At 42.8% G+C, this 72,089-nt stretch overlaps 4 protein-coding genes across 4 annotated transcripts; 2 read left to right on the top strand and 2 right to left on the bottom strand.

The window, feature by feature from the left end:
- Window positions 1-15,327: 15,327 nt before the first annotated feature.
- LOC121545804 (stanniocalcin-2-like) lies at window positions 15,328-29,680 on the top strand. The gene is made up of 4 exons (XM_041856644.1): window positions 15,328-15,630; window positions 25,825-25,967; window positions 28,199-28,410; window positions 28,677-29,680. The coding sequence occupies exons 1-4, from the start codon at window positions 15,492-15,494 to the stop codon at window positions 29,029-29,031; spliced, it is 849 nt and encodes a 282-aa protein (XP_041712578.1). The 5' UTR covers window positions 15,328-15,491; the 3' UTR covers window positions 29,032-29,680.
- A 7,129-nt stretch (window positions 29,681-36,809) lies between these two features.
- Window positions 36,810-38,655, top strand: nkx2.5 (NK2 homeobox 5). The gene is made up of 2 exons (XM_041856632.2): window positions 36,810-37,318; window positions 37,868-38,655. Exons 1-2 carry the CDS (start codon window positions 36,985-36,987, stop codon window positions 38,479-38,481), a joined length of 948 nt encoding a protein of 315 aa, XP_041712566.1. The 5' UTR covers window positions 36,810-36,984; the 3' UTR covers window positions 38,482-38,655.
- A 5,019-nt stretch (window positions 38,656-43,674) lies between these two features.
- LOC121539471 (vesicle transport protein SEC20-like) lies at window positions 43,675-66,945 on the bottom strand. Its single transcript, XM_041847995.2, has 6 exons — window positions 66,472-66,945; window positions 66,115-66,207; window positions 47,880-47,971; window positions 47,594-47,698; window positions 47,347-47,465; window positions 43,675-44,981 (listed from the first exon to the last, which is right to left on the bottom strand). Exons 1-6 carry the CDS (start codon window positions 66,550-66,552, stop codon window positions 44,785-44,787), a joined length of 687 nt encoding a protein of 228 aa, XP_041703929.1. The 5' UTR covers window positions 66,553-66,945; the 3' UTR covers window positions 43,675-44,784.
- Window positions 66,946-67,001: 56 nt separating this feature from the next.
- On the bottom strand, window positions 67,002-70,961 carry LOC121539463 (V-type proton ATPase subunit e 1). The gene is made up of 4 exons (XM_041847983.1): window positions 70,753-70,961; window positions 70,078-70,125; window positions 68,022-68,147; window positions 67,002-67,703 (listed from the first exon to the last, which is right to left on the bottom strand). The coding sequence occupies exons 1-3, from the start codon at window positions 70,854-70,856 to the stop codon at window positions 68,054-68,056; spliced, it is 246 nt and encodes an 81-aa protein (XP_041703917.1). The 5' UTR covers window positions 70,857-70,961; the 3' UTR covers window positions 67,002-67,703; window positions 68,022-68,053.
- Window positions 70,962-72,089: the final 1,128 nt, after the last annotated feature.

Genomic DNA, 72,089 nt, shown 5'->3' with positions numbered 1-72,089 from the left:
TCTCCTTCTCTCTCTCTCCATCCCTCTCTATCACTCCACAAAGACCTCTTTATCTCTAATGAGGGGTAAAGTGTGTTCCATTGTGTCGGGCCAATCACCCTGTCCATTGAGCAGCATGATAAATATAGCATCCAAGACTCCAGTAGAAGTAAGCATTACCGAGAACAGGGGCTGTCATGATGCAGTTGCCTCATTGATATCCAAAACTTGGCTGACTTACTTACATAATAAAGGCCTTAATGCCCAATTCACCAAACTGATCATTAATTGCTCTCCCTCCCTCCCAGTCTCCTCTTCTTCTTCTTTTGAAAGGCTATGACACTCTGCTTCCTGCGCCACCCACAGAGACGCCATGGCCTCATGTCCCTCATGTCTCACACTCATTAAACTGGGCTTTTGTGTTGAAAGCTGCCCCTCTTTTGTCCCTTTTGTCCCCTCACGCCCACCGTACAGGGAGAGGGCGACCTCATATGTCTCAGAACACGGTGACATCACCTCTATCTCTCATCGCCATGGGGACAGCAGGATGGAGCAGCCAAGGTGAGAGGTCACATGGGTAATCTCTGAGGGCCTTATCACTGAATAATCACCCCTTTGTGCTGCTGGTCAGTAGTGGGAGAGAGAAACATCGGGCTCTGACCCATAGGGCTCTGACCCATAGTGTTCTGACCCATAGGGCTCTGACCCATAGGGCTCTGACCCATAGGGCTCTGACCCATAGTGTTCTGACCCATAGGGCTCTGACCCATAGGGTTCTGACCCATAGGGTTCTGGTCAAAGGTAGTGCACTATATAGGGAACAGTGTGCCATTTCAGACGCAGCCTGGATCTATGGGTGACCCATAGGGCTCTGACCCATAGGGCTCTGGTTAAAAGCAGTGAATAAGGTGCCATTTTGGACGTGGACCCACAGTCACTAATGAGACTGTCCATCTGCCAGGACTATAGCAATATTATTCACACTGTGCTAACGATATAATAGCACATTGTTTGAGGCCAATAAAAACAAGGGTCTGAGAGGTAGAAGAGGTAGAGATCTCACACCGTTTGAAGTGAGAAGCCGATGCTGCCTCAGACTGCTGGGCCTGTAAAAGTAGTATTTTCACGAGCCAGATGAGTTTACAGACCTGGGGCGGCTTTAAAGAGAAGATAAATAAATAAATAAATAGATAGAGAGTGTGAGAGCAAGAGAGAGAGAGAGAGCGAGAGAGAGAGAGAGAGCGCCCTGGAGCTGTTGTCAGAAGACAGACTAGGGTCCCCCAGCCACATTATAATTCACACGGGCACAAACAACCTTAGGGCCCAGCAGGAAAGCGTGGCCACAGCACTCAAGGGAGTGATTGAAAAAGTCTCTTCCACTTTCCCCAACACACAAGTGGATATCTCCACCCTGCTTCTACGAAAATACATTCACCTTGTCACCATACAGAGGGTGAATGCAAGCATTTCCAGGGACTGTGCCTCAAAACCTACTGTCTACCTGGCCCACCACTCCACCCTGGACTTGAATAGCCTTTACGACCAGGTCCACCTCTACAAGGCAGCAATCACAACTTTTGCCAGGACCCTGAAGGTCATCACCCTTAAATGCAGCCCCAGCACCTCACACAGGAGCAACAGAGCAACAGACATCCCGCCCAGACCAGCGAGAAACCCTCCCAGACCTGGAAGACCCCCTCCCGAAGGACCGGCACCGAGATAACCCATGCCAAGAGGACCTACACCCAGACCCCAACCAGCTGAGACGACCCCAAACAAACCCTGGCCACACCCTATATAGGCCCCCCAGATCAGACCTATGCCCACCCCTGCAGCAAGGACCTCAACATGACAGCCGCACATATGCCCAGGCCGTGAGCAGAGCAACAGGCCCAACCCCCCCCAAGCACCATCCTGTAACCTAAGAGGTATGTATCAGATGCTCAACATGCTCTGCTCACACCTACTGTAATGGTCCGGGCCTAAACCACATGAAAACAACACTAGACACTATGGAACACAAAGCTTTTACTATCTCATCCTGTAATATAGGTCTGAGGTCTCAGGTCATCTGCCTTTGGCCTAAAGAGCAGGAACCCAGACGTCATCAAAGAAATTGGAAATACAGATATTGTCATCCTAAAAGAAACATGGTATAGAGGAGACGGACCCACTGGTTGCCCTCTAGGTTACAAAGAGCTGGTAGTCCCATCCACCAAACTACCAAGTGTGAAACAGGGAAGAGACTCAGGGGGTATGCTAATTTGACATAGAGCAGACCTAACCCAATCTATTAAATTCTGTCTAGAAATTAATAAGGAAATTATCTCAACAGAGAAAAATGTCCTCATATGTGCAACCTATATCCACCCAATAGAATCCCCATACTTTAACGATGACAGCTTCTCCATCCTAGAGGGGGAGATCAACCATTTCCAGGCCCAGGGGCATGTACTAGTCTGTGGCGACCTAAATGCCAGAACCGGACAAGATCCTGACACTCTCAGCACACAGAGGGACAAACACCTACCTGGAGGTGACAGTATTCCCTCCCAAATATGCCCCCCTAGACACAACTATGACAAAACAACCAACAAAAATGGGTCACAACTCCTGCAGCTCTGTCGCATGCTGGGTCTGTACATAGTCAATGGTAGGCTTTGAGGAGACTCCTATGGTAGGTACACCTACAGCTCATCCCTTCAATCAATCAAATGTATTTATTAAGCCCTTTTTACATCAGCAGATGTCACAAAGTGCTATACAGAAACCCAGCCTAAAACCCCAAACAGCAAGAAATACAGATGTCCCTTGGCAGTAGTACTGTAGATTAATTTATCACTGACCTCAACCCAAAGTCTCTCAGAGCGTTCACAGTCAGCCCACTGACACCCCTATCAGATCACAGCAAAATCACAGTCTACCTGAACAGAGCAAAACTCAATCATGAGGCATCAAAGCCAAAGGAACTGCACAATATTAAAAAACGCTATAGATGGAAGGAAAGTATTGTAGAAACCTACCAAAAAACAATTACGCAACAACAAATTAAATCCCTTTAAGACAACTTCCTGGACAAAACATTTCACTGTAATAGTGAAGGTGTAAACTTGACAGTAGAAAGCCTAAACAGTATATTTGACCTTTCAGCTTCCCTATCAAATCTAAAAATTTCAAGCAGACAACCTAAGAAAATTAACAACAATGACAAATGGTTTGATGAAGAATGCAAAAACCTAAGAAAGAAATTGAGAAACCTATCCAACCAAAAACATAGAGACCCAGAAAACCCAGAGTCTATGCCTTCACTATGGTGAATCACTAAAACAATACAGCACGTCAGAAATCTGCTCAATGTAATTGAAGAATCCATAGAATCTTACCACTTTTGGGAAGATTGGAACACACTAAACAAACAACAACACAAAGAGCTATCTATCCAAAACGGAGATGTGTGGATAAACCACTTCTCCAATTTTTTTGGCTCTATAACAAAGAACAAACAGCAAAAACATATACATGATCAATTACAAATCTTAGAATCAGCTATTAAAGACTACGAAAACCAACTGGATTCTCCAATTACATTGAATGAACTACAGGACAAAATACAAACTCTCCAACCCAAAAAGGCCTGTGGTGTTGATGGTATCCTACATGAAATGATAAAATATACAGAACACAAATTCTAATTGGCTATACATAAACTCTTTAACATCATCATCAGGTCTGGCATCTTCCCCAATATTTGGAACCAAGGACTGATAACCCCAATCCACAAAAGTGGAGACAAATATTACCCCAATAACTACCGTGGGATATGCGTCAACAGCAACCTTGGGAAAATCCTCTGCATTATCATTAACAGCAGACTCGTACATTTCCTCAGTGAAAACAATGTCCTGAGCAAATGTCAAATTGACTTTTTACCAAATTACCGTACGACAGACCATGTATTCACCCTGCACACCCTAATTGACAAACAAACAAACTAAAACAAAGGCAAAGTATTCTCATGCTTTGTTGACTTCAAAAAAGCTTTTGAATCAATTTGGCAAGAGGGTCTGCTATACAAATTGATGGAAAGTGGTGTTGGGGGAAAAACATACGACATTATAAAAACAAACAACAAGTGTGCAGTTAAAATTGGCAAAAAAAAAATACACATTTCTTTCCACAGGGCTGTGGGGTGAGACAGGGATGCAGCTTAAGCCCCACCCTCTTCAACATATATATCAACGAATTGGTGAGGGCAGTAGAACAGTCTGCAGCATCCGGCCTCACCATACTAGAATTTGAAGTCAAATGTCTACTGTTTGCTGATAATCTGGTGCTTCTGTCCCCAACCAATGAGGGCCTACAGCAGCACCTAGATCTTCTGATAAGACTCTGTTAGACCTGGGCCCTGACAGTAAATCTCAGTAAGACAAAAATAATGGTGTTCCAAAAAAGATCCAGTTGCCAGGACCACAAATACAAATTCCATCTAGACACCGTTGCCCTAGAGCACCAAAAAAACTATACATACCTCGGCCTAAACATCAGCACCACAGGTAACTTCCACAAAGCTGTGAACGATCTGCGAAACAAGGCAAGGGCCTTCTATGCCATCAAAAGGAACATAACATTTGAAATACCAATTAGGATCTGGCTAAATATACTTGAATCAGTTATAGAACCCATTGCACTTTATGGTTGTGAGGTCTGGGGTCCGTTCACCAACCAAGAATTCACAAAATGGGACAAACACCAAATTGAGACTCTGCATACAGAATTCTGCAAACATATCCTCCGTATCACTCCAGTATCCCTGCACATTGTAAATATGGTACTGGAACTGACCCTATATATAGTATGCTGACCCCTATACATATCTACCTCCATCACTCCAGTATCCCTGCACATTGTAAATATGGTATTGGAACTGACCCTGTATATAGTCACCTTACGTCTATACATATCTACCTCCATCACTCCAGTATCCCTGCACATTGTAAATATGGTATTGGAACTGACCTTGTATATAGTATGCTGACCCCTATACATATCTACCTCCATCACTCCAGTATCCCTGCAAATTGTAAATATGGTACTGGAACTGACCCTGTACATACAGTGAGGGAAAAAATTATTTGATCCCCTGCTGATTTTGTACGTTTGCCCACTGACAAAGAAATGATCAGTCTATAATTTTAATGGTAGGTTTATTTGAACAGTGAGAGACAGAATAACAACATAAAAATCCAGAAAAAAGCATGTCAAAAATGTTATAAATTGATTTGCATTTTAATGAGGGAAATAAGTATTTGACCCCCTCTCAATCAGAAAGATTTCTGGCTCCCAGGTGTCTTTTATACAGGTAACGAGCTGAGATTAGGAGCACACTCTTAAAGGGAGTGCTCCTAATCTCAGCTTGTTACCTGTATAAAAGACACCTGTCCACAGAAGCAATCAATCAGATTCCAAACTCTCCACAATGGCCAAGACCAAAGAGCTCTCCAAGGATGTCAGGGACAAGATTGTAGACCTACATCAACTCAACTCGCCGTGTTTGGAGGAGGAGGAATGCTGCCTATGACCCCAAGAACACCATCCCCACCGTCAAACATGGAGGTGGAAACATTATGCTTTGGGGGTATTTTTCTGCTAAGGGGACAGGACAACTTCACCACATCAAAGGGACGATGGACGGCGCCATGTACTATCAAATCTTGGGTGAGAACCTCCTTCCCTCAGCCAGGGCATTGAAAATGGGCAGTGGGTGGGTATTCCAGCATGACAATGACCCAAAACACACGGCCAAGGCAACAAAGGAGTGGCTCAAGAAGAAGCACATGAAGGTCCTGGAGTGGCCTAGCCAGTCTCCAGACCTTAATCCCATAGAAAATCTGTGGAGGGAGCTGAAGGTTCGAGTTGACTTGGAGAAGATCTGCAAAGAGGAGTGGGACAAAATCCCTCCTGAGATGTGTGCAAACCTGGTGGCCAACTACAAGAAACGTCTGACCTCTGTGATTGCCAACAAGGGTTTTGCCACCAAGTACTAAGTAATGTTTTGCAGAGGGGTCAAATACTTATTTCCCTCATTAAAATGCAAATCAATTTATAACATTTTTGACATGCGTTTTTCTGGATTTTTTTGTTGTTATTCTGTCTCTCATTGTTCAAATAAACCTACCATTAAAATTACAGACTGATCATGTCTTTGTCAGTGGGCAAACGTACAAAATCAGCAGGGGATCAAATACTTTTTTCCCTCACTGTAGCTTTTTACTTTCTCCTGTTCTTCTTATTTCTTATATCTCGTGTGTTTTTGTTCTAGCTTGTTATTTTTAGTATTACATTGATATTGATTACTACATTGTTGGGTTTAGAGCTTGCAAGAAAGGCATTTCACTGTACTTGTTCATGTGACATTAAAAGTCAAAACACACACCCTACCTACCTACCTACCTACCTACACACACACACACACACACACACACACACACACACACACACACACACACACACACACACACACACACACACTACTCCCCATGGTGTGGTTTCATGATGGGGGTTTGACCCATACCGCATGGCTGTTTTCTGTTTCCAGACCCTTATACAACACATCACACACACACACACACACACACACACACATCACACACACACACACACACACCACCAGTCACAGCTCATCAGCGTTACTGTACTCAAAGCATTCTTCTCCACTTTCTGGACTGTGTCACTGTAAAGGGGCCACGTCAACATGAGCGACATACACACGATAAATTAGATTTGTGTGCTATTGAAATGGCACAGAGACAGACAGACCACTCTCAGTGACACGAAACCAACAGCTAAACCGTGAGAGGCTTCATGAAACCAACCGCTAAACCGTGAGAGGCTTCTGCTCTGCATGTGAGAACATTTAACGGTAACGCAATGTGTTCCGGATAAAAGGCGACGATAACGTTGCATGGTCTTAAGATCTTTAAGTAGCTGTCACAGACAGCCACGCAGCCCTGCTCTGAACATAGTGTACATCAGTGGAGGGTACTGAGGGGAGGACGGCTCATAATAATGTCTGGAATGGCCTTAATGGAATGGCATCAAACACATGGAATCCAAGTGTTTGATGTATTTGATACCATTCCACTGATTCTGCTCCAGTCATTACCACGAACCCGTCCTCCCCAATTAAGGTGCTAATACCTCCTGTGGTGTACATGATGCATCTGGTGGCTGCAGGCATGGCGATCCACGCAACAAGATCTCACGGGTTGACCAGTATTCTACGTTTTTCCAGGGGGGGATAAACATCACATTTTGACAGTTAAGTTTCAGCATTAATTCCGAATAGTTAAGGTAAGGGTTAAGGTTTGGGATAGGGTAAAACATTTTAATTAATAAATGAGTGCCTGGCACTGGGATTGAACATGCAACGCTCGGAGCCAGAGCTCGCGGCTTATGCCCATCCTCCATCCATATCCACAACGCCTTAGCAAGCCGCAAGCCTACTAGATGGTAATAGAGAGCAACAGTATTGGTGTCTTTTTGTAGGTTTGTTGGACAAAGCCTATGGGGAAATTAACAGCGAAAATAAGGTCTGTGGTAACCACAGGCTTAGGAGATCTTATACGTTTTGTTCTATGAGATAATCTTCATCAGCTAACGCCACTTTTTGTGAATTTCAAAGCATTTATTGTAATAAAAAAAGCACATAAAGGCTTCATAATTCATAAAGGTCATGATAACTGACTGATATTATCTCATAGAACAAAACGTATAATCTCCTAAACCTGTGTTAACCTCAGACCTTATTTTCGGCGTTTATCCCAAACCTTTCCCAATTCGTTTTCCCCATAGGAATGGCTGAACGAACCAGAGGTAACTCATTACGGGTTTTAGGACTACAATCTGGCGAGCTCTATAGCGCTCACCGTTGCCCCTAGTGGCCGGTTTTGAAGGCATCTCCCGACGTCCTGGGGACCTGGATGAACGTCGAATATCGCCTTGGATCTTGAGTGACCACACTGATCCACCAGCATTGAGCTTTTCCTGACTTCAGTGTGCATCTTGACATAGTTTAGTTTAGTTAGAGCATAGATCCTGTATGTGATTCAACTGTTAAATTGAGTGTTTTATTAAAATGTAGGCTACTCATAATGTCTGAGGGAAATAAAAGGCACTCTATTCATGGCATGTTCCATTATTTGGAAGGATGGCTTGTGACAACAGTCTGCATTTCCTGTCTCTCCAAAAGTTTATTTCCTTCTTCAGGAGTTACTTTGAGAGGCATCACTGAACGTTATTTTGATTGTAAATTGTGATGTATTGTAGTTTATCCATAGACAATGTTAGCGTTTGGATCTGTAATTAATTCATCCTCTGTGATGTATTTTCCTCCCTACCTTTATTCTTATTATTACTTCAATCACACAGGACGTTTCCTACCTCTGAGCTCCTTAATTATGGACTGTTCATCCTATACTCTGGAAATGAGTAATTGCCTGGGATGGGCATTCAGTTGGAAGTAATTAAATGAAGATGCATTGATTGGAAAGTTTTTTGAGAAACAGACTCCTTAAAGAAGTTGTCAATATAGGTATTAAAGTGTATGTATAAAGTAACCCTAAGCCTACCACTATGGATTATCAGACAAACAGAATGCTGACAGTATATAGGTATTCAAGTGTATGTATAAAGTAGCCCTAAGCCTACCACTATGGATTATCAGAAAAACAGAATGCTGACACCAAGACTTGGCCAGAGAAGGCCCCATAAAGGCACATAACTGAAAGCTGATGGTGATACAAATTCTAAACAGGGAGCCAGCATGTGACCGACATCCAACAACACGGACAATGAAAGAGAGATGAGCTGAGAATATAATCATTCTCCTATTCATACAGCGACTACTTCACAACCTCCAATCTACTCATCTCAACAATTAATATTGAAATATAATCATTCTCCTATTGATACAGAGACCACTTGACAACATGATGGGTCTAGAAGTGGGCTGAAGGGGGTCAAGGTCTCTGAGAAATCAGGTTGGCTTCTTTCACCACTGAGGTAGTGACTCAGCATTGGAAAACGGTGGATTTCATTCAAAGAGCTAACTGGGAAGCCATGGCTGAGAATGTGCTATCAGCTGGATATAGGCCTATGTTAACTAGCATCATTACATAATCACTTGTTTCATTCAACACACTCAAAACCAATGTATCCTCTCATATTATACATGTAGCTTCCTCGGTGACCCACTGGGCACATACTGGTTGAATCGTTGTTTTCACGTCATTTCAATTAAATTACGTTGAACCAATGTGGAATATACGTTGAATTGACGTCTGTGCCCAGTGGGTATATGGGTCTGACTCGTGCCCATGCATTGGGTTTAAAACTACAAAGCGTTATGTCACTGCAGAACATAATAATTACAACGTAGGGTACATATATGTAATCATTGTGAATAGGCCTAATGAATGACACATTCTGGACAAACACGCACTGTCTTTCCTGAGACATATTTTGGGATCTGAGAGGCGCTAAATACATGGCTGGTTGTAGCCTACCATCCGCGCGCCAGTCTGCTCCCGCGCGCGGTGACACGCACCATTTCCAACCTGCGGTGTCCTGCTCTGCGCTGATTGGCCTAGGCCGAAGGTGTATTCGCTGATTGGCCTAAACCGAGGGTGTGTTCGCAGCATGGGCAGGGTTTGGACAGACGGATTCAGAAGGAGATTCCAAACTGTGGTGGGTACAGCCAACCTACAGGCAGCGGGCCGGGCACGGAGTGCAACACTACATATACAACACCTACACTGTTTCCAAAAGTGATCACTCACGCACCCCTCCCCCTTTGCAATTTGAGCTACCGTTCCTTGAGAGGTGGATAATTTTATGTCACTGTTACGGTGTTTCATAATGTTAGGTTATATCCTATGTAACGTTTCATAGGCTACAGCAGGACATTTTTTGTTTTCAGAAAGAAAGAATAAGCACACTGTCGTTTAAAGCGGTGATGTAGCCTAAAGAGGAGAGTTGGCTAGTCTGCTTATTCTTAATTCTTCCGTTCATAAATTTATCATAATGACACCTCTCCGATTCCCGTTGCTCATCTCATTCCGTTCCGATTCGTGTGGCTGCGGAGTAAAACCTTACCACTGCTCTCTCTGTCTTTGAGTCTCTCCGGGCTATTTTCAGCTTTAAGGACTATTTCTCAGCGGCTCTAAATTCCTCGAGATGGCCAGGCTGCATCTCGTTCCGTTTATTCCACAGATGTGGTCAATTTCGCACGATCCATCCCGCTCGCTGCACTGCAGGCCAATTTAAAACGATAAATAATCAAACCAGACGGGAATATTTCCGAGTCGTGGCATGATCATGATCATCATAACTTTGGTTAACAATTAAAAGACGATGCTCTCTCCCACGAGGGATGAGATGCGGTATAATCTAAATGTGCACGTGATTGCATGGCCAGACTAAATATAGGAGCTTATCACTCATAAAACGTTGCTTGACACAATTGTCAAATAAAACAGATAGCACGCTGTGCAATATAAATATCAATTACATGATTATTATAGTTGGGGCTAGTCAAAGTGGTAGGCCGAGTAGCCTATAGGCTAGTGGCAGTAGCCTATCACTGCAGCCTATATAAAATCACATCTCTGACTCTGCCAAGTGGTCTGGAGCATGTTGGCATATAGCTGGCAGCTGGTATGCAACTTTGGACCAACATTCCTCATGGTTAAATCCATTTCAATTCAATCACTTTTTGAAAGCATCCCTTTTAATTTAAACAAAACTTTCCATTCATGTTTGTCCATGGAAGAAGTGTTCAGAAAGTAACGTTTTGGACCTGAATACCAAAACATTCAGGAGACAAAGGTGCTCAAAGTTGACCCATTTTGCATATCCCACCATGAAACATCTATGTCTTCATTACTGGAAAAGATAAACGGTGAGTTTGATATAATTTAAAAGCTTACAAACAGTGTTGTCAAACCATTTTATGATTGTAAAAAAAAAACGTTTTATTTTTATAGTCATTTTTAAACCTTTAACATCTATTATCTAAAAACGCATGAACTCCCCTTTAAAAAAATATGTATTTGCATATGTTGTAGTTTAGACCCTATTTCCCATAATCGGAGGTTTTTGTGTTGTGCTGGCCATTGGTTGAGACACAACATCCTCTTGAATACGGGGTGGGTGTCATTTCAATCATAGAAATATAATTCATAGAATGGACCTATCCCATCAGACCACTGCAATTTAGCTGGTACACCATTGAAATGTAAATGTAATTGAATGTTTAACTTCTAATTACTACCTCAAAGATGACTGCCAGTCCACCCACCATCGAATATCAACTTAAATGGTAATGAATGTTCTATTATATATTTCAATGATTTCAATAGGTTTCCTATGGAGGATTGACAGTAGAATTTAAAACAATGATATTCCCATTCAAGTCAACATTCTCTGATGTGTGGACCTCCAACCATATTTGTGGTACCATTTGAAAGTTGATATTTCAAATGAATTCCCATTTTAGTACATTTATCAGCCAAAACATGACACCCCCACTGTATTCAAGAGCATGATGTGTCTCAACCGATGGCGGGCACAACACAAAAACCTTAGATGATGTAAAATTGGGTCTAAACTACAACATGTGCGAATATGGAAAAAAATCGGAGTTTATGTATTTAATTGACGTTAAAGGTTAAAAATGTCAATTTTTATTTTAAAAAATCTTTTTTTTTCTCCAGAAATCATTACATTTACATTTACGTCATTTAGCAGACGCTCTTATCCAGAGCGACTTACAAATTGGTGCATTCACCTTATAGCCAGTGGGACAACCACTTTACAATGTTTTTTATTTTTTTATTTTTTAAATATGGTATTTCTTATTTTTTACTATTTAACTATTATTTCTTTTTTCTTTATTTTCTTATCTTTTTTTTTTAATTTGAGGGGGGGGTAGAAGGATTACTTTATCCTATCCCAGGTATTCCTTAAAGAGGTCATCAAATAGTTTGACAACCCTGTTTGTAAGCTTTTAAATTAGATGTATATTTTCCAGTGATAAAGACATGGATGTCTCATGGTATGGTGGGGTATGCAAAATGGGTCAATTTTGAGCACCTTTATCTTTGGCATTGTATTCAGGTCCAAAAAGTCACTTTCTGAGCATTACTACAATGGGCAGTCAAAAAGTCCCTAGCCCTAACCCTAACACAATTGATTCCCATTCAAAATCCTATTTTCCTTAACCCCTAACCCTAACCTTAACCCTAACCCTAACTCATAACCCTAACCTTTAACCACTAAACCTAATTCTAACCCTAACACTAATTCTAACCTTAACTCTAAACCCCCTAGAAATAGCCTTTTTCTTGTGGGAACTAGCAAAATGCCCCCAGTTGGTCAAATGTTTGTTTGTTTACTATTCTTGTGGGGACTTCTGGTCCTAGTATAGTTTCAAGTTTGAATGTCACATGCACAAGTACAGTGAAATGTCTTACTTGCAAACTCAAAACCCAACAACGCAATAATCAATAACAATGTATTACTAGAAAAAAGCACATGAGAAATAAGAATAAGAAATACACAATAAAGTAAGTAAGTAAGCATACTATATACAGGAAATATTCAAAAAGTCAGTTCCAATACTATATTTACATGTGCAGGGATACTGGAGTGATGGAGGTAGATATGTATACGGGTAAGGTGACTAGGCAACAGGATATAAGATAAACAGAGTAGCAGCAGCTTGCAGTCAGTATAAATGTATGTGCATATTATGTGTGAGTGAGAAAATGATGGAGTGAGTGTGTGTGTGTGTGTGTGTGTTGGAGTGACAGTGTGTGTGAGTGTGTAGGGCCCTGTGAGTGTGTAGGGCCCTGTGAGTGTGTAGGGCCCTGTGAGTGTGTAGGGCCCTGTGAGTGTGTAGGACCCTGTGAGTGTGTGTGGCCCTGTGAGTGTGTAGGGCCCTGTGAGTGTGTAGGGCCCTGTGAGTGTGTAGGGCCCTGTGAGTGTGTGTGGCCCTGTGAGTGTGTAGGGCCCTGTGAGTGTGTGTGGCCCTGTGAGTGTGTAGGGCCCTGTGAGTGTGTAGGGCCCTGTGAGTGTGTAGGGCCCTGTGAGTGTGTAGGGCCCTGTGAGTGTGCATAGAGAGTGCAAATACTGAAATAAAAGGTCAATAAAGCTACAAGGTAAACTCGGTCCATGTAGCTATTTTGTTAGCTATTTATCAGTCGTATAGCTTGGGGATAGAAGCTGTTGGTGTCAAACTTGATACACCGGTACCTCTTGCTGTGCTGCAGCAGAGACAATAGTCTATGGCTTGGGAGGTTGGGGTCTTTGACGGTTTTCCGTCTGATATAGAGGTCCTGGATGGCAGGGAGCTTGGCCCCAGTGATGTACTGGGCTGTCCGCACCACCCTCTGTAGCACCATGCAATCGAGGGCGGTGCTATTGCCATACCAAGCAGTGATGCAGCCAGTCAATATGCTCTCAATGGTACAGCTGTAGAACCTTTTCAGGATTTGAGGGCCCATGCCAAACTTGTTCAACCTCCTGAGGGGGAAAAAAGGCGCTGTTGAGCCTTCATGACTGTGCGTGTTTGGACCATTTTAAGTCTTTCGTTTGGACACCGAGGAACTTGAAGCTGTCTACCTGCTCCACTGCCGCCCCCCCTTCTCCTGTAGTCCATGATCAGCTCCTTGGTCTTGCTGACGTTGAGGGAGAGGTTGTTGCTCCGGCACCACACTGTCAGGTCACTGACCTCCTCCCTGTAGGCTGACTCATCTTCACCGGTGATCAGGCCTACCACTGTCATGCCGTCAGCGAACTTGATAATGGTGTTGGAGTCGTGCGTGGCCACACAGTCGTGGGTGAACAGGGAGTACAGTAGGGGACTAAGCACACAACCCTGTGGGGCCCCTGTGTTAAGGGTCAGCGTGGTGGAGGTGATGTTTCCTACCCTCACCACCTGTGGTTGGCCCGTCAGGAAGTTCAGGATCCAGTTGCAGAGGGAGGTGTTCAGACCCAGAGTCCTAACCTTGGTGACGAGCTTGGAGGGGATAATGGTGTTGAACGCTGAGCTGTAGTCAATGAACAGCATTCTCACATAGGTATTCCTCTTATCTAGGTGGGTGAGGGCAGTGTGGAGAGCAATTGAGATTGCGTCATCTATTGATCTGTTGAGGCAGTATGCAAATTAGAGTCGGTCTAGGGTGGCTGGGATTGTAGAGTTAATGTGTACCATAACCAGCCTCTCAAAGCACTTCATGAGGGTGACAAGCTTGGAGGCGATAATGGTGTGTTAATAGTGTTGATAGTTAATAGTTAGCAGTTAAACACGTCCACACATTACCACCACCACACACACACTGTGTTCCTGTGTTTCTCTCTGAGTGTTTGGTCTGCCTGTAGGGGGTGGCTTCCGAATGATGCAATCCCTGCCAAACGTTACCAGCCTGTCACTGTCCTGCCACCCGCTCTTCTCTCCTCCTCCTCCTCCTCCTCCTCCTCCTCCTCCTCCTCCTCCTCCTCCTCCTACTCCTCTCTTCCCTTATTGTCTAGGCTCTGGCATGATGGTGCACCATACCAGCCAGCCTCAGCTATGGGTCTCCCAGTGTGTGTGTTTGATGAGAATCCCACCATGCCTCTCCAGTTCCTGCCTGCTCCAGATTAGAACATACATGCCTCCAGGACAACACCAACACCTGCATGGACCAAGAGTCCACTGACTGACTGTCCATGAAAGGAGTGAATTCAGTGAAAGTAGGGCAAGTAGGGCAAGAACTTTGACAATCTGTTCAGTTTCTCTTGGAAACTGCAACAGTCTCTTGCTACAGTTTCTCTTGGAGAGGATGCACTGACAGTGTGCACATGCATGAGTTAATACTTTACTGATCCATTGGGAATTGTGCATGCATATAGGCATAGTGGATAGTGCAACTGTAATAAACAACAAAATCATAAATATAAACATGTAATAACACAGCAAATATATTAGAGCGCAAATACATTAAGGCTAGTGCTGGGAACAATATAATACCAATCAATACACTGTTTCCTCATATGTTGTGTGAAAATATGTTTGCCAATAAGCAACAACAAGAGACATAGGTTTCTTAGCCAAACACTTTTATGGAAATACGGGACTTTCACTGGACACTCCCCTCTCAACCTTGGACGTGGATGTCTGTGTCTCTGATTGGTCGCTGAGCTTGGCTGACAACACCTGCTTGACTCCATCTAAATTGACGACCCGCCCTGGCTCTGGGAAATATAGGCAGCATCCCTGCCGTCCCAGCGCTCACTCTCTCTCTCTCTGCGCTGCCTGCTTGAATACAGTCTACAGCAGTGTGTGCTACGAGTTACCACAGACAGACAGAGAGCAGACTGGCTGGTTGGACCGTTTCCGATACAACACTGCATCATTGTTTCAGAGCGAAGGGAAGGCAGACTATACACAGGTCTTCGCAGATAGTGAGGCAGAAATGTTGGTGAAATTTGCAATCGCGCTGCTGGTTTTGTCAGTTTTGGAGCAAGTGGTGGGATTGGATAATATTGATGTTCATGACAACCCGTCAGAGAAACCGGCGAGCCAGAAAGGCCGTATGTCTCTGCAGAACACAGGTAATAAAGAGCACACACACACGCACTCACGCACGCACAGAGAGAAAGAGAGAGAGAGAGAGAGAGAGAGAGAGAGAATGCAGACTGACTTGGTATGGGAAGTGGGTCGATGTTGAAATGATGTGGGACACATTTGCGCGAGCAGTACCGCATGCTTGTGTGTGCACGTGCTCACCGCGCTGTGGATTTTAGAGCGAGGAACACGTTCGATCTCTCTCCCTCTCTCTCTCCCACTCTCACTCTCTCCCTCTCTCTCGCTCTCTCTCTCCCTCTCTCTCTCCCACTCTCTCTCCCTCTCTCTCCCACTCTCTCTCCCACTCTCTCTCCCTCTCTCTCTCCCACTCTCTCTCCCTCTCTCTCTCCCACTCTCACTCTGCGTTCTTCAGTTTCTTGACCGAAATACTGTTTTTTATCATGGATGAGAATACCTTTTCAGATGATCCAGAAAGTGGATATGTTGCAAATACAGGGATAAATAAATTCAATATGTTAGTAAACTATTAATAGATAGGCACAAGGTAGGTGATTATATTTAATATATATGGCAGCGCCTCTAGGTGTGTGTGTGTGTATGCGCGTGTGTGTGTGTTGGAGTGTGTGTGATTACGTTTTTTTCCCGGGTATGCTCAATGTGATTGGTTCAAAGTTAGCCAACATCCAGCTGATCCATTGGCAACCAGTATGCGTTTTGCATTTAAATGAAAGAAATTTGGCAAAATAACTTAGCCTATGAGCAGGCTACCACAGATGAGTGATTGTCATGTGGTTGAAATAGAGCCTAGGCTACACTGTAATCGGTGGCGACCGTCATTCAGGGCAGGTGTTTCAGCCTAGCTCAGTGCTTTCTGTCGTGGAGGGGCAGCCAGTGGAAAATACAGAGTGTAAGGGTTGGTAATCTTCTGTAGTTACTCCGTGATTGGCTCAGTGTTCTGTCAATCATGGGGACACTACTCACCGCAAAATCTACAGGTAGATCTAGAAAGTTCAAGCCCCCTTGGATTCTGCCATAGATTTACATTAGAAGTGCCCATACAAGAAGGGTCAAGGTCATTGGCCACAGATAAAATAACGTCAAATCACGTTATATCTACCGTAGCTTTGATTGGACTGATCATGTCAACATCATACTTTCAAAATCGTAGCTAGCAAGCTAGACAAGGAGTCATCATCATGAATCAAGTCGACAATCTACTGGCAAATCCTTTTCAATCCTTGTCATATGAAGAGAAATTATAGATAAAACGTATCGGTGCTCATCGGCCATTGGACATAAACATTACACAACTAGTTGGAAATCGTAAATTCAACAATGAGTGGTTGGAAAGCAATCACTATTTTGCTTCCGCTGCTATTCGGTGGAGAGGTTGTGTGGTCCAAGTCTGGGTTTAAGGGTCTCTTTTCCAAGCTTAAAAGGATAAACATTCACACGCAACACCATGGGCCAGAAAAGGTTGAATACATTGGCCATGTTGTCAATCCAGCATGACTTCTGCCGCATTCAAAACAACTGGAAACTCGGAACTGGGAAATCTCAGACTTCAGTGAGTTCAAGACAACTGGGAACTCTGAAAAAAACGACCTCCGACTGGAAAAATACATTTTGAACAGTCATCCAATTCAGAATTCCAAGTCGGGAACTCGGGCCTCTTTCTAGAGCGACCTGAATAACACTGACGTCATGATTTGACCTTGTCTTTTTCCGAGTTCCCAGTTGTCTTGAAAGCACCATAAATCCAGAGAATGCCAGACTTTGATGACAAAGTTTAATGACAAAATTTGCCCACAAGAAGGAACGCCGCGCCACCTACCTGTTCAAGTGAGCACAGCACAACGGTGAGTCCAAAAATATATTGTATGCTGCTGCATAAATGATGTAATATGCCAGGGAGATATGTATACTGTAGCTAAGAAAGTAATACTAAGTGTATGTTGTGTAGTAAGCTGTTAGTAGCCCATGTTACTCACCCTAATAATTTGATCCATTTCACCCTCACAACTTAGCCTACTGTTCTGACTTGGTGGTGCACATGTAGCCTAAAGCCTGTTTTAGAGAAATGTCATCATCAAATATTGTAAAAATATTATATGCCCCCTTTATTTATCCTACGGTTCTGACTTGGTGTACAGGGAGAATACTGTAAGAACAGCCCATGTTCTGAATTATGTCGCTGTACATTTCAAAAGTGTTGAACAAACAGTTATATTGACTACGTCCGTCTTAGCTCGCTCATTAATGTCTTAATCGAAATTATGGATTGCCTCTTATCCGCTCGTCGTTCCCTTATGCCATAGTTTGTACATCTCAATTGTCAGTAGAAACCAAATTTGTTTAAGCAAGTCAGCCATATCATCTATGATTTTTTTAAAGGCAGTAAATGAGGCTGAATGAACTGTTTCGCTGCCAGACAAGGCTCCGCTGATAGCCAGGTGTGGTGGTGGTAAGGATTCACTCCATGGTGCTGAAAAGAAAGCTTTGCTGTTGGGACAGCTTTATGTAGGCCCTAACAGTTTGTGGGCAGCGTTTGTCACCGTTATAGTGCAATTCATGTATTGTTTAGTGTTGTATTTTGCAATGGCTTTGCTGGCATGCATCGAAAACCTTTTTTTTTTTTTTGCCCCACCAAGATTTACATCCTAAAATCGCCAATGACTGTAATGGACAACTGTAATTTCTAAGGTAATTTTAGGTATTATCAAACGTTTAAAAAAACTCTGAAATATTTAACTACACCATACTGTAAATTATGGTGCATTATGGGAAAATTGTATATTTGTATATTTTTGGGGGGGACATTTTGTATTTAGAATATTACTGTAATTCCACCCAACAGAATACAGTGCCTTACTGTATCTTTGGAGCACCAAAAACCCTTTGACCACTAGTGGGTGCATGGTGTTGTTGTTTCTGGCTCATTAACATATTTTAAGGCTTCCATGTAAGAGGCTATATTTGTTGCACATGTGAGTGAGAATGCTGTACCAATTTAAGTCCTATGTGGTTATAGTGCCCCATCAATTTAAAATGTATAGGGGCCAGATTGGAGTGGCAGCAAGTCTTAAACTAAATGTTTGAGCATTTTGCCATGTCCTTTTGGTCTGTTTTGCCCTGTAGTCGCTGCCAGTTTGAAACCCTTTGTTAAGGCCTCTAGAAGTGCAGGTGATATAAAACACAAAATATTCATGAATATGCTGTAATGTGAAAACACCAAGCTGCTTGCACCAATCCCTTGTAATTACAGTAACATACTGTGAAATACAAACCCCTCCCCTCAATGAATTTAATTCATCCATTCATTAATTCATTCAGATTATGGTAGCATTGACTATTTTACATTATAAACCGGGTTGTTCAAGCCCTGAATCCTGATTGTCTGACAGTATGACAAAACATTTATTTTTACTGCTCTAATTACGTTGGTAACCAGTTTATAATAGCAATAAGGCACCTCTGTGGTTTGTGGTATATGGCCAATATACCACGGCTAAGGGCTGTATCCAGGCACACCGCTTTGCGTCGTGCATAAGAACAGCCCTTAGCCATGGTATATTGGCCATATAGCACACCCCTCAGGCCTTATTACTTAAGTATAATACAGTACATTTTACGCTATTGTAATATGAAATACAGAATTTTACTCGCCACTGAGCTGCCTGTAAGATACTGTGAAATTCATGGAAACCCCTTTAAGGCTCGCACACATCGCACTGAACGTGGAACTAGTGTTCATCTGCCGAAAATTCAGCGCGCTGTGTTTTAGGGACCTCCCGCTGCAGACGTCTGACTGCCGACATTTTTCACACGATTCTACATGTAAAATCGGTTCGCAAATTACGTTCCGAGATGTTAAGTACTCTCGTCCAGCAAAGCTATTGGTGTCTGAGCCCTTACAATGTACTCCAGGCTTTAACTGTTGATTGTTAGGCTCCTACAAAGCATGCTGATAGGGAATGATGCAATCGCCTCACGCAGGGCTGTTGTTTCAGCATTCTTAACAGGAATCCTATTCCCTTAGGAAAGGCCTACAGTCTATTTACAATAACCAATATTATGAAATACTTATCTCCATTAATCAATTCATGTAATCAATATAAAACTCATGAGAATGTAAGGGTTTTAGTTGCAGGGACAGCTCCGATGCAGCTCTGCACAGTAGAGTCCCTCAGTCAGTCAGAGTCCCACACCACTGTGTAATTCAATGCACGTTGCGGCCAGCTCGTTCGATCCAGACACATTCCCGTGTAAACGCCAACACAAGCACTCGCTGCCGACAGCGGCTCACTTTTCCTGCAGCGCACCAAAGTTCAACCCAGTGCCTACATACCTTACCCCCCCTCTCTCTCTCTCTCTCTCTCTCTCTCTCTCTCTCTCTCTCTCTCTCTCTCTCTCTCTCTCTCTCTCTCTCTCTCTCTCTCTCTCTCTCTCTCTCTCTCTCTCTCTCTCTCTCTCTCTGCCTCTCGCTCTCTCTCTCACACACACACACAGACACACACCTCTCCCCCCAACAGAGCAGTCCTTGTTGACAAGCATCATTTCTCAAATAAGTCTACTGCGTTCATTCGTTATTTACTCTGACCGCTCGTGAGATTAATCTGCCTAGGCTATCAAATATCACACTTATAGTGATCCGGTGTTGAAATGCTATAGGTATATTAATGCATATCTCCAACTAAGACATACTGTATATCCAAGACTCTGTATATCCTACGACGTCTAAAGCCATTTTTTTTTCTCATTCTGACCCTTTCTCAACGGCCCATATTGATGTAGTTAGTGATTCTATCCCATGTGGACAGTGACTGGAGGAGAGGAGAGGGAGATGCAGAACCTTTCAGCTCTCAACTGATGGGGACTCACTCTCTCTGTGGGTCTTGAAGACTGATTACAGAAGTTATTAAAATAAATGTTTTGAACCTGTAGAGTCCAAAATAAACACTTATAATAGACCTACAGTATGTGTAGCCTAACACAGTGTGTCATATACACTATACATTACACAACCCTTTACAGAAACGGAAAATGGCTGCTTTTCTCCTTTGGGAAGGCCTCTCTAAATATCCTACCATTTGGGGTTAACAGGCAGACTTTTCCCTCTCTCCTGGTCATTTCATTTCGGTCCACTATCATTTGTTTTATTCCTGTCCTCCTTGGCTTCCACCCGCCAGGCGTTGTATAAAGTTGTATAACATTGACATTTGAGTAATTTAGCAGACACTCTTATCCAGAGTGACTTACATTAGTGAGTACATACATTTTCATACTTTGTCTTTCATACTGGCCCCCTGTGGGAATCGAACCTCTACCAACTGAGTTACACGGACAGCGAGAGGCCCAAGGGTGGTGCCAACTGCTACCCTATTACAGACCTGGACTGGACTGTTACAAACAGTGCCTTCGGAAAGGTTTCAGACCCCTTGCCTTTTTCCACATTTTGTTACATTACAGCCTTATTCTAAAATTGATTAAATAAATACAAATTCTGAGCAATCTACACACAATACCCCATAATGACAAAGCGAAAACAGGTTTTTAGAAATGTTTGCCAATTTTTTAAAAATTAAAAACAGAAATACCTTATTTATATAAGTATTCAGGACCCTTTGCTATGACACTCGAAATTGAGCTCATTGATCATCCTTGAGATGTTTCTACAACTTGATTGGAGTCCACCTGTGGTAAATTCAATTGATTGGACATGATTTGGAAAGGCACACCTGTCTATATAAGGTCCCACAGTTGACAGTGCATGTCAGAGCAAAAACCAAGCCATGAGGTCGAAGGAATTGTCCGTAGAGCTCCGAGACAGGATTGTGTCGAGGCACAGATCTGGGGAAGGGTACCAAAAAATGTCTGCAGCATTGAAGATCACCAAGAACACAGTGGCCTCCATCATTCTTAAATGGAAGAAGTTTGGAACCACCAAGACTCTTCCTAGAGCTGGCCACTTGGCCAAACTGAGCAATCGGGGGAGAAGGGCCTTGGTCAGGGAGGTGACCAAGAACCCGATGGTCACTGACAGAGCTCTAGAGTTCCTCTGTAGAGATGGGAGAACCTTACAGAAGGACAACCATCTCTGCAGCACTCCACCAATCAGGCCTTTATGGTAGAGTGGCCAGACGGAAGCCACTCCTCAGTAAAAAGGCACGTTACAGCCCGCTTGGAGTTTGCCAAAAGGCACCTAAAGGACTCTCAGACCATGAGAAACAAGATTCTCTGGTCTGATGAAACCAAGATTGAACTATATGGCCTGAATGCCAAGCGTCACGTCTGAAGGAAACCTGACACCATCCCTACAGTAAAGCATGGTGGTGGCAGCATCATGCTGTGGGGATGTTTTTCAGCGGCAGGGACTGGGAGACTAGTCTGGATCGAGGCAAAGTTGAACGGAGCAAAGTACAGAGAGATCCTTGATGAAAACCTGCTCCAACAGACCCGGGTTCGATCCCAGGCTGGGTCAAAGCCGGCCGTGACCAGTGTGTCAAGAAGCAGTGCGGCTTGGCAGGGTCGTGTTTCGGAGGACGCATGGCTCTCGACCTTCGCCTCTCCCGAGTCCACAGGGGAGTTGCAGCGATGGGACAAGACTTTAACAACCAACTGGATATCACAAAATTGGGGAGAAAAGGGGGTAAAGTAAAAAATAAAAAATACCTGCTCCAGAGCACTCAGGACCTCAGACTGGGGCGAAGGTTCACCTTCCAACAGGACAACGACCCTAAGCACACAGCCAAGACAACGCAGGAGTGGCTTCGGGACAAGTCTATGAATGTCCTTGAGTGGACCAGCCAGAGCCCGGGCTTGAACACAATCGAACATCTCTGGAGAGACCTGAAAATAGCTGTGCAGCAACGCTCCCCATCCAACCAGACAGAGCTTGAGAGGATCTGCAGAGAAGAATAGGAGAAACTCCCCAAATACAGGTGTGCCAAGCTTGTAGTGTCATACCCAAGAAGACTCGAGGCCGTAATTGCTGGCAAAGGTGCTTCAACAAAGTACTGAGTAAAGGGTCTGAATACTTATGTAAATGTCATATATCCGGGTTTTTTTAAATTTATAAATTAGCAAAAATTTATAAAACCTGTTTTTGCTTTGTCATTATGGGGTATAGTGTGTAAATTGATGGCCAACATAAAATATATATATATATTTTAGAATAAGGCTGTAACCTAACAAAATGTGAAAAAGTCAAGGGGTCTGAATACTTTCCGAAGGCACTGTATATCTTCTCTTCTGTATATTTGGATACTCGATTTCAATGTAAACATCAACCACTGGTCTTACCAGAGACATTTGATATGTCCCAAATATAGTGCACTATCTACACTACCAGTCAAAAGTTTGGACACACCTACTCATTCAAGGGTTTTTCTTTATTTTTTACAATTCTTTACATTGTAGAATAATAGTGGACATCAAAACTATGAAATAACACATATGGAATCATGTAATATATTTTATATTTGAGATATAAAATGCATTTCAGTTAACAGGTGTACCTTCTTAAAAGTTAATTTGTGGAATTTATTTCCTTTTTAATGCGTTTGAGCCAATCAGTTGTGTTGTGACAAGGTAGTGGGGTATACAGAAGATAGCCCTATTTCGTGAAAGACCAAGTCCATATTATGGCAAGAACAGCTCAAATAAGCAAAGAGAAACGACAGTCCATCATTACTTTGAGACATGAAGGTCAGTCAATACAGAACATTTCAAGAACTTTGAAAGTTTCTAAAAGTGCAGTCGCAAAAACCATCAAGCCTATGATGAAACTGGCTCTCATGAGGACCGCCACAGGAATGGAAGACCCATAGTTACCTCTGCTGCAGAGGATAAGTTCATTAGCATTACCAGCCTCAGAAATTGCAGCCCAAATAAATGTTTCACAGAGTTCAATAACAGACACATCTCAACATCAACTGTTCAGAGGAGACTGCGTGAATAAGGTCATCATGGTCGAATTACTGCAAAGAAACCACTACTAAAAGACACCAATAAGAACAGACTTGCTTGGGCCAAGAAACATTTGTCCTTTGGTCTGGAGTCCAAATTGAAGATTTTTGGTTCAAACCGCCGTGTCTTTGTGAGACGCGGTGCGGGTGAACGGATGATCTTCGCATGTGTATTTCCCACCATAAAGCATGGAGGAGGAGGTGTTATGGTGTGGGGGTGCTTTGCTGGTGACACTGTCTGTGATTTATTTAGAATTCAAGGCACACTTAACCAGCATGGCTACCACAGCATTCTGCAGCGATACGCCATCCTATCTGGTTTGGGCTTAGAGGGACTATTGTTTGTTTTTCAACAGGACAATGCCCCAACACACCTCCAGGCTGTGTAAGGGCTATTTTACCAAGAAGGAGAGTGATGGAGTGCTGCATCAGATGACCTGGCCTCCACAATCCTCCGACCTCAACCCAAATGAGATGGACAGCAGAGTGAAGGAAAAGCAGCCAACAAGTGCTCAGCATATGTGGGAACTCCTTCAAGACTGTTGGAAAAGCATTCCAGGTGAAGGTGGTTGAGAGAATGCCAAGAGTGTGCAAAGCCATCATCAAGTCAAAGGGTGGCTATTTGAATAATCTCAAATCTAAAATACATTTAGATTTGTTTAACACTTTTTTGGTTACTACATGATTCCATATGTGTTATTTCATAGTTTTTATGTCTTCACTATTATTCTACAATGTAAAAAATATAGTAAAAATAAAGAAAAACCCTTGAATGAGTAGGTGTGTCCAAACTTTTGACCGGTAGTGTAGGGAATAGGGTGCCATTTGGGACAGGGCCACTGACCTGCGCGTCCAGTCCATCTCCCCACAGCAGCCCGGCCAGGCAGCCACTTAAAAAGATCCTGTGAAAAGTAGACAGGGGTCAAATATGTATACTGGCAACACAGACAGGAAATACTAATTATATATAAACTAATACACAGTCACTCTCATCTACATGATAGTTTAATACCAGGAAAACTGACACCTGTTGACTTCAACTCAGTAAAAGCACAATAGAAATAACTTCTGCGTTTGTATTTTCTCTTCTAGTACCCAACGCTGTATCTGTATCTGCAGTGCAGCATCCCCTCCTATCCTCACGCCAGGCAATGCAGATGTATTTTGACGCAGAATGACACAGTAATAATCTCTCTGTCACCCTGCATTCATCTGCATTCGTCTCTCTGTGGAGAGAAGAGGAGAGATGTTGTTTTCTTATCTCTGGCGCCGAAGCCTGGAGGCTGGTTTAGTATTCATCTACTACACTGACAGTAGAAAGAATGTGCATCCCAAATGGCACCCTATTTCCTATATAGTGCATTACTTTTGATCAGGGTCCACATAGGAGCCAGTCTCTCTGCCAGGGGAATTCAAATCCCAGCCTGGACGTCCAGACCAAAGTACCCTTTTCTTTTCTCCCTAACTGAATTATTCATGTTACTGATTGGCCAGAGAGTAACCTGGTGGGAAACGATGAAATCCTGAAATACTTTTTTTGTAATAAATGTTTTTGTTTATTACACATGGGGGACGGACACACACACACACACACACACACACAATACTGACCCAAGGTGGTTTCTATTTGAGAAAAGGAGCCTAGAACCTTAGGTTAGAAGGTTAAAAAGAAGATAACAAGGAAATAAGAGCTCTGAGACAACAAGGCAATAACAGCTTAGAGACAACAAGGACATAACAGTTTAGAGACAACAAGGAAATAACAGTTTAGAGACAACAAGGAAATAACAGCTTAGAGACAACAAGGAAATAACAGCTTAGAGACAACAAGGAAATAACAGCTTAGAGACAACAAGGAAATAACAGTTTAGAGACAACAAGGAAATAACAGCTTAGAGACAACAAGGAAATAACAGTTTAGAGACAACAAGGAAATAACAGCTTAGAGACAACAATGAAATAACAGTTTAGAGACAACAAGGAAATAACAGCTTAGAGACAACAAGGAAATAACAGTTTAGAGACAACAAGGAAATAAAAGCTTAGAGACAACAAGGAAATAACAGTTTAGAGACAACAAGGAAATAACAGCTTAGAGACTATGCTTAAGACCATGGCCTGTATCACTACATGTAATGGGGATACAGGTTGATGCTTGATAGTAGACTGTAACTGTCAGTGACAACTCTCTCTCGCCGTCTCTCTCTCCATCTTTCTCTTTATCTCTCTCTCCATCTCTCTCTCTCCATCCAGCTGAGATACAGCACTGTCTGGTGAGTGCAGGAGACGTGGGCTGCGGTGTGTTTGAATGTTTTGAGAACAACTCCTGTGAGATCAGAGGCCTGCAGGAGATCTGTCTGACCTTCCTACACAATGCCGGAAAGTTCGATTCCCAGGTAAAACACTGTGTGTGTGTGTGTATGTGTGTTTAAGTCTACATGTGTATTTATTTCACCTTTATTTAACCAGGTAAGCCAGTTGAGAACAAGTTCTCATTTACAACTGCGACCTGGCATGTGTACATGCATGTAAGTTAGTGCACACATGGATTTATTGAGTGTGTTTGCATCTGGAGCCAACATGTGCGTATGTGTGTGTGTGTGCTGTGTGTGTGTGTGTGTGTGTGTGTGTCTGTGTGTGTGTGTGTGTGTGTGTGTGTGTGTGTGTGTGTGTGTGTGTGTGTGTGTGTGTGTGTGTGTGTGTGTGTGTGTGTGTGTGTGTGTGTGTGTGTGTGTGTGTGTGTGTGTGTGTGTGTGCGTGCGTGCGTGCGTGCGTGCGTGTATGCCCCAGTCCCCTTTCCTCTCCCATGGAGGTCAGGTCTGTGTATCAGAGCAGAGGGCTCCAGGCAGCTGGCACCATTCCCAGCCAGATCCCCTTTCAGACAGGTAGAACAGGCTCTGTCCAGACCCCTTGATTTTTCCACATTTTGATACGTTACAGCCTTATTCTAAAATTGATTAAATAATTTACCCCCTCATCAATCTGCACACAATACCCCATAATGACAAAGCGAAAACAGGTTTTTAGAAATGTTTGCCAAATTATAAAAAATTCAATTGATTGGACATGATTTGGAAAGGCACACACCTGTCTATATAAGGTCCCACAGTTGACAGTGCATGTCAGAGCAAAAACCAAGCCATGAGGTCGAAGGAATTGTCCGGAGAGCTCTGAGACAGGATTGTGTCGAGGCACAGATCTGGGGAAGGGTACCAAAAAATGTCTGCAGCATTGTAGGTCCCCAAGAACACAGTGCCCTCCATCATTCTTAAATGGAAGAAGTTTGGAACCACCAAGACTCTTCCTAGAGCTGGCCACTCGGCCAAACTGAGCAATCGGGGGAGAAGGGCCTTAGTTAGGGAGGTGACCAAGAACCCGATGGTCACTCTGACAGCGCTCCAGAGTTCCTCTGTGGTGATGGGAGAACCTTCCAGAAGGACAACCATCTCTGCAGCACTCCACCAATCAGGCCTTTATGGTAGAGTGGCCAGACGGAAGCCACTCCTCAGTAAAAGGCACATGACAGCCCGCTTGGAGTTTGCCAAAAGGCACCTAAAGACTCTCAGACCATGAGAAATAAGATTCTCTGGTCTGATAAAACCAAGATTGAACTCTTTGGCCTGAATGTCAAGCTTCATGTCTGGAGGAAACCTGGCACCATCCCTGCGGTGAAGCATGGTGGTGGCAGTATCATGCTGTGGGGATGTTTTTCAGTGGCAGGGACTGGGAGACTAGTCAGGGTCGAGGGAAAGATGAACGGAGCAAAGTACAGAGCGATCCTTGATGAAAACCTGCTCCAGAGCGCTCTGGACCTCAGACTGGGGCGAAGGTTCACCTTCCAACAAGACAACTACCCTAAGCACACAGCCAAGACAACGCAGGAGTGGCTTCAGGACAAGTCTCTGAATGTCTTTGAGTGGCCCAGCCAGAGCCCGGACTTGAACACGATCGAACATCTCTGGAGAGACCTGAAAATAGCTGTGCAGCAACGCTCCCCATCCAACCTGACAGACCTTGACAGGATCTGCAGAGAATAACTCCACAAATACAGGTTTGCCAAGCTTGTAGCATCATACCCAAGAAGAGTTGAGGCTGTAATCGCTGCCCAAGGTGCTTCAACAAAGTACTGAGTAAAGGGTCGTTTTTTATATTTTTATAAATTGGCAATTATGGGGTATTGTGTGTAGATTGATAAGGTTAAAAAAAAACAATTGAATCCATTTTAGAATAAGGCTGTAATCTAACAAAATGTGGAAAAAGTCAAGGGGTCTGAATACTTTCCGAAGGCACTGTATGTTCAGGGGTTAGCAGGTTTTTATTGGTTCACCACAATCAACCAATCCAATAATCCCCAGTTTCTAATTGGTCCATTCAACCTGCAATTATTCCCCAGGTCATTGCTGTAAAAGCGAACGTGTTCTCAGTCAATTTACCTGGTAAAATAAAAGTTAAATACAATCATTAATGGTTGAGTGTTCTATATGACTGTGTTTAGGGTTAGGGTTGAGTGTTCTATATCTACTGTGTGTGTTTAGGGTAAGGGTTAGGGTTGAGTGTTCTATATCTACTGTGTGTGTTTAGGGTAAGGGTTAGTGTTGAGTGTTCTATATCTACTGTGTGTGTTTAGGGTAAGTCGTTCATCAAGGATGCTTTGAAGTGCATGGCCCACGGCCTGAGACACAAGTTCAGCTGCATCAGCAGGAAGTGCCTGGCCATTAAAGAGATGGTGTTCCAGCTGCAGAGAGAGTGCTACCTCAGACACAACCTGTGTTCTGCAGCCAAGGAGAACGTTGCTGTCATGGTGGAGATGATCCACTTCCAGGACCTCTTCCCTAAAGGGTGAGGATGGTGGTATTCATCAGTGTCTTTCTCTATCTCTCTCCGTCTCATCCCTTCTTCTCTCCCTAAAGGGTGAGGAGGACTATGTCTCTCTTTCTCTCTGACCCGTTGTCTGTCTCTTCCTCTCTGCTTCATTCTCTCTGCCTTCCTCTACCTCTTCTCTCTCTTCCCCCATTAACTAGAAGGTAAACCACCCATATCAAGCTGTGGATGTCCAGCCCTATATTCATATAATAGTATAATAATCTCTGTCTCTGCCTCTACAGGCCGTATGTGGAGCTGGTCAACATCCTACTGAGTTGTGGGGAGGAGGTGAAGGAGGCCTTAACCAGGAGCGTCCGGCTGCAGTGTGAGCAGAACTGGGGGGCTCTCTGTGACAGCCTGAGTGTCTGCTCTTCCCTCACCCCCCCTCCCGGGCAGGCTTCCCCCGACCACCGCCGCCACGGGTCCCCCCACTCTGAGCCAGACCACCCCCGACCCCCCCGACAGGGGGACAAGTCCAGTAAAGGAGGCTTCAATGCCCATCCCCGTAGCCGCAGCCAGGGTCCCCGCCGACAGAGCCCCGAGGCTGGGGTGGTGGCGGAGCAAGAAGACCCTGAGGCCACAGACATCCGGAGGTGAAAGAGACATTGGACCCTAACTATCCTGATCCCCATCCGCACCCACCCCACACACATACATACATACAAAGACACACACAGACAGATACATGCAAAAACACACATACACACACATCTACACACACACAGAGACTCGCTCTCTCTCTCCCGCTCCTCTCCAGTCATTCCAGCAGTCCCAAATGGTAAATCTGCAGGGTAACATGGTGTAGCTCATTCAGTTACTCCAGATTGTAGTCCACCGATGTTGTTTCTGTTTATTATAAGTATTATTATCATGATTATTATTTTGTGTTAGGACTTTATTGGGCTCTAATATAGCGTTTCTCAAATCGTACTCACTGTAAGATTTGATTATATTTGTATTATTTATTTTATTGTTTATGCAATGTTTAAATATCCAAATGTACATAGAAATATACTTATCTATATTTATACAGTATGAACATGTATAAATATAGTCACCATATGCAGTACTGATGTTCTATAATATTATAGTACATGGTGTGTTCTGTTGTATACCTCACCACCACCCATCACCACCCATCGATCTATAGATATGTAACATACAGCTGTTGTTTCAAAGTGGGAATGTGTTGTTAGTATTATAATTCTAGATACTTGATGATTAAATACAAACTGTACAGGTTTTGAAGTCCAGTTCTGGCACATATGACTTGTAGTGGATAAAAAAAAAAAAATGTATGCACTCACTAACTGTAAGTGGCTCTGGATAAGAGCGTCTGCTAAATGACTCAAATGTAAAGAAATGTAGTGCATGAGGATAGGTTACCATGGTTACCAAAGTAAACAAACTGGTACGTTCTCTAATGGCCAGCTTCCATCGTTAGGGTTCTTACTATTAGGGCGCCCAGGACACAGCGTCTGTCTGTAGCAGCACATTCATAGTGTCTCAAATAGCACCCTATTCCCTACAGAGTGCACTGCTTTTGACCAGGGCCGTATGGGCCAATTGGGATGCAGACATAGCTTAGGGTTAGTTCTCTCAGAAACCCCTCCTCTGATCTCAGCTAATGTGCAACCCCCATGCATCCAGGTGCCTCAACATGCTGGTTCCATCTGTAGTGACTCCTCTCTGTGACGCTGAGGTTTACTCGACTGGGGTGACAATGTCGTACAGTAAGTAGCACTAGGAAGATTCAAAGGAGATTTTCAATTGACTCGGTTTAAAGATGAATTATTTAAACTTTTATTGGACTCAAAAGGTACAAATGTTTCTGTTGTGGGAACGGACTCGCATTCAGTCCTACAGACACGCTACAGACAGACAGTAGCACCCCAGTAAATGCATCTCACTAAGCATCAGTAGTATGATTGATTAGTAGGATTGACAGGTGTGTTTCTGATGATACCACTGTTACAGAGCGCTGTACAGTTGAAGCCTTCTCCAGACTCACCACTCTAACTGAAGCCAGTCTGTACCCTAACGTGACACCACAAGACTATGAAAGCCCACTGAGCTAAACGCCTAGGCATTAGCCCAGGGAGATAACACAAATATTGAGGTTTCTGCGGTCAAAATGTTGCATGCAATCAAGTAACCAAGAGCAGTCAATCAACAGTGTCTTCCTGTATAACCCCCAGGTCAGACCAGGGGAGGTAGAGGAAGAGGAGGAGGTAGAGGAGGACGTATGAACACGTTCTGTTCTTGCCCCCCTCTCTTCCTGGCCACAGTCCTATGCTAAAATGGCACCCTATTCCCTACATAGTGCACTACATTTGTAGAGTAGTGCACTATATAGGGAATAGGGTGCCATTGGGACGAATCCCAAGTGAGGACCCCCACAAGTCCACATTTTGGGGCTCCGGCTGCATTCTGCTGTTATTCTAAATGGTATATTTACGAAGGCCACTAGAGAATTCCTCTGGGCTACAGCCAGGAGCTGGCCGGCCGCATGCGGGGGAGAGAGAGAGAGAGAGAGAGAGAGAGAGAGAGAGAGAGAGAGAGAGAGAGAAGAGAGAGAGAGAGAGAGAGAGAGAGAGAGAGAGAGAGAGAGAGAGAGAGAGAGAGAGAGAGAGAGAGAGAGAGAGAGAGAGAGAGAGAGAGAGAGAGAGAGAGAGAGAGAGAGAGAGAGAGAGAGAGGAGAGAGAAGAGAGAGAGAGAGAGAGAGAGAGAGAAGGAAAGGAGGACGAGAACTCCACTCAACGGTTCCTGAGGAGACACACTTTCTCTCTTTCTCTCTCCTCCTCCCATGTTCCTTCTTCCACCTCTTCTTACAGTTCTGAGGTGTCTGTTGGCCAGTCACGGAGGCTCTCCTGCCCCTCTATGCTTCGACATGTCTATTCAGATTTTGTGACATCCTATTGCAGTTAATTTACTTATCATTGGGCACCAGGTGTGTAACTCCATTAAGAATGTAAAGACTGTAACTGACAATCTGTTCCATACTCTGTCACTATCTTCTGCATTTTGTTCCGGGAGAAATAGACTGACAGTGCTTCCTATTTGCTGTTTCTCGGTGTTCCATACTGCGCATCACTTCCTCTACACCCCCAGTTGTGCTCATGGACTAGCAGCCGCATCAGAATGACCATGCAGAATGTGGTCTGGTATGGTTTTAATTCACCCGTCTGATAATATGTATACATACAGTATTATGAAACTCTAAGGACTCATGAAATCAAAATCAACAGAATTGTATCTTGATATCATTCATAGTGACTTTTTTAGTGGATATTTTATCCACTGTTTATTCATCAAGGTTTTGTGTTCAGTAGGTAGCTCTGATCATGAACTACATGGCATGACAACAATTCAGAGGAATTATAACCACTATATAATATTGACACAAAGATCCAGAAAGATACATTGAAAAACATGCATACCACAAAGATAAGACAAGGAATTATTTTTATGCACAAGAGACTGAGGGTGGACTTTCTCAGCTACAATTAACGTATTATTCAATACCAGGGCAACGTTCAGTTGCCAAATGTTGTCAAACATTGCAGATAGTAACGCCATGAATAGAGCAGACATGATTCCTTGTGCTCAGGTCGGAGAGGCATGTCTGTTCTACATAACGTATTTATATCTGAACATTTTAAAACGTTGTGTCCTGCGGAATGTGCCCCTGATCACTAGAGCATAATATTGTGTGATACCACCTCCTTCAGGGCAAACCACACACTGCATAATCACACTATTCAGAATCAGTTGGACACGTTGCTGTGGTCAGAGGCATATCACACAGAAATGCAACCATCTGTGATTGCATTACACCTTTAAATACCCCCTTACGCCTTTAAAATGTTATTGTGAAATTCAGTTACAATGATCACTATATAACGAGCACAGGCTGTCATGGCAGATCTTCCTATAGTACCAGGACTACAGCTGTCTTATATTTCTAAATATATTCCATGTACACAAGAAACAAACTTACATTTCACTTTCTATTATTTATCACACAAACACTGAAAAATGTAAGCCTGTGGACATATCTTTGGTATGGGCAATACAAACCACCTAACTGTATTAGCCTACACTGTACTACACCCCTCAAATTCAAATCTGGAACTCAAAGTCAGTTCCACTGCTTTCTTTCATTGTTCCCCTCTAATCAGGGACTGATTTAGACCTGGGACACCAGGTGGGTGCAATTAATTATCAGGTAGAACAGAAAACCATTAGGCTCCGGAGCTCGTAGGGCAGGGGTGTCAAACTCATTCCACGGAGGGCCGAGTGTCTGCGGGTTTTTGGTTTATCCTTTCAAATAAGACCAAGACAACCAGGTGTGGGGAGTTCCTTACTAATTAGTGACCTTAATTCATCAATCAAGTAGAAGGTTGGAGCGAAAACTCGCAGACAGTTGGCCCTCCATGGAATAAGTTTGGCACATGTGTCGTAGGGTAAGATTTGAATACCCCTGTACTACACCATCTTGACAGTGATTGATTATCTTTAACATTTTAATTGAGAAGAGATCTGAGACCTAAGAGGCCCAACATCAGCTGGGAAAAGCTGTAGACCAAACTGTAACAGCAGGTGATAACGGCCAGAACACATATCATCCCAGATCCCATAGAGACCATCACACTACCTTGAACTCAGTAACACACTCACTGATCCCTGGCCAAGCCTCAGAACATGAGCTGAGAGGGGGAGAGGTCTATGGAGAGGAGAGGAGAGCGAGGGACAGAGAATTGAAGTCAAATGGTGCACAGACAGAAGATACTTCACATGGCTGCTCACACATTACAATACACACTGCTTCAACTACAGTAACGGCCACATGGTGGTGTACTGGGACTACTGACAAAAATGTGAGCCACCAAAAACAAAACACAATTCTGGGTGACAAAATCCACAGATATTTTAAATAAAGGTACATATATATGTTTTTTTTTTGTTGAATGATTTAAAAAAGCGCATTCAAGTAATTTAAGAGAGGAGGGGCCCAAGTGTCTGTGTACTAATCTGACCTAACTATTCAGAGGACTGCCAGTGACACAGCAAGGAACAGCCTCTGTCTTGGCCACAGCTATGCCAGAAAAACAAAAGATGACCCATTCAGGAAATCTGATCTCCATCCAGCCGTTGCTAATATTAAATGGAACAATCAGGGTGTGAGAGAGATGGAGGGACACCTGGGTGACAGACCAGTCACCACATGTAGTCCGGCCTTGGACTGTGGAGGGAGGGGGATGAGAGAGAGCGACAGAAGCACAGTATTGGGTCTGAGGATTAATTAAAACAGGGGGGAATAGAGTTATATTTACATTTTACATTTTTGTCATTTAGCAGACGCTCTTATCCAGAGCGACTTACAGTTAATAGGGTTATATGAAGGGGAATAGAGTTATATGAAGGGGAATAGAGTTATATGAAGGGGAATAGAGTTATATGAAGGGGAATAGAGTTATATGAAGGGGAACAGAGTTATATGAAGGGGAACAGAGTTATATGAAGGGGAACAGATGAACTCTTCAACCTCAAACAGGTGTTGGGAGTGAAAAAAAGACTTGAGGGGAATTTGTTCCAACTGTGTTGGGAGAATAAAACCAGACAAGATTAAACCATTATGATTGAGGGCTCTGATTTTTAAATCGTGTTCATATTTTAATCAAATGTATTATGAATGTATTTTATAATTACACAACGTATATTTATGATAAGGTAATGTGTTAGTTGTTCATTATGATGTTTTCCCACTTTATTTAGGTCTAGCCTACACATAACTTCACGTTGGCTCTAGGTCTACCAAACAATAACTCGTTGTGTTTGTCATTTACATAACAAATCCATAAGTGTTTGTAAACAACCTAAATAGGTCAACTTCGTATGGATGATTTAATCTTAATTATTAACAATTCAAATATAATACATTTGTATTTTGGTAGGCTATAAGGGCCTATAGGCAACATTCTCAGATGATTGACGAAGAAATGTATTGAACCTAGCTAAATGATCTTTTGCATTGAGTAAATTAGGTTATAGAAATGTAGTAGGCCTAAATCCTAATTCATAATGATCAAATTGGCTATCTATTATTTTTCGTTTAGAACGAACATTTAACTGCATCATACCTGCCAATATTGTCTGATCAAACAGCATTTTACATTTACAAATGACTATTTCAATAATTCTGTAGGCCTAAATTGATTTATCTTAATTTATCTAAATTAAATGCCAAGACAAAAAAAATGGTCTACGCTTGTCACATAATCAGTGACAAAATAAAAAATTAAAGTAGTCTAAGTCACACACTAATTAATTTAACTTGAAGGGCAGGTTAATTGAAACTATTAACGCCCACAGTAAAGTAGGCCTAAAGATAGGCTATAATTGAACACGGCATAACAATATCGACTCCCATTAGGCTAAGTATCGACGATATTTAAACCGATTATTTATCAGATCAACGACTAAACCTGTTTATCTTTCCAAGGTAATTCCAGAACCGTATGAAGAAGAACAAATGTATGCACTCACTAACAGTAAGTCGCTCTGGATAAGAGCGTCTGCTAAATTACTAAAATGTAAATGTGAAATTAGTCAGCGCCATTAGAAAGGTTTTAAGATCACCAATATGATTGACAGGTCTCGAGGACCGCGGAAAGACTCCAGTCCCTGGTGCTAATGCGCGTGGCGTCTCTCTCGCGCCGCTCTCCCACAGTAGACACACACAGGAAGTCACAGACTCATTAGATAAAACACACACGCACAGCGCCCGAGAATATCCTCAACTATCTAGTCCAGCGGAAGTTTTTAAGCGGCCTTATCTATCGCTTTATCTGACTAGAGATGTGCTGAAGACAGACGGGTCGGGAAGGGAAGGAGAGAGAGAAATACATTTTACTTTTTTTAAAAACATTTAGTAATTTAGCAGACGCTCTTATCCAGAGCGACTTGTATTTTTTCGTCGAGAGAGAGAATGCATTAGGGATATGAACCAAGTGCCTAATAGGACTGTCATGTTCAATTTGGACAGTTGACACAGAGAGTGCTTGCAGAATTGAAGTCAATTTAACTGAAATTCCATGTTATGAAATTAATTAAGGCCTGAAATGGAATTAACTCAAACTCGGTCAGATAGGCCTGCAGGTCCTAGGCCTGTCTGTCTGTCACCAATTGTGTATAGCCTTTAAACTTTTATTGAGATTCGTCACAACAGACTGCAGCCAACTCAATGTTAATTGTTTACACACGCTGAGAGGAAAAAATAAGTCATGAAGAAAGAAAAAAAGGTTTCCATGCGCTGCACTGAGGCTTGTCTGAGTTCGGTTCGTTTACTTTATTTCACCAATTATTGCTGCGCGATACACGGCAGTGTTGACTCGCTCTCCTCCTCGCGACCATTCATCAGCTTTCGAGGCGCGCAAATAGTCTTTAAAACTATAAACACCGCGAGCCGGGTCGGAGACAGTGAGACCCATTTAGTTCCCGGGGTCTGTGTTAAACGCTGCTGGAGATAAAACAAACGATAATACTGTCTGTCTCCGCACCGCTGTCTCCACCAGCATTAATAATGGGTGTGATGCCAACCCTGCGCGAGGTCCTCTCAGCGCGTCGTGGAATCTTTACGCACACTAATTCTCTCCAAAAACCTTGGCCTAGAGATATTTTATTGGATGCATTTTTTATAGAATAACGTGAATTATCGAATAACTAGGCCTATGATAGGCCCTACTTATTTCATAAGACATTTGTACTGTGTACATAGCCTGTACATGATGGCTGCAAGTAGGCCTACACGAATGTGTCATAAGGAATGACTATAGAATGTTATGGCATGTGTGACACTCCTGGCCCGGCTGCGCTGCGTGGGTTGGAGGGTGCTGGTTTGTTGTCGTCTGTTATCACGTCCTGATGGCTAGGCCAGCGGTAGGCACCAGGATCTCTGCCCGACAGACGGACATGGTTTCGGGTTCCAGTGTTGCAGCATGACCATAGGGACCAACATGCCCGGAGGAAGAGACATGTGGGTCCCTATGGTCTTGCTGCTACACATGTTGGTCCCTATGGTCATGTCACATTATTTATTCTATTCCCTTTTGCCTTCAACAATATACATTTTATGGGGAAATATTAATACAAATGTATAATAAATTCCAACCATCGACAAAAGGCGTGTTTGTGACTGTGCGTAATGGAATAGGATTCAGATGCAGCACGGACATGTAGGGTTACCTTACTAGCTATTATTTTGACGTCACCGGAACTGGGAACACCAATAGGAAGCCCCCTAACAACGTCTCATGAGAGATTTAACCTCCCCCTCATCCTCTTCTCCCCCCTCTCTCCCCCCGCGTCGCAGAAAAGAGGCCAAGAAATGTTAGGGACTCGAGTTGATAGTCAAGATGCACACTTCAGTCAAGATCCCCCTCGGTTAAACAAACGAGTACTTGAGCTCAGTAAATATTACCAAGAAAAGGAGATTTTGGTATCATTGGTTTGTTGCCATTTATATGTCAGATTAACTGTTCCTTGGCAATGTTTTCCAGCCCCAGCACGTCCACACCCTTCTCGGTTAAGGATATATTAAACCTGGAGCAGCACACTAGTGCTGAGGACCTGGTCTCACTGGACATCTCTCCACGGATGGACTGTGCCTTACCGACCTCCTCCTGCATGCTGGCCCGCCTGAAACAGGAGCCTCTCCGGGAGATATCGTCTGGAGGCTCGCTGTTTGGAGAGGAGCTCCATGTGGCTAAAGCCAACAGAAATACTGACCTCAACTTCGCATCTACCTTCTATGGGAAATCTTTCTTAGAAATGGACATCAAGGATGGCAAGACTGACAGCTTTGAGGGGAAAGACAGAAAAGGTAACAGTTTATATGATATTACTATCGAAATAGCCCTACGTAAACCCATGTGAAAATCTGAATAGTTATGCAAGGAACTAACAGATTTGCGTCAGACAGACACAATCTGAAAGCCTTTTAAAAGATGTGTAGGCTAAGGATATAAGGCATTTCACAAGTGATGTAATAGTAATGCTACTCCTATATTATACACTTATTCTGGACTAAGAACAGTCATAAGGAGGCCTAATCTATTTTACAATAAAGGAGAACGTTTTAGATTGAATTCTCTCATCAGGATACCAAACAGTTCCATGGAAGTTTGATTACAATTGAGAAAATATAGTAATCACCTTCATAATCGACTGAACCTGTTTGACTTTTTGGACTCTAGGATGTAGGGCAGACCTAGAAAGTTTGTCTAATTTCTTAAATGTCTGACATTCTAAACCAAGTCTTGCATAAAAGTATTTAGGCTGAATTCCTTTTTATGGGTTCTTTATACAATTTAGCATACTGGAATTAAATTAAAAATGTCCTTAATTTATTATGTTATTTCTATTCCACCAGACATGTCCTACGTCGCTCAGAGCGAGCCGGTGGAGGACCTGAAGTCAGAGGACCCGGATCGACCCGCCAAACCCCGGAAGCGCAGGAAGCCGCGCGTGCTGTTCTCACAGGCGCAGGTGTATGAGCTGGAGCGTCGCTTCAAGCAGCAGAAGTACCTGTCGGCTCCGGAGAGAGACCACCTGGCCGCGGTGCTCAAACTGACCCAAACACAGGTCAAGATCTGGTTCCAGAACCGCCGCTACAAGTGCAAGAGACAGCGACAGGACCAGAGCCTGGAGATGGTCGGTATCCCGCCGCCGAGACGCATCTCAGTCCCAGTGCTGGTCCGAGACGGGAAGCCCTGCCTTGGAGACTCGACGACCTATAATACTTCATATAATGCGGGCCTTAACCATTTCACTTATAACAGTTATCCAGCGTTCAGTAATTATCCCAGTCCTGGCTGTAATACGAACTATGCGTGTAACTATCCCACAACTACGGTGCAGTCTATCCAGCCCTCACCAAACAACGGGAATTACATGAACTTCGGCGTTGGGGAGTTAAATAACGTTCAAAACACGTTTCCGTCCGGCAATGGAGTGCCTTCTTTACATGGGATCAGAGCGTGGTGAACGAATGATAGAAATAAAACATTATCATCAGACAAATTGTTTTAAATTGCATGCGCTTTTACTCAATGGACTCATAGGCCTCGAGTGTTATGTTGTCGTTATTTTTACATTTAAGTAATTTAGCAGACGCTCTTATCCAGAGCGACTTACAAATTGGTGCATTCAATTTAGGATAGCCAGTGGGACAACCACCCTTTTTATTTATTTAATGGGGGGGGGATTACTGTTATACTATTCCAGGTATTCCTTAAAGAGGTAGGGTTTCAAGTGTCTCCGGAAGGTGGTCAGTGACTCCGCTGTCCTGGCGTCGTGGGGGAGCTTGTTCCACCCTTGCCAGAGCAGCGAGTAGATTTGACTGGGCTGAGCGGGAACTGTGCTTCCGTAGAGGTAGGGGGGCTAGCAGGCCAGTGGTGGATGAACGTAGTGCGGAGGAGCGGGGTGACATGAGAGAACTTGGAAGGTTGAACACCAGACGGGCTGCAGCGTTCTATTCCATTTACTGTACTTCGACTGGCAAACTCTTGATGTATGCATAAACCAAGTTCATTTTATTTTCATTACTAGTTTCTGAGATGGAATAGGGAGTTAATTGTAAAGCTGTATAGGAGATGTAGGTTACTACTTCAGTGGGAAGAAAAAATATGTATACAATTTGTCAGTGGACATCTTTCCCTCACTATAACGATTTTCCGTTTTCTTTGAGATCACAAATGTACTGTATGGAAATTATATTTGAAGGTACTTAATAATACACGTATTATTTGTAAATAAAGCTTTTCTTTGATGTAAATTATACCTTTCCTGCATGAATTTGATAGGCTACTTCACGTGGGCAGACTACAGGACATATTCTGAGTGGGAAAAAAGTATGAATTAATATGAACAAACAACTAGAATGGGATCCAATTCGATATCGCCTGATTTATTTATATCATCTTCAATTGCTTATACATTATTTCTAAATATGAAATGTAGCCTATCGACCAATTATAATTTTTGGCCTAGTGCTTTCATAAAACTATAGCCTATCAATACGAATTCTATCGACCATGAACTATTTCAAAGGCTAAATGTATTATTTATTTATAATACATTCGTTACTATTATGCTTCATAAAACATGGATTAGCCTAATTGTATTATTATTATTATTATTATTATTATTATTTATATTATTATTCATAGATACATTAAAATCGTTATGATAGGCCTCGACAACAATTGTCAAATCGATGAGGAAATAATATGTTCAAGATCACACAACAATATTCTATGCATTTAAATAAATTATGATTATCTTTACAACCGTTGTAAAAGAAAATCTCCAGTATTTTTTCTTCAGTTTTACTACTCACTATTCTACATATTGAGCAAACACCAGGCCTATCCTAGCATATGTCAGATACAATATGTCAGTGTGTTTTAATATTAGGAAAATCGTCCATCACTGTAGCCTATAGTAATTGCCTTTGTCTATAGCCAGCACACATTACAAGTAATCCATGTCAAACAATCTCACCCGCTATCCGTGCAGCGGTTCATGTATGTTTAACGTCAGGTTAAACCCTTCAAGTGGCTATTAGAGACCGTCAATCTGCTATAACCGGAAACTAAAGGTTGTAAAAGTTAACTTTTTTTTATTTTTTTACGACCAGCCGACCTCTCCATAAAACATGCTTGGAGCATGTCACGCAATATTGACTAAATAAGACAAATATCTGGTATAGGGCCTTAGACGGTATTTGTTTATAGCCTAAGTACATAGCCACGGGAAGTAGTTTGGAGGTGGGGGTGCTGCCGACGTGGGAGAAAATAGTAAAAAAATTGTCGCGCTGAAGAAGTCTAGATCGGTGAAGTCTAGATCGGTCTGAAGAAGTCTAGATCGGTCTGAAGAAGTCTAGATCGGTCTGAAGAAGTCTAGATCGGTCTGAAGAAGTCTAGATCGGTCTGCTAATCCAGGACTAGTAAATGTATTCGAGTGTTTACCAGTATATGTAACTTGAGTCTGATAATAATCTGTACAGTTAATAGGATAATACTTGTGGAATATAAAAGTACTTGCTTGATATATGTTTTCCAGTTTCTTACTTTGCAAATGCAACTTATTTCTACGTGAAAATTGAAATAGTATATTAATTCCTTTTCCATTTTAGTAGAGGCTATTATTCAGAGCAATTTACAGTAGAGTGGATACAACCCACAACCCTAGAATTGCTCTTATCCAGAGCGACTTACAGTTAGTGAGTGCATACATTTTCATACTGGCCCCCCGTGGGAATCCTGCAAGACACTGTTCTTAATTATACAACTACCTTTTTTGCCAAAGCAGATATGCTGAAAACACGTTGCCGCCTGCGCTACAGCCTTCTATATCAGTCTGCTAATACTAGTAATGGACAAGTGCACTACTTTTGTGAAAAACATTTTTTTTCTCCAAAAACAGTTATTTAATTTTGTATTCAGATTTCTCAGGGGGTGCTGCACCACCTCTACTTCCCACAGCTATGCCTAAGTCTATAGGTCCGGGCTACAAGGTCAAGTCCAGTTAGACCCATTTCTTCTACAGGTGCATGTTAGTCCCCATTAGTTTATAAAAATGGAAAACTTTTAAAGGGCGAGATACTATCACTGACATAATTTAAATATTTACAGAGAGGTCTGTGACGGTTCAGAAGGGCTGTGTTAAAGTCCCTCTGACGGGTCTTCAGTAGAAACAGTTCAGGGTTCGCGGAAATGCGTTCATCATCCTCATCATTAATCAGACAGTTACCGCTGATCCACAATCAGATTCTGAAATCGCCCACAGGCCCCAGAAATATACTGACAAATGTAATTTGAAATGGCAGTGAATAACCTAAAAAGCCATCACTGCACATATAGGCCTAAAAATAAACAGCCTTGTTTAATGTGCCTGCAGAGTGGACAGGGCTGCTATTTATCAAGTAGTAGCCAGAATAATTGTTGATACATTTCAATAATATGCTTATATAATAATTACATTTTAGTAATTTAGCAGACACTCTTTCTTATCCAGAGCATCTTAAAATCAGTTAATAATGCTGCTGATGAACTGGATAAATACAGTGCCTTTAGAAAGTATTCATACCCCTTGACTTATTCCACATTGTTGTGTTACAGCCTGAATTGATTAAATAAATAAAACATCTCAATCTACACACAATATCCCATAATGATAAAGTGCTTTTTTTTTTTTTTTTAGAAATGTTAGAAAATGTATTGAAAATGAAATACAGAAATAACTCATTTACATAAGTATTCACACCCCTGAGTCAATACATGTTAGAATCACATTTGGCAGTGATTACAGCTATGAGTCTTTCTGGGAAGGTCTCTAAGAGCTTTGCAAACCTGGATCGTACAATATTTGCCCATTATTATTTTTACATTCTTCAAGCTCTGTCAAGTTGTTTGTTGATTATTGCTAGACAGCAATTTTTTAAATATTGCCATATACTTTCAAGCCGATTTAAGTCCAAATTGTAACTAGGCCACTGAGGAACATTCAATGTCATCTTGGTAAGCAACTCCAGTGTATATTTGGCCTTGTGTTTAAGGTTATTGTCCTGCTGAAAGGTGAATTAATCTCCCAGTGTCTGGTGGAAAGCAGACTGAAAATGGATTTCCTCTAGGATTTTGCATGTGCTTAGCTCCATTCTGTTTATTTTTTATCCTGAAAAATCTTAACGATTACAAGCATACCCATAACATGATGCAGCCACCACTATGCTTGAAAATATGGAGAGTGGTACTCAGTAATGTGTTGTATTTGCCCCAAACATAACACTTTGTATTCATTTCTTTGCCACATTTTTTGCAGTATTACTTTAGTGCCTTGTTGGAAACAGGTTGCATGTTTTGGAATATTTGTATTCTGTACAGGATTCCTTCTTTTCATTCTGTCAATAAGGTTAGTATTGTGGAGTAACTACAATGTGGTTGATCCATCCTCAGTTTTCTCCTACCACAGCCATTAAACTCTGCAACTCTTTTAAAGTCACCATTGGCCTCATGGTGAAATCCCTGAGCGGTTTCCTTCCTCTCCGGCAACTGAGTTAGGAAGGACACCTGTATCTTTGTAGTGACTGGGTATATTTATACACCATTCAAAGTGTAATTAATAACTTCACCATGCTCAAAGGGACATTCAATGTCTACTTTTTTTTACCGATCTTCCAATACTGTAGGTGTCCTTCTTTGCGAGGCACTGGAAAAACTCCCTGCTCGACTGAGGGAGCTTACAGATAATTGTATGTTTGGGGTACAGAGATGAAGTAGTCCTTCACTTCAAAAAGAGTCCATGCAACTTGTGACTTAAACACATTTTATGTTGAATACAGACATTTCAGCTTTTCATTTTTAATTCATTAGTAAACATTTTAAAAAACATAATTCCACATTGACATTATGGGGTATTGTGTGTAGGCTAGTGACACAACATCTCAATTTAATCCATTTTAAATTCAGCCTGTAACACAACAAAATGTGGAAAAACTCAAGGGGTGTAAATACTTTCTCAAGGCACTGTATCACATTAAAAGCCCTTTAGGCAACATTGTGTGGGGGAACTCACTTCACCTCACTATGTAGAACTCAGTGTAGAACACAGTTCAGGGCCTGCCACCAAACAGGACCTATTCACATTTCAAGATCATACACACCTCTCCTCTTGATTGACACTATCATGGTGCTATGTAAGAATAGCTCCATTTGCTTGACATAGAGCCGGGGCCCTGCTATAAGTGTGCAGCTAAAGGGACGGGATGAGGAATTGGCCGAGCACAAATGGCTGCCACTTTAAAACAAGTACGAACCGCTTAGCCTTCTCTTAGGTCTATCGACTCTCTCCACACGTATTCGGTAACGTGTCTCACTGTAAAAAAACAAACAATATATATATATTGTATTGTCACATAGGTGCAGGGAAATGTATTGTTTTACAGGGTCAGCCATAGTACTACGGCTGTTCCTGGAGCAAATGATGGTTAAGTGCCTTGCTCAAGGGCACATCAACAGATTTTTCACCTTGTCGGCTAGGGTATTCAAACCAGCAACCTTTCGGTTACTGGCCCATTGCTCTAACCACTAAGCTACCTGTACCGTCTGTCCCCACTGATTCAGAGGCAGATATGATCCATAACAACACATACAACTGAGACAACTCGGATAGACAAAGTCAGAGGCATTTATTGGTACACTGAACAGAAACGTCAACATGATTTTTAGATTTTTATTTCCCAAATGACATGTGAGACCGTCATCATGTAGAGGGTAGAGAGGTCATGCAGCTACCAGCCCCCCTTACCCCACATCACTTCTCACCCCTCCAAGGTGTTGAAAAGGCAATGTCAGATAACAGGTCCACGCAAACCTAAAAATAACCTCCTCTCACCCTCCACCCCCGGTGGAAAGAAAGGGAGCAGGAAACGGGTCGGAATAATCTGCTTTTCCGGGTCTTATCTGAAGAAAGGCAGAGACGCATGGTTCCTTATCGCCGACTATGTGATTACTGCCACAGCTTTTCAGATTTTTTTCTGCCTGGTGCCTGTGCTGCACAGACTGTCCTGTTCCCCCTGCTGCTAGCTACTGGGAGCAGGCCTCACCACTGCTGAGCCAAGTTAGCTTGCTCCATAAGGAAATACTGAAGACCAGAAGCTAGACCAGACTCACTGAAACTTGTGTGGGTGCTATGTACATCCTACATTTCTACACTGGTGCTTGACACAATTTCATGAATGTCAACGTTTTATTGTAATAAATCTCTTCGAAAACTGATTACGTTACAGAGAATGTGTTACACATTGACACGAACCCCTTTCCTTTAAATAATGGTCCGGCGGAAATGGAATCTCCATTAAATAAGGCTACTGGTAATATCCATTTATTTCTCTTTCAGAGCATGATATAAATAACTGGACAACAGCTTTAACTTCCTGCAATGGAATAATAAATTAACACGATAATCATAACAATTGGTTACATTAACCATCAAACTTTCCTATAAGCACTGCAAACAGTTGACGGCAGTCTGATATTTCCTTCCATGACAGATGCATAGTGTTTACAATAGGCTTATCCCTGGAAGCCATTACTACTGTGTGTGTCTTTAAATGTTGATATGGAATTACGTGTGTACCTGTGGCAGGTAGGAATGATTAATAAGCAGTATATTCATCTGCCAATACTTAAGACGTCTCACTTATGTCATAAATTAGCTCATATGATCATAGTTACTCTAATCAAAGTTTCTCTAAAAGTTACTTAGTTTAAGTTAGTTGTGTCTGGTCTAGAGGAAGAAGAAGAATCTCTTCTTGAGGATGTAGAAGACCGTGGCGAGGAAGAGTGCGAGTGCGAGGAAGATGAGCAGTTTGTCAGTGAGCTCCCTGCGGTTGTACTTAGTGATGAGTTTTCTCCCCAGCTGGATGGTTCCGGTCATGGCCTTAAACTCATCGTTGGTCTCCACGACCGCCTGAGACGAGGTTGCTACGGAGAAGAGAGTCCACACTAGGCTTTGGCAAATACTTTGTGTCTGGACATATCAAATAGCCGACTGTTGAAATGTGTCAGCTGCTTACAGTGCCTTCGGAAAGTATTCAGACCCCTTGACTTTTTCCACATTTTGTTACGTTACAGCCTCATTCTAAAATTGATTAAATTGTTATTTTCCCTCATCAATCTACACACAATAATGCCCCATAATGACAAAGCAAAAACAGGTTTGTAGAAATGTTTGCTAATTTATTAGAAATAAAAAACAGAAATATCAAATTTACATAAGTATTCAGACCCTTTACACAGTACTTTGTTGAAGCACCTTTGGCAGCGATTACAGCATCGAGTCTTCTTGGATATGACGCTACAAGCTTGGCACACCTGTATTTGGGGAGTTTCTCCCATTCTTCTCTACAGTTCCTCTCAAGCTCTGTCAGGTTGGATGGGGAGCGTCGCTGCACAGCTATTTTCAGGTCTCTCCAGAGATGTTTGATCGGCTTCAAGTCCGGGCTCTAGCTGGGCCACTCAAGGACATTCAGAGACTTGTCCCAAAGCCACTCCTGCGTTGTCTTGGCTGTGTGCTTAGGGTCATTGTCCTGTTGGAAGGTGAACCTTCGCCCCAGTCTGAGGTCCTGAGCACTCTGGAGCAGGTATTTTTTTAAATCAAGGATCTCTCTGTACTTTGCTCCGTTCATCTTTTCCTCGATCCTGACTAGTCTCCCAGTCCCTGCCACTGAAAAACATCCCTACAGCATGATGCGGCCACCACCATGCTTCACCGTAGGGATGGTGCCAGGTTTCCTCCAGACGTGACGCTTGGCATTCAGGCCAAAGAGTTCAATCTTGGTTTCATCAGAGCAGAGAATCTTGTTTCTCATGGTCTGAGAGTCTTTGGGTGCCTATTGGCAAACTCCAAAGCGGGCTGTCATGTGCCTTTTACTGAGGAGTGGCTTCCGTCTGGCCACTCTACAATAAAGGCCTTATTGGTGGAGTGCTGCAGAGATGGTTGTCCTTCTGGAAGGTTCTCCCATCTCCACAGAGGAAATCTAGAGCTCTGTCAGCGTGACCATCAGGTTCTTGGTCACCTCCCTGACCAAGGCCCTTCTCCCCCGATTACTCAGTTTGGCCGGGCGGCCAGCTCTAGGAAGGGTCTTGGTGGTTCCAAACATCTTCCATTTAAGAATGATGGAGGCCACTGTGTTCTTGGGGACCTTCAATGCTGCAGAAATGTTTTGGTACCCTTCCCCAGATCTGTGCCTCGACACAATCCTGTCTTGGAGCTCTACGGACAATTCCTTCGACCTCATGGCTTGGTTTTTGCTCTGACATGCACTGTCATCTGTGGGACCTTATATAGACAGGTGTGTGTATTTCCAAAACATGTCCAATCAATTGAATTTACCACAGGTGGAGTCCAATGAAGTTGTAGAAACATCTCAAGGATGATCAACGGAAACAGGATGCACCTGAGCTCAATTTTGAGTCTCAAAGCAAAGTGGCTGAATACTTATGTAAACAAGGTATTTCCGTTTTTTATTTGTAGTACATTTCTAAAAATGTCTAAAAACCTGTTTTTGCTTTGTCATTATGGGGTATTGTGTGTAGATTGCTGAGGATTTGTATTTATTTAATCCATTTTACAATAAGGGTGTAACGTAACAAAATGAGAAAAAAGTAAAGGGGTCTGAATACTTTTCTGAAGGCACTGTATGTTTTTATTTGAATAAAGCAACTGAGAAACAGTCCTTGGGTGCTCCAATTTGATGGCTTTCCAAATCAAAATCAAATCAAATTTTATTGGTCACATAAACATACACATATTTAGCAGATGTTATTGAGGGTTATTGTGTTCCTAGCTCCAACAGTGCAGCAGTATCTAACAATTCACAACAATACACACAAATCTAAAATAATGGAATTAAGAAACATAAATATTAGGACGAGCAATGTCGGAGTGGCATTGACTAAAATACAGTAGAATATAGTATATACATACGAAATGGTGGAACCATCTCCATATTGTTCTCACCAGTGGTGCAGTGGAAGATAAACACACGCAAACGGCATTTACGCACCTTTTTTATGTTGCTCAAACGTTTACGCACCTATTGCAAAAAAGTGCATTGTAAATATAGGGAGCATTACTTTATTCATTGTGAAAGGCGATCAGCATTTACCCACTTTTTATATTTTTACCACTACATCTCACTCATCTAGTTATTTCAGATTTGCAAACACTGAAGGGAAATGGAGCTAGGGGACGGGCTTAGGGACCGAAATTATAAACACTACTGTCATCTCAGAAACACAGACACCGATATGATTCACACTCTGTACTCTAGGAGGCGCCACTCACCCAGCGTCGTCATGGTTTCCTCGCTCTGTGTCACCTGCTGTGACATCATCCGGCTGATGCTCATCAGGCTCTCAGTGATGTCACTGGACGTCTGGGCCAGCCCCTCTTTGGTAACCTTCCTGATTGGAGGAAAAAATAACAAAGACATTCTAAATCTTCAGAGTAACAGACAACAATAAGACAGAAAGTATAAACACACAGTGAAACACTACAGTATAGTATCTAGAAACAGCAGGTATCTGTTTACCTTTGTCTAAGTTCACTATCTCCTCCATAGAGAAGAGATTCCTTCTCCAGATTGTCTAGGGACAGTTTACTGGCCAGGTTGGCCTTCCTCCATGCTGTCTGGTTACTGCAGGGATAGGAAACATACAGTTTCATTAGGATGCTTGCTTACAGTTTATGCACTACCACTATATGTAAAGGTCTAAGGAAAACCATTCTAATGGAGACGTGCATCCTACTAACTACTACAGACTGGATCCAGTACTGAAGCAACAGCAGTAATCCACACTCCTACCGTGCTCTCCTACCTGAGCATCTGCTTGCGGTGTCTCTCCACCTCACTGAGTAGAGCCATCTTGACTGACTCCTTGTCCTGCTCCCTCCCCATCTGATCTAGGTCCTGTCAAACAGTGTTCATTTCGTCAACAATAACTATGACGAAAAATACTCGTCAAGTACCTATTTTACCTGACTAAAACTGACGATAACGAGAGACCCTGGGAAAAAAACATAACTACAAATTATTTTTCATTTTAGGTGACGAAAATATGAGGAGATGAGAATTCCATGTGAGATTAATGGAGATTTAATTTAACATGATGCTAATTTTTCATCAGTTTTGTCCAATCCTAAACAAAATATTTCATGCAATCTTCTCATTGGCAGAATAGACATCTTTCAGTTGCGTGGTCTGATTGAGCCGATCTGCCCGGCTCTCCCACATAGCTCCCAGGCGGTCTCTTCAGTTACTCGTCAATCTTCTGAACTGATGAGAAGCCAGGACAATGGACTTGTAACTAACCTCAACTACAAACAATGTTTATACTCTCGCTCTTACTTACATGTAGGCTATTTTTGATTTGATCACATCCAAGCTCTATTTCCCCATGTGTGCTGTCATTCATTCATCTGTGTTGCCACGCTCGCGCCGCAGTCCGCAAACGCGAGTTGAGGTTGTTTTTTTTCCTATGGGAAAAACTAATGCTATTTGTTGAATATTAGAAGTACAGTAATGCTTCTGCCATTTTTGTAACGCGCAAATCCCCTTTTCAATGAAACTACTTATTTACCCCCTTGACAATTATGATGGGAAGAAAATCCGAGCTGTAAACTGTTGCTCTACAGACTATCAGTAACAATTCTACTAACTATCTACTTACGCTAAAGCATGAAACACACGAGAATCTCAAGGCCGATAGGTATTTATCAGAGTGGGAGGCCGTTCCTTCTCTAGCTAGTACAAAAGCAGTACATGCTGCGTGCCGACCTGGTAGCAACAAACCAGCCGTATCTACTTGTAGAATCGCAATGGTCGTCAGTGGCCAACAACTTGACTTTGAGCTAATCCGCCAACAAAAAAATGGGTCATTTTCTCTGTACATCCACGGAGGAGCCAGTCACACTTCATATGCAGTGTAGGCTATGGGATGGTAGCTAGCTAAGTGCACAGACGCAATGCACACAACACCAAATACTTCCTCCAAGCTAGCTAACCACTGTAGCTAGTATTGACATTATATTACATCACAATTGATTAGCTAGTTTCCATGTGCAGTGTTATTAGCTATGTTGTGCGAGCTAGCGAATATGCTAACGTTAGCTAGCTAGCGAGCTAAACACTTGGCTATGGGCTGGCACTGGCAGTATGGGATTATGGAGAGTGAATTAAATTGTTTCTATGTCATCTTGCTAGGTAGTTACAGTGCCTTCAGAATGTATTCACACCCCTTGACTTTGTCCACATTTTGTTGTGTTACAAAGTGGGATTAAAATGGATTGAATTGTAATTTTCTGTCAATGATCTACACAAAATACACTACTATCAAAGTGGAAGAAAAATAAAGCAAATAATATGAACAGAAAATAAAACACTAATATATGTTGATTAGATAAGTATTCAACCGCCTGAGTCAATACATGTTAGAACCAGTTTTGGCAGAGATTACAGCTGTGAGTCTTTCTGGGTAAGTCTCTTAAAGCTTTGCAAACCTGGATTGTACAATATTTGCCCATTATTCTTTAAAAAATTATTCAAGTTGGTTGTTGATCATTGCTAGACAGCCATTTTCAAATCTTGCCATAGATTTTCAAGCCGATTTAAGTCAAAACTGTAACTAGGCCACTCAGGAACATTCAATGTCGTCTTGGCAAGTTACTCCACTGAGTGTACAAAACATTAAGAACAGCTGCTCTTTCATGACAGACTGACCAGGTGAATCCAGGTAAAGCTATGATCCCTTATTGATGTCACCTGTTAAATCCACTGCAATCAGTGTAGATGAAGGGGAGGAGACAGGTTAAAGAAGGATTTTTAAGAGGTTGAATACATTCGCAAGAGGATGAATGCATCTCACCGGAGAAAGCATCAGAGCGAGTGAAACAGTGCCCCTCTGTTTCTGAATGTGTAGGCCATCTATCTGATGCTGTCTGATCAAAAAGAGTATGACATTGTTGCCACCCGTAGCATTGAATGCAAGGGAAGCCAACAAGCATTTGGCCTCCCTAAAATAATAGCCAATAAGCGTTGAGCTCAACTGTGAATGGTCCTGGCGCACCAAAAAAAAGTGTTAAGGGAAGCCAGCTTGGATTTGGCTTCACTCCTATCACAAGGGATCAAGAGAAATATTGACAGAAACAACTTAAATTGTTGCATCTCGTTGCGTTGTCCTCTGGTGGCTAGCTAGCTAGCTAAAATTGGCCGTTTCCTAAATTAGCCATGGACGGAGATAGGGATTTGGACTTTTCGCCGTACTGGCCAATGATTATAATGGCGATTCTGATCCAACCATTAATTCAAACATTGTGCCTCTGGACTGGGAGGATGGAAGTTCAATATGTAGGTAGATTTAGAAGGCTAATGTTAACTAGCTAACATTGCCCATGAATGGAAGTTAGGCTAGCAAGTAAGCATTTTAGCCAGGTAGCCTAGGACAACAAAAAATACAAGTGTGTACTGTATGACTGTCATAGACCGTTTTGTCAACATGAAAGAGAGGAGGATGGCATTGGCATTTCTCTACCAGTAGGGTGAGTCAACATGTTTTTTCTACGTGCACGAACACACGCACACACAAATCAGAACCATGGACAGCCACGTCATATAGCTTACGTTGATTGGACTAAATTGTTTTCGGTATCTTTTAGTTGTCACTGTTTTAGACTAAGCATAGGTGATTTGATGATGTTGAAGTTGAAATGGTGCTGGAATAGTGGAGGCAGCTCCTGTTTTCTTTGCGACTTGCGGTAACTCTCCGTGGTTCTAAATCAATAGTTGTTTAGTAGTCCGAAAATGTCGGAAACATTAACTTGCTTGAGCATGCTGTAGGTCAGGTAACTGTTTGTTACATGCAATATGGAGCATGCTGTAGGTCAGGTAACTGTTTGTTACATGCAATATGGAGCATGCTGTAGGTCAGGTAACTGTTTGTTACATGCAATATGGAGCATGCTGTAGGTCAGGTAACTGTTTGTTACATGCAATATGGAGCATGCTGTAGGTCAGGTAACTGTTTGTTACATGCAATATGGAGCATGCTGTAGGTCAGGTAACTGTTTGTTACATGCAATATGGAGCATGCTGTAGGTCAGGTAACTGTTTGTTACATGCAATATGGAGCATGCTGTAGGTCAGGTAACTGTTTGTTACATGCAATATGGAGCATGCTGTAGGTCAGGTAACTGTTTGTTACATGCAATATGGAGCATGCTGTAGGTCAGGTAACTGTTTGTTACATGCAATATGGAGCATGCTGTAGGTCAGGTAACTGTTTGTTACATGCAATATGGAGCATGCTGTAGGTCAGGTAACTGTTTGTTACATGCAATATGGAGCATGCTGTAGGTCAGGTAACTGTTTGTTACATGCAATATGGAGCATGCTGTAGGTCAGGTAACTGTTTGTTACATGCAATATGGAGCATGCTGTAGGTCAGGTAACTGTTTGTTACATGCAATATGGAGCATGCTGTAGGTCAGGTAACTGTTTGTTACATGCAATATGGAGCATGCTGTAGGTCAGGTAACTGTTTGTTACATGCAATATGGAGCATGCTGTAGGTCAGGTAACTGTTTGTTACATGCAATATGGAGCATGCTGTAGGTGTTATGATTTAACTGGATAAGAACCCAAATGCAGACCAGTACACCAAGCCAGAGAAGTTAACAGGTTTATTTACAATGTTCAAAGTCCAGGTTTCCCAATATAGGGGAAGAGCAAGTCCAGGTTACCGGGAGGGTAACAGATCCAGATCAGGGCAGGTGTGGTACCGTAATGTCCTAGTGTCCGTGGTGAGTCCAAAAGAGAGGTCCGGTAATGGAGAGCAGGATGGTGGTGGCAGGAGTGAAGCGGAGGCAGGAGTCAGGTTCCAAATATATGGTCGTCTTGACTATGATCTGACGATGAGTGGTAAGTTTGACCGGGTCTTAAAGGCTGAGGTGATTATGGTGAATGAGCTGCAGCTGGAACCCTGACTCCCGCACACCAGACTTCACTCCTGCAATCAAGGACAGACAGAGGGGAGGGAGAGAGCAGAGAGAGAGCTACCTAGCAGCAGTAGGCCTAACAGTACCCCCCTCTACGGACGCCACCTGGCGGCCGACGGGTTTATCGGGATGTAACCTATGAAACTCTCGGACCAGAGCAGGATCCACAATGAAGCTCCTGGGCACCCAGGAACGTTCCTCAGGACCATAACCCTCCCAATCCACCAGGTATTGGAAACCACGACCCGGCGGCGAACATCCAGAAGTCGCCGGACAGTGTAGACCGGACCCCCACCCACGATCCTGGGCGGAGGAGGGGGACGAGAGGGCGGGCACAGAGGGCTAACCGACACAGGCTTAATCTGGGAAACATGAAAGGTGGAATGAACCCGTAGGGAGGCAGGAAGCTGTAGCTTAACCGCGCAGGGGTTAACAATAGACAGTATCTTGAACGGTCCTATAAAACGAGGCGCCATCTTCTTAGACTCCACCTTCAATGGAAGGTCCCGTGACTTCAGCCATACCTCTTGACCAGGAGAGTAACCGGGAGCCTGGGACCGGTGACGGTTGGCTTGCCTCTGCATGTACGCCGAAGCTCGGGACAGAGCTACCCTGGCCTTCCTCCAGACCTTGAAGCAGCGGCGCATGTGGGACTGCACCGAGGGTACCGCCAGTTCCCTCTCTTGAGAAGGGAACAGGGGAGGTTGATAACCCAGAGCACACAGAAAAGGAGACAAACCAGAGGAAGCGTTAGTCAAGGTGTTATGAGCATATTCCACCCAGGGGAGCATGGAGCTCCATGACCCAGGGTTAGACCCTGTGACACAGCGAAAGAGCGGTCTCCATCTCCTGGTTCGCTCTCTCGGCTTGCCCGTTGGTCTGGGGGTGATATCCAGAGGACAGGCTGGATGTAATGCCCAAAGCTTTACAGAAAGCTTTCCACACCTGGGAGACAAACTGGGGACCCCTGTCAGAGACAATATCCGTGGGTAGACCATGAGAGCGGAACACATGTTCAACCAAAATATCAGCCGTCTCTCTGGCAGTGGGCAGTTTAGGTAGGGCCAAAAAATGAGCGAACTTAGAAAACGATCAATCACCGTAAGAATTACAGTCTTTCCAGACGAGGGGGAAGTCCAGTGACAAAATCCATAGCGATATGCGACCAGGGCCGGCTGGGTATAGGTAGAGGTCGTAGATGACCAGCGCTGGCCTGGGTGGAGTTCTTACTTCGTGCACATACCGTACAAGCAGCAATGAAGGCTCGAGTGTCCGCCTCCATCGTGGCCCACCAGAACTTCCGTCGCACAAAGTCAAGGGTCCGCGAAACTCCAGGGTGACAGGTAAGGGGAGGCAGTGAGCCCACTGAAGTACCTGGGAGCGAGCAGACTCAGGGACAAACATCCGGTTAGGAGGACCCCTCCCAGGGTCAGCTTGATGATGTTGAGCCTGTCTAACAATCCCCTCGATGTCTCATGTGACGACCGCAATACTGCAGGTAGGAGGCAAAATGGGTTCAGGGTTACTACCAGTATCAACAGCCGAATGAACACGAGACAGGGCGTCAGGCTTGACGTTGCGTGACCCAGGACGGTAAGACAGAGAAAAATTGAATCTCCCAAAAAATAGTGCCCACCTGGCTTGACGGGGGTTGAGCTGCTTCGCTGACTGGAGGTAAGCCAGATTCTTATGATCCGTCCAAACGATGAAGGGTTGTTCCGCCCCCTCCAACCAATGTCGCCACTCCTCGAGAGCCAGCTTAACGGCGAGCAGTTCGCGATTGCCAACATCATAATTCCTCTCTGCCTGAGAAAGTTTCCTTGAGAGAAAAGCACAGGGATGCAGTTTGTTATCTTCAGAAGAACGCTGTGACAACACCGCACCTACCCCAGTGTCGGATGCATCCACCTCCACGACAAACTGGCGGTCGGGGTCCGGCTGCATCAGAATGGGAGCCGAGGCGAAGCGATGTTTCAGTTCTTCGAACGCTGATTCGGCCCCCTTCATTCCAAGCGAACGGTCGTGAGATGGAGGTGAGAGCGGTGAGTGGCGCCGCAATGCGGCTGTAGTCCTTGATGAACCTCCTATAGAAGTTCGCAAACCCCAGAAATCGTTGAAGTTGTTTTGCGGGTAGAGGGGGCTGGCCAGTCCGTGACAGCAGAGATCTTAGCTGGGTCCATCCGCAACTCCCCCTGAGCGATGATGTAACCCAAAAAGAGGTCTCAGACACATGAAATTCACATTTCTCCATCTTCACAAACAGTTTGTTCTCCAACAACCTTTGCAACACCTGGCGCACATGCAGTTCATGTTCCTGGGAGGACTCTGAGAAAATCAAGATATCATCCAGATAGACAAAAACAAACCGATTCAACATGTCCCGAAGGACATCATTGACTAGTGCCTGAAAAACAGCAGGGGCATTAGACAACCCAAAAGGCATAACCAGATACTCAAAATGTCCCAAGGGTGTGTTGAAGGCAGTCTTCCATTCATCACCTTTACGAATGCGCACCAGGTGATACGCATTTCGTAGATCCAGTTTCGTAAAGATGGTAGCACCATGAAGGAGGGGAAAAGCAGAATTAATCAAAGGCAGAGAATACTTGTTCTTAATGGTGATGTTGTTAAGTCCACGGTAATCAATACAGGGTCTGAGGGTCTTATCCTTCTTAGCAACAAAAAAGAATCCCGCTCCTACAGGTGACGAGGAAGGACGCATAATACCTGCCGCCAAGGAGTCCCGAATGTAGTTCTCCATAGCCTCCGTCTCCGGCCGGGAGAGATTGTACAGGCGACTGCTGGGGAGCGGGGCTCCTGGCTGGAGGTCAATGGCGCAGTCGTAAGGCCGGTGAGGAGGAAGAGAAGTAGCTCTGTGTTTGCAGAAAACGGATGCCAGGTCATGATACACGTCAGGAACATTAGAAAGATCCATGGACTCCAGTGGAGGTCGAGGCACAGTACTGGCAGGAGTCAGAGCAGAACACAAACAATTCACATGACAAAATGTGCTCCATGAAACAATTCTACCTGTCACCCAATCAATGTGTGGATTGTGTCTTATGAGCCAGGGGATACCAAGGACCAGAGGGGTCTGTGGGCAGTCGATAATATGGAATTGAATGTTCTCCTGATGATTTCCCGACACTCTAAGACAAACAGGAACAGTCTGATGGGTAATATGGGTCAACAATTGTCCATTCAGACCCTTAGCCTGCAGCGGACAGTCCATAGGAACAGTCTCCAAATCCATTTGTTGAGCCCACTCTCTATCCAAAAAGCTTTCGTCTGCACCAGAGTCAATCAGCGCACTAACAGAGAGATTCTGGAACTGCCACTGGAGGGATGCCTGGAGCAGAATGCGGGGAGAAGAGGAAGAATCCGCTGCTCGGCTCACCAAAACTTCTCCCATTAATGATGAGCCGGCCCTTTTCCCGGACGAACTGGGCAGGAAGGAACGAAATGACCAGCTTCTCCACAATACAGGCAGACCCGAGCCTGAATGCGACGTGCACGCTCCTCTGAGGACAACCGTGCACGACCCACCTCCATGGCCGTTCAGTGTCTGGAAGCCGCTTTCCTAGCGGGGATTTGTTGATGACAGACAGGTTGCTTGGAACTAACACTCCTCTCCCGGCGGCGCTCCCGAATCCGATTATCCAACCTGATGGTGAGTGAAATAAGATTATCCAGCGTAGGCGATTCATCATATGACACCAATTCATCTTTTAAAGTCTCAGACAAAGCATTGATGAACACTCCTTGTAATGCCTCGTCATTCCAACCACTCACTGCTGCTAAAGTCCGAAACTCCACTGCCATCTCCGCCACACTGCGAGCCCCCTGCCGAAGAGAAAACAACCGTTTCGCAGCCTCCTTGCCTCGTACGGGGTGGTCAAAAACCTTCCTCATCTCAGTGGTGAAGGCAACGTAAGCGTTGCAAATGTCCGACTGACTCTCCCAGACCGCGGATCCCCAGGCACGAGCGGAACCGCTAGTAGAGTTGATAAGGTAGGCAATACGGGCTCTTTCTAAGGCGTAGGTGAGGGGCTGTTGTTCAAACACTAACGAGCATTGAGTCAAAAAATCGCCACAGGTTCCCATGTTCCCGTCATAGCGCTCTGGAGCAGGAACAAAAGGCTCTCTGATCTGGGCTGAAGGGGGTAGTAAGGGCAGACACTTGATTGGTGAGTAATTGAACCTGATTAATCAGCACCTGACTGTCCTCAGCAATCGTCTTAAACAGGGTATCATGTTGGCCAAGTAAAATGCCCTGATTGGCTATGGCAGTCCAAATTTGAGTGCACTCTGGGGTGGTATCCGAGCTACTGTCTGCTGGGTTCATGATGGTCAGATCATACTGTTATGATTTAACTGGATAAGAACCCAAATGCAGACCAGTACACCAAGCCAGAGAAGTTAACAGGTTTATTTACAATGTTCAAAGTCCAGGTTTCCCAATATAGGGGAAGAGCAAGTCCAGGTTACCGGGAGGGTAACAGATCCAGATCAGGGCAGGTGTGGTACCGTAATGTCCTAGTGTCCGTGGTGAGTCCAAAAGAGAGGTCCGGTAATGGAGAGCAGGATGGTGGTGGCAGGAGTGAAGCGGAGGCAGGAGTCAGGTTCCAAATATATGGTCGTCTTGACTATGATCTGACGATGAGTGGTAAGTTTGACCGGGTCTTAAAGGCTGAGGTGATTATGGTGAATGAGCTGCAGCTGGAACCCTGACTCCCGCACACCAGACTTCACTCCTGCAATCAAGGACAGACAGAGGGGAGGGAGAGAGCAGAGAGAGAGCTACCTAGCAGCAGTAGGCCTAACAGTAGGTCAGGTAACTGTTTGTTACATGCAATATGGAGCATGCTGTAGGTCAGGTAACTGTTTGTTACATGCAATATGCTTTGTGGACTTCACCAAACTGAGGTTGCTCTCCAGTTTTGTAATGAAAAAAACATGTGGTTGAATTTATTCTGCCACTGTGCCTTCTTCTTGTCCTGGCCTTAGGCCTATATCAAATCAAATCAAATCAAATTTTATTGGTCACATGCGCCGAATACAACAGGTGCAGACATTACAGTGAAATGCTTACTTACAGCCCTTAACCAACAGTGCATTTATTTTAAACAAAAAAAGTAAGAATAAAACAACAACAAAAAAAGTGTTGAGAAAAAAAGAGCAGAAGTAAAATAAAGTGACAGTAGGGAGGCTATATATACAGGGGAGTACCGTTGCATAGTCAATGTGCGGGGGCACCGGCTAGTTGAGGTAGTTGAGGTAATATGTACATGTGGGTAGAGTTAAAGTGACTATGCATAAATACTTAACAGAGTAGCAGCAGCGTAAAAAGGATGGGGTGGGGGGGCAGTGCAAATAGTCCGGGTAGCCATGATTAGCTGTTCAGGAGTCTTATGGCTTGGGGGTAGAAGCTGTTGAGAAGTCTTTTGGACCTAGACTTGGCACTCCGGTACCGCTTGCCGTGCGGTAGCAGAGAGAACAGTCTATGACTAGGGTGGCTGGAGTCTTTGACAATTTTGAGGGCCTTCCTCTGACACCGCCTGGTATAGAGGTCCTGGATAGCAGGAAGCTTTGCCCCAGTGATGTACTGGGCCATACGCACTACCCTCTGTAGTGCCTTGCGGTCGGAGGCCAAGCAGTTGCCATACCAGGCGGTGATGCAATCAGTCAGGATGCTCTCGATGGTGCAGCTGTAGAATTTTTTGAGGATCTGAGGACCCATGCCAAATCTTTTTAGTCTCCTGAGGGGGAATAGGCTTTGTCGTGCCCTCTTCACGACTGTCTTGGTGTGTTTGGACCATGATAGTTCGTTGGTGATGTGGACACCAAGGAACTTGAAGCTCTCAACCTGTTCCACTACAGCCCCGTCGATGAGAATGGGGGCGTGCTCAGTCCTCTTTTTTTTTCCTGTAGTCCACAATCATCTCCTTTGTCTTGGTCACGTTGAGGGAGAGGTTGTTGGCCTGGCACCACACGGCCAGATCTCTGACCTCCTCCCTATAGGCTGTCTCATCGTTGTCGGTGATCAGGCCTACCACTGTTGTGTCGTCGGCAAACTTAATGATGGTGTTGGAGTCGTGCCTGGCCATGCAGTCATGGGTGAACAGAGAGTACAGGAGGGGACTGAGCACGCACCCCTGAGGGGCCCCCGTGTTGAGGATCAGTGTGGCAGATGTGTTGTTACCTACTTGATTTGATTTGATTTAGAACCACGGAGGGTTACCGCAAGTCGCAAAGAAAACAGGAGCTGCCTCCACTATTCCAGCACCATTTCAACTTCAACATCATCAAATCACCTATGCTTAGTCTAAAACAGTGACAACTAAAAGATACCGAAAACAATTTAGTCCAATCAACGTAAGCTATATGACGTGGCTGTCCATGGTTCTGATTTGTGTGTGCGTGTGTTCGTGCACGTAGAAAAAACATGTTGACTCACCCTACTGGTAGAGAAATGCCAATGCCATCCTCCTCTCTTTCATGTTGACAAAACGGTCTATGACAGTCATACAGTACACACTTGTATTTTTTGTATATCACAGTGTCAAGGCATATGAACTAACAGGATATAGAGCAAACAATACAATTATCACAACACATAGGTTGTAATATGGCTTTCCCCCCCTGGCTTTGCTTCCCCAGTGATTTTACCCACACACCGCTACTTACCACAACTGTGGGAAGCATTGGAGTCAACATGGGCAGCATCCCTGTGGAACGCTTTCGACACCTTGTAGAGTCCATGCCCCAACGAATTGAGGCTGTTATGAGGGCAACTCAATATTAGGAAGGTGTTCACTCAGTGTATATTTTGTAGTACTGAGCGATTAGTGCTTTTTGAGTTTGACTCGGTTTCAGTTGGATTATTACTTTTTTTTAAACATGAAATGCACTGTGGGTTGAATGCTGTAACACTGAATAAAACAATTAATAAAAGTACCATGATTGTAGTCCCTGCCATTACTGCTCATCACTTATTAACCATTATTTGTTCACATTACTTTACTTTAATAAAATATTTGTTTTATTTGATGACTATTATTTCATTCCAAGTCATCATCTCATCTCTATAGAGCTGCTGCCTACACTGTCTGACAAAATCACTATTTTGTAGTTCTTCAAAGTAAATAAGGCAGACTTTTATGACCGCCGAATACCAACTATCAATCACTTAGATCATGTGTTGTCAGGCTCTCGAAGCAACTGTTTTTTTTTTTAAAATCGCTCTCGATCACAAGTTCTCTGTCAGTCTCTGTGTCTGCTCTGCAAGGACTAGACAAGTTCAAGCAGGCGCGCAATGAATTATGGTCATTGTAGTTAATTACCATATTTTCTGCTGTAAACTACAGTGGGGGAAAAAAGTATTTAGTCAGCCACCAATTGTGCAAGTTCTCCCACTTCAAAAGATGAGAGAGGCCTGTAATTTTCATCATAGGTACACGTCAACTATGACAGACAAAATGAGAAGAAAAAAAATCCAGAAAATCACATTGTAGGATTTTTAATGAATTTATTTGCAAATTATGGTGGAAAATAAGTATTTGGTCAATAACAAAAGTTTCTCAATACTTTGTTATATACCCTTTGTTGGCAATGACACAGGTCAAACGTTTTCTGTAAGTCTTCACAAGGTTTTCACACACTGTTGCTGGTATTTTGGCCCATTCCTCCATGCAGATCTCCTCTAGAGCAGTGATGTTTTGGGGCTGTCGCTGGGCAACACGGACTTTCAACTCCCTCCAAAGATTTTCTATGGGGTTGAGATCTGGAGACTGGCTAGGCCACTCCAGGACCTTGAAATGCTTCTTACGAAGCCACTCCTTCGTTGCCCAGGCGGTGTGTTTGGGATCATTGTCATGCTGAAAGACCCAGCCACGTTTCATCTTCAATGCCCTTGCTGATGGAAGGAGGTTTTCACTCAAAATCTCATGATACATGGCCCCATTCATTCTTTCCTTTACACGGATCAGTCGTCCTGGTCCCTTTGCAGAAAAACAGCCCCAAAGCATGATGTTTCCACCACAAAAAAGTTATATTTTGGTTTCATCTGACCATATAGCATTCTCCCAATCCTCTTCTGGATCATCCAAATGCACTCTAGCAAACTTCAGACGGGCCTGGACATGTACTGGCTTAAGCAGGGGGACACGTCTGGCACTGCAGGATTTGAGTCCCTGGCGGCGTAGTGTGTTACTGATGGTAAGCTTTGTTACTTTGGTCCCAGCTCTCTGCAGGTCATTCACTAGGTCCCCCCGTGTGGTTCTGGGATTTTTGCTCACTGCTCTTGTGATCATTTTGACCCCACAGGGTGAGATCTTGCGTGGAGCCCCAGATCGAGGGAGATTATCAGTGGTCTTGTATGTCTTCCATTTCCTAATAATTGCTCCCACAGTTGATTTCTTCAAACCAAGCTGCTTACCTATTGCAGATTCAGTCTTCACAGCCTGGTGCAGGTCTACAATTTTGTTTCTGGTGTCCTTTGACAGCTCTTTGGTCTTGGCCATAGTGGAGTTTGGAGTGTGACTGTTTGAGGTTGTGGACAGATGTCTTTTATACTGATAACAAGTTCAAACAGGTGCCATTAATACAGGTAACGAGTGGAGGACAGAGGAGCCTCTTAAAGAAGAAGTAACAGGTCTGTGAGAGCCAGAAATCTTGCTTGTTTGTAGGTGACCAAATACTTATTTTCCACCATAATTTGCAAATAAATTCATTAAAAATCCTACAATGTGATTTTCTGGATTTTTTTTCCTCAATTTGTCCGTCATAGCTGACGTGTACCTATGATGAAAATTACAGGCCTCTCTCATCTTTTTAAGTGGGAGAACTTGCACAATTGGTGGCTGACTAAATACTTTTTTCCCCCACTGTATGTAGAATATTGGCCTGTTGGAAAATACAGCGTCCTACTACTACATTGCACAGTTCAGGCTTCATCTGATTTATCTCTTCAGAAACTGCACATTGAGCTCACAGAAAAAAACGTAACTAAATGGAATTCAATAATTGAACAGACAGGGTAAATGAGTTATCTAAAAACTGAAATTAAAATATATTTTGGTTAATTGCTCAGCACTAATATTTGGCCTTGCCTTTTAGGTTATTATCCTGCTGAAATTTGGATTTGTCTCACAGTGTCTGTTGGAAAGCAGACTGAAACACGTTTTCCTCTAGGACTTGATTTGCCTGTGCTTAGCTCTATAACTTTTATTTTTATCCTAAAAAAACTCCCTAGTCTTTGCTAGGGCTGTTGGGGTGACAATCTTACCGCCACACTGGCAGTCATGACTGCAGTAAAATTCTACATGACAGTCCAGTCAGGGTAATCTCCTTTTATGCACTCTGGGCATGCTTTGGTAGTACCCAACTTGCTAACTACCATCAGATCACTAATGACCTGGTAGTCAGGGCTCTATTGTCCCTCTAACCACTCCGACATCAATGCAAATATAATCGAAAATCACATCAAAACACATGTCATCAAAACAGTAGGCCTATCATACTTTTAAAACTCACCTCACTGTGATGATCAATTTGAAGAAAGAAGTTCAACAGCAGGTTGAAACAGTGTACAACATGGTTGTTGTGGATGCTCTTTAAAGCCTAACACAACGAAATGGACAGCGCTTTCTAAGGTGATGATTAATTCAAAACACACATACGCATATTAGAGCTTATGCATAGGCTTATGAGCCCAAAAATCTCAATTAATATTATGATTGTGCCCTTATTCAATACATAGCCTACCGCATATTACTCATTGCAGAAAAACAAAACTGATTTTAGATACATAATTGGTTTAGCCTATACTCCAAAATTAAACAAATTCGAGTAATCGCCTTTGAGTGTGGACTGTATTATTATGCATACCGGATGGACTGGTTACCTTATGCTACGCTCCAAAATGTACATCCATGAGTCTGGGAGAGAACAAATAGCCCTATGCGATGCTGTTGGTTCATTGGTTGTGCAGGGCGGTTTACAGTTAGCTTACAATTAGTGAATTTGTATTTGAATAGCCTAGTAACAGGGAATTTTTTATATTTTCATAATTAATTGGGTGACACATTACCTTTAGCTATAGAGAATATCTCACCACCGTGCGATTCCATCTCCTCCTCTCTCTCTCATTTATTCCTGTCTCGAGCGCGCAGACAAGCTGTCGACAGTTTAGTGAAATATGTTTTGTTGCGAAAACATATTACTATCGATGTTCCTGAACAGATTTCCCTTGCTTTCCCAAATTAAGCACTGGTTAGCTGCAGGAACATGGTTGGAGAGCCCATGGCATACAGTGTTTGGGCGAAATATCACCTGTCGCGCAGTGAAAGCATGCTCCTCAAACAGTGGAGTGAAATAAGTGTTCTTATATTTATTTCTCAGCTTCTCATATTAAGCACATGCTCCGCTATAAAACCGAAGTAGCCTACAAAATGGACCCGCGGGAAAGTGCTTGGCCTCCATTCGCTATTCGAGTGCACACAGATAACATGTATTTTTTCCCCTGCCCATTTGATAACTGTCCATTCTAAATCGAAACTAATTGTACATACTGTATTAGTAAAGACGAGATTAAATTGAGAATAGTGAAAATATGTGATGTGAAAATATGATCACTTGATGAGAGAACAGTTGTGCAGCCTGAGGCAAGGAACCGAGCACAAGCTTTTTTTTTGCTACTTTCTCAAATCATCAATAGCCTATAGTCGCACCATGCAGCCCATATACAGTTGAAGTCAGAAGTTTACATACACTTAGGTTGGAGTCATTAAAACTTTTTTCAACCACTCCACAAATGTCTTGTTAACAAACTATAGTTTTGGCAAGTCGGTTAGGACATGTACTTTGTGCATGACAGGTAATATTTCCAAGAATTTTTTACAGACAGATTATTTCACTTATAATTCACTGTATCACAATTCCAATGGGTCAGAAGTTTACATACACTAAGGTGACTGTTCCTTTAAACAGATGGAAATTCCAGAAAATGATGTCATGGCTTTAGAAGCTTCTGATAGGCTAATTGACATCACTTGAGTCAATTGGAAGTGTACCTGTGGATGTATTTCAAGGCCTACCTTCAAACTCAGTGCCTCTTTGCTTGACATCATGGGAAAATCTAAAGAAATCAGCCAAGACCTCAGAAAAAAAATTGTAGACCTCCACAAATCTTGTTCATCCTTGGGAGCAATTTCCAAATGCCTGAAGGTACCACGTTCATCTGTACAAACAATAGTACGCAAGTATAAACACCATGGGACCACGCAGCCGTCATTCCGCTCAGGCAGGAGACGCGTTCTGTCTCCTAGATATTAACGTACTTTGGTGCGAAAAGTGCAAATCAATCCCAGAACAACAGCAATGGACCTTGTGAAGATGCTGGAGGAAACAGGTACAGAAGTATCTATATCCACAGTAAAACGAGTCCTATATCGACATAACCTGAAAGGCCGCTCAGCAAGGAAGAATCCACTGCTCCAAAACCGTCATAAAAAAGCCACACTACAGTTTGCAACTGCACATGGGGACAAAGATCGTACTTTTTGGAGAAATGTCCTCTGTTCTGATGAAAGAAAAATAGAACTGTTTGGCCATAATGACCATTGTTATGTTTGGAGGAAAAAGGGGGTGGCTTGCAAGCCGAAGAACACCATCCCAACCGTGAAGCATGGGGGTGGCAGCATCATGCTGTGGGGGTGCTTTGCTGCAGGAGGGACTGGTGCACTTCACAAAATAGATGGCATCATGAGGAAGGAAAATTATGTGGATATATTGAAGCAACATCTCAAGACATCAGTCAGGAAGTTAAAGCTTGGTCGCAAATGGGTCTTCCAAATGGACAATGACCCCAAGCATACTTCCAAAGTTGTGGCAAAATGGCTCAAGGACAACAAAGTCAAGGTATTGGAGTGGCCATCACAAAGCCCTGACCTCAATCCTATAGAAAATGTGTGGGCAGAACTGAAAAAGTGTGTGCAAGCAAGGAGGCCTACAAACCTGACTCAGTTACACCAGCTCTGTCAGGAGGAATGGGCCAAAATTCACCCAACTTATTGTGGGAAGCTTGTGGAAGGCTACCCAAAACGTTTGACCCAAGTTAAACAATTTAAAGGCAATGCTACCAAATACTAATTGAGTGTATGTAAACCTCTCACCCACTGGGAATGTGATGAAAGAAATAAATGCTGAAATAAATCACTCTACTATTATTCTGACATTTCACATTCTTAAAATAAAGTGGTGATCCTAACTGACAGGGAATTTTTACTAGGATTAAATGTCAGGAATTGTGAAAAACTGAGTTTAAATGTATTTGGCTAAGGTGTATGTAAACGTCAGACTTCAACTGTATGTTTTGATTTCTAAGACATTCTAATGTTTGTATCACTTACAACTAAAGTTGCCAAATAACTCTAAATCTAGCATATAGGACCTGTTTCAAATGAAACGCTCAACATAGTCACTTCATATGCGCACTTGCTCCGGAATGGGAAAAAGAAGTTCAATTATATTCTTCGTACTATAAAATCATATAAAATAAAATACAATAATGGCACGGGACTTATAAGCATATCGTGTCAGCTAAATGAACAAGCCTACAGCCTATGGCATGGAGCATAAGCCAGATAACATAGGCCTACAGCAGACCAACTCATATTCTGTCCTTCTGAAATACATTTTCTTCATATCATAATGTTTCCTTAGACCTGACTAAAATAAATAATGGATTTATTGTGATGGTGTATATTACATTAATTTATTAGATTTGTTTTTTTATGTAGATGTTCCAAAAGGCGTGCATCAGTGGGTGGTATGAGTGGAGTCCTGGAGATGCTAACCGTGTCTATGTTAATTAACTGTCAATTACGTGAGACCGGCAGTCTTTTGCATGACAATAACCGGTGGACAAAATTTCATGACCTCCACAGCCTTAGTCCTTGCCGATAACAAGCATACCCATAACATGATGCAGCCACCACCATGCTTGAAAATATGAAGAATGGTACTCCGTGATGTGTCGTGTTGGATTTGCCCCAAACATAATGCTTTGTATTCAGGACAAAAAGTTAATTTCTTTGCCACATTACATTAGTGCCTTATATCAAACAGGATGCATGTTTTGTAATATTTTCACTCTGTACAGGCTTCCTTTTCACTCTGTCATTTATGTTAGTATTATGGATTAACTAAATTATGGAGTAACTAAATGTTGTTGACCAATCCTCAGTTTTCTCCTATCACAGCCATTAAACTCTGCAACTGTTTTAAAGTCACCATTGGTCTCATGGTGAAATCCCTGAGTGGTTTCCTTCCTCTCCGTCAACTGAGTTTGGAAGGACGCCTGTATCTTTGTAGTGACTGGGTGTATTGATACACCATCCAAAATGTAACGAACTTCACCATGCTCAAAGGGATATTCAATGTCCGCTTTTTTCATTTTTACACGTCAACTAACCTTACAGATAGATAATTGTATGTGGGGTACAGAGATGGGGTAGTCATTCAAAAATCATGTTAAACGCCATTATTGCACACAGAGTCAGTCCATGCAACTTATTATCTGACTTGTTAAGCAAATTGTTACTCCTGAAATTATTTAGGCTTGCCATAACAAAGGGGTTGAATACTTATTGACTCAAGACATTTCAGCTTTTTGTTTTTTTATTACTGAGTAAACATTCCTAAAAACATGATTCCATTTTGACGTTATGAAATAAACTGTGACCGACATGACTAAAGGGTATTTTAAGACAAACTAAGACTAAAACTGCAGCCAATATTAACACTGCTGTGAAACACTCAGTTATAATGTCTCCTACAAATAACACTGGATACAGCTCAATATGAACTGATGTATCCAAGGCTTGAATCTCAAGTCTAAAGAGGCTTCCTCAGTCTCCTTTTCACCATATCTGATATATCTGGACAGGTGAAATCTGCACCAGGCAGTTGAAGGACAGGAAATGGAGGAATGAAGGCTATTATTATTATTTTTTTTAACATTGAGATGTATTGGAGACAGGAGGATTAACTGTCTCTTACCTGAATCCGTAGCCTAAGGTTGTTGAATTTTGCTTTCACTTTGGCATTCAACTCTGTCAGCTTGACGTGTGGTCCTGTACACTCATTGACATCCTAATGTCAATGAGTGAATGAGAGATAAAGATCAAATCAGACAAATGGCTTTTATGTTATATATCAAATGGTTCAAAAAGATAATCAGTCCAAATCTTTTCAGATTCCCGGCCATTGTACCAAAATGGGTCAGTGGCCAACGCTAAAGAGCCCAACCGGCTGCGACAGAAAACAAGGTTATTCTCCACAATGAGTACATGACAACATACAGTATCGTTGCATTATATGGTCATGAACAATAACCAAGTGAATCAATATTCATACCTGCACGAGAGCTTTTATTTCCAAGTCATATTTGATGATTTCTTGCTCGCATACTCGGACGTGGACATCAGAGGACGCCATGTTTGACAACAAACTCGTCTACGGCAAGCCGCGAGGAGTAACTGAATTGACTTTCCCATAATTGGTCAAAGTAGCGGGTCTCTTTACTTACACAGCAAAGAGGGCATTTCGGTCGTGAGCAACAAGAACCGGTTTAACACAAAGCAAAAACATGTAAAACAATACGTGGATTGATTGATGATGTTTAATATCTAAAATTTCTAAAGACAATAATGAATGCCATCACACAAACACACAATGAAGGACACATGGAATCAAAAGCAAGGCTACATTACATGCAACATACATATTCACTTTTGGGGCTCCCTATAGTCCAATAATGGACTAAAGGAGCCTAACGTTACTGTTTAGAGGCTAATTGGCTCTGGCAGCCAAAACAGCCAAATGCTCCATCTAAACATGAATCGATTCTCAATTGCAGTACGGTTCTAGAAACATAAAGCCCTCTACTTTTATCCCACATCAAAATAATTTCACAAATGCAAAATACTTACTACACTGTTTTAACACAGTTGCAGCCGACAGTGTTTTTCAGTGACACGTTTATGGCGTCCTTCTTCCGTTCACACACAGGTGTTCGTAGACACAATCATAGATAGCTAATTAGCAGGTAGTCGCTTCTCTCTTCCGTCTGTTTTCCATAAACAAACACTGCAACATGGAAATATGGCAGTGTGGGAACCGAACCTATAAAAGGTGTGTATTCATTTAACCATACCGCAAGCGATGCGTGTTAACATTTAGAGCAAGCTTTGGGTGCCTTAACAAAACTCCCCTGGCCAGAAGATACTATCGTCAATAGGCGCTAAAGGTAGTTAGCGTCTATAAATGGGCTAGGGTAACTAGTAACATGCCTTGACAAGATCATATATCAATGTTAGAGAATCAAAAAGTCACACAGTACATCATACAGCACATCATACAAATCAAAGGAAAGGCTGATGCTTCATTCTTAAAGCACAAAATAGGATTTCTTTAGAAAAGTCCTTTGGGGATCCGTTTGTACAAATCACCTTTGCAGGCATGTCTCCACTCTCACTAAGTTCAGGTGTCAAAGGCTGGGTTAAGGCTTAAGATGAACAAGAACAGTTCCCTTTGTGAGGAGGTGATCGAGGGCTTCATTTGTGTACAGCAGTGAGTCAGGTCCTCTTCTGCAGAGAACAAACAGAGAAAATTGTTCAGGTGAAAGTTAATTTTATATTGCTTTTTCATCCAGCCGTTGCGTTCAGATAAGTGCAGATGAAGGAAAGGAGACGTTTTCATCAAAAGTACAGATTAAAATAGATAAGGAGTGGAAGCCACAACTACAGACTTGACAGAGAGCAGTTTATTTGTTCATTGATTCATTTCATCTTGTGACCTACACATTTGCAGCTAAAAAACTGAATTTCATTATAGACTTACAAACAAAAGATAACAAAATAAATGTAATGATGATATGGACCTCAGGTGTATCTGACTGGGTTTACCTGTAGTAGGAGAGGAACCGAGGGCTGGTAGACTAGGACCAGTGGTAGTACATGTACCAGATGGTATCGTTCTTTAGAGCTGGTCCAAACAGAGGGTTGAGCTGGGCCAGAATTGCTATCAGCCAGCTGAAAACATACAACACATACTAATGATTACACAACTACATATGTCTGTCATGGCTTCTGTTGTGTCTAATGGCTTTGTTTGTGGACCCCAGGAAGAACAGCGGTCTCTAAGGTGTCTGATGGGGATCTAAATAAAGAATAAAGATACTTGTGCAAGTCTTTCACTTTTAGACATTCTTCTTCTACCCTATAGTAATGGATGAACATGACATCAGGGTCAGCTATGATAGAGGAATCCAACTAAGCGCTCAGTAAATCAAATCAAATTTTATTTGTCACATACACGTGTTTAGCAGATGTTATTGCGGGTGTAGCGAAATGCTTGTGCTTCTAGCTCCGACAGTGCAGTAATATCTAACAAGTAATATCTAACATTTTCACAACATATACCCAATACACACAAATCTAGTAAGGAATGGAATTTAAGAATATATACATATATGGACAAGCAATGACAGAGCGGCATGGACTAAGATACAGTAGAATATTATAGAATAGAATACAGTATATACATATAAGATGAGTAGTGCAAGATATGTAAACATTATTAAAGTGACTAGTGTTCCATTTCTTAAAGTGGCCAGTGATTTCAATAGGCAGCAGACTGAAGGAGACAACATATCATTACATTTTAGTAATTTAGCAGACGCTCTTATCCAGAGCGACTTACAGTTAGTGAGTGCATACATTTTTCATACTGGCCCCCCGTGGGAAACGAACCCACAACCCTGGCGTTGCAAGCGCCATGCTCTACCAACTGAGCTACAGGGGACACTCTACCCACATGTACATATTACCTCAATTACCTCGACTAACCGGTGCCCCCTGTATAGCCTCCCTATTGTTATTTTATTTTACTGCTGCTCTTTAATTATTTGTTATTTTTTACTTATCCATTTTTTACTTAACACTTTTTCTAAAAACGACATTGTTGGTTAAGGACTGGTAAGTAAGCATTTCACTGTAAGGTCTACACCTATTGTATTCGGCGCATGTGGCAAATATAATTTGATTTCATTAGTTTCTTCCCTTAAAAAAAAATGTTAGCTGACGGGGAGACTATCCCCATTACATGGCCTGCACTGCCCCCTGGTGGAGATATGGCAAAGTAACATGACATTGCTATCGGCTCACCTGACAACTTCGAAAGCTAAATAATTAACTATGAAATTAAATAGCATCTCAGGACTAACAGGTTATATTGAATGGGATCATTACCTACCGTACAAGCAATAGGCATACCATAGGATCATTACCTACCGTACAAACAACAGGCGTGCTCTAGGATCATTACCTACCGTACTCTAGGGTCATTACCTACCGAACAAGCAACAGGCGTGCTCTAGGTCTACACTTATTTTCTCTATCAGCAAAACCGACCGTGATAAACTTTGAGCGTGTCTACATCTGTGAAAGACTGGTAATCACTATGTATTGACATTGGGACATTGAAATCGAGCTGCAGTTGGCCCAATCAATGTGTATGGAGAATAACCTAAGGGAGAAGTGTTCTCTCTCTGTGTCTGTATGTGGGACATACGCTTAAGCACATCACTACCTCCAAATATAGGTTAATAGTCCAGTTTCACACTTTCATGGAAAGCAACTTAGCTAGGCCTAACATTAGGCATGATGCGAGACTCAAACACACAACACTGGGGTGCAATCATTACGCCAATTCTGTTGCAAAACGTTTTACAACAGAAACCTTTTACTCCAAACGTAAAACACAAACGAGTTTCTATTCCACAAATTCAGGTAGGTCCCCCCATTTGGTTCTTAAAACGGTAAACGGTTTCCGTAATGAATACACCCCTGATGTTGCCCGCCTGCACCCTGTTCCAACCAACTGAGCCAAATGAATATAAGAAGAGCCCTCATAGTGATCCTGTGAAATATTCTGCTACATTCCTGGGAGGACTGTACTTACAACAGGTAGCAGCAGACAGCAGTTAGCACCAACATGGTAACTATCACTCTGTGGAGAGGGGAGAGAGGCATTATTCCACTGGGCCAAGACATTATTACAAAGCAGTAACAAGACATTAGGCTATACATTTGTACGCCTACAAACCAAACGTTACTCCTTTATCTATGGTTTATTATGGCAAGTGCTCATTTCTCAGATGTACTACTAGGCCTTCTTCATGCAGATTGGGCTTCATCATGCCAACTTGAGTCACCTGCAAGTGACAGAGCAGATGGGAACCAGAAAAGGACTGGGGAAGTTCCAAAATGACATCTTGATTTGTCTGTATTCCCTTACTTTGTATCCAACAAGGACAAAGAAGTTTCAAAACATTGTCAAATGTTAAAGTTTATTCTAGTTAAAACTAGAGCTTACTACTACTTTAAAGTCAACTCAGTTATTGTTGGCCATGAAGAGCAATATTGCTGCCAAAAGAACAAGCTGCCAAAAAGTATGATCATTTAACAGCTGACTAAAAAGCTAATAAAATAGGTTTCGCATTTTCCACGAGTAGGAATAAAAGAGACATTTGAGGTCTAGCATGTCCTTTGTTTGTTAACTTTTCTAGTTAGCCACATGTAGCTAGATACTGATTTTTCTATCATGTTAGCTAAATTAGCTAGCTAATTTACTCACCCTCTGTTCGGTCCTTTGGGGATAAACCACGGCACAACTCCACCAATAATCCCCCAAAACAGAGTCATTACCGACATAGGAATTACAAAACTAAGCTCCGCCATATCTGTCTTTGGTAATAGTTTTAAAAGTAGAAAAAGTAAACGTATGCACTTGACAACGCTACTCAGCTCCGCAGTAGCGAACTGTTGCCAGACCACAGACTAGGAAGTATGGATCACATGATGTCGCCACAGTAAACTGGGCGGGTAGTGGTACCAAAAGTTGTTCATAAACTGATCCTAGACCAGTGTTTTACAGAGGAAACCTGATCCTATGAGAAAATTGAGCCGAAAATAAGGTATGTGGTAAACACAGGCTTAGGAGATCTTATACATTTTGTTCTATGAGATAATCTTCATCAGCTAAAGTCACTTTTTGTGAACTTTGAAGCATTTATGTAATTTAAAAAAACACAAGGAACATAAAAGGCTTCATAATTCATAAAGGTCATGTTAACTGGCTGATATTATCTCATAGAAACAAAAAGTATAAGATCTCCTAAACTTGAGTTTATAAAATCTCCTAAACCTCAAAACCCAATTCTTTCCCCATTCATTTCCCCCATAGGAATGGCTGAACGAACCAGAGGTAATTTATTTCCGGTTTTTAGGACTACAAGCTGACGAGCTCGATTCTCCCTTCATTATCATAAGTCTAAAGCTTTCCAAATATTTCATTCAAATAAACCTTTACATTTTCCTTGGCTAAAGCTTGGGTTTGTGTTAGCAAAAAACTGCCCGTTTTGGGCCCCTATTAACAGTCTAGTGCAGGGGTGTCAAACGTCCGGCCCGCGGGCCGGATCAGGCCCGCAAACGGGTTTAATCCGGCCCGCGAGATGATTTTGAAAAAAATAAATAATAATAATAATAATAATAATAATAATAATTTTGTAAAGTATAATTTTCAATAAAATAAACTGCTGTTCCAATTGCGTCCACTGGATGGCGCAATAGCAATTGTGTTAAGCAAGCAAACTGTTTATACCGGGGCAGAGCAAGTAGGTCAAGCACGTGCAGCCAATGAGCTACTTTGTTTTGCCCGCGATATTTATTACGGCTTCTACTTTTAACATTATGTGCTTTGGCACCCTCATTGCCCCAATATGTGTCTTTCAAAAAAGAGAAAAGTGGACGCAGAGTGCAGAGTGTTCCAAGAAAAATGGTCATCCTATTTTTTCACGGAATTGAATGGGAAAGCTGTATGTTTGGTGTGTTCAGAGCATGTTGCAGTGCTGAAAGAATATAACCTTCGTCGCCACTATGTGAGTCTTCATGCTGACAAATATGACAACTTTC

This window comes from Coregonus clupeaformis, chromosome 3 (genome assembly GCF_020615455.1).
Source record: "Coregonus clupeaformis isolate EN_2021a chromosome 3, ASM2061545v1, whole genome shotgun sequence".
In the NCBI taxonomy this organism is placed as follows: domain Eukaryota; kingdom Metazoa; phylum Chordata; class Actinopteri; order Salmoniformes; family Salmonidae; genus Coregonus; species Coregonus clupeaformis.
The sequence above is the reverse complement of the archived record's forward strand: the minus strand, read 5'-3'. Positions and strand labels throughout refer to the sequence as shown.

Bases quoted from the DNA above. Each gene is read 5' to 3' on its own strand.
- LOC121539463 (XM_041847983.1), bottom strand. From the start codon at position 70,856: ATGGCGGAGCTTAGTTTTGTAATTCCTATGTCGGTAATGACTCTGTTT. The intron at 70,126-70,752 runs GTGAGTAAATTA...CCCTCTCCACAG, and splicing joins CCCAAAGGACCGAACAGAGG to AGTGATAGTTACCATGTTGG. The intron at 68,148-70,077 runs GTAAGTACAGTC...GTATGTTTTCAG, and splicing joins GCTGTCTGCTGCTACCTGTT to CTGGCTGATAGCAATTCTGG.
- nkx2.5 (XM_041856632.2), top strand. From the start codon at position 36,985: ATGTTTTCCAGCCCCAGCACGTCCACACCCTTCTCGGTTAAGGATATA. The intron at 37,319-37,867 runs GTAACAGTTTAT...CTATTCCACCAG, and splicing joins TGAGGGGAAAGACAGAAAAG to ACATGTCCTACGTCGCTCAG.
- LOC121539471 (XM_041847995.2), bottom strand. From the start codon at position 66,552: ATGGCGTCCTCTGATGTCCACGTCCGAGTATGCGAGCAAGAAATCATC. The intron at 47,699-47,879 runs GTAGGAGAGCAC...CTATCCCTGCAG, and splicing joins CACCGCAAGCAGATGCTCAG to TAACCAGACAGCATGGAGGA. The intron at 44,982-47,346 runs GTGAGTGGCGCC...TCTTCTCCGTAG, and splicing joins GGAAACCATGACGACGCTGG to CAACCTCGTCTCAGGCGGTC.
- LOC121545804 (XM_041856644.1), top strand. From the start codon at position 15,492: ATGTTGGTGAAATTTGCAATCGCGCTGCTGGTTTTGTCAGTTTTGGAG. The intron at 15,631-25,824 runs GTAATAAAGAGC...CTCTCCATCCAG, and splicing joins TATGTCTCTGCAGAACACAG to CTGAGATACAGCACTGTCTG. The intron at 25,968-28,198 runs GTAAAACACTGT...GTGTGTGTTTAG, and splicing joins CCGGAAAGTTCGATTCCCAG to GGTAAGTCGTTCATCAAGGA.